Source organism: Chenopodium album, chromosome 11 (genome assembly GCF_948465745.1).
Source record: "Chenopodium album chromosome 11, dcCheAlbu1.1, whole genome shotgun sequence".
Lineage (NCBI taxonomy): Eukaryota > Viridiplantae > Streptophyta > Magnoliopsida > Caryophyllales > Amaranthaceae > Chenopodium > Chenopodium album.
Genome location: NC_137844.1, coordinates 15,521,870 through 15,593,958, shown reverse-complemented (window position 1 = coordinate 15,593,958; position 72,089 = coordinate 15,521,870). Strand labels below are relative to the sequence as shown.

Here is a 72,089-nt window from a genome sequence, read left to right as displayed (position 1 = left end):
GACGCAGTGTTCTCTGAATTTTTGCATGGCCGAATTGCTATATTGGGAGCAACCTTGCTTCCTTTTTAACTCGGCCATTCAAAAAGAATGATAAGCCGTGTTACTATATTGGAAGCAACTCAGTAAATCATTTCATTCGGCCTTTAATCATAAATAAAAACAACAAATAATTCAACAATGCCTGACTTTTCATTAATTTTTGTCAAAAGTACATTGTTGTGGCCGTATGGCTTTAATTACAAGGCTCGGTCAGTAGACCTAGCTGTATAAACAGCTTTTTGGCTAAGTACTTAAAGAAACAAAACTCAAACATGATACTTCTTCAAGTTATCAGTGTTCCATGTCCGTGGGATCTGACGGCCATCAATTGCCTCAAGGCGATATGTGCCGTCTCGGACTTCTTCCCTGATTCTGTACGGCCCCTCCCAGTTTGGAGTCAACTTGCCATCCTCATTGGCACGGCCAACAGCTTCCATTTTTCTCAACACTAGATCCCCCATTTTGAGCGGCCTCTTAGACACTCGGCGGTTATATGCCCTTGTCATCCTTAAGCGATAAATTTCATGCCTAAGCGCCGCATTGCCCCTAGCTTCTGGAAGGAAATCTAGGGCGGTCTTCATGGCCTCCCAATTGGCCGATTCATCATAAAGCATTACCCGCAAAGTAGGCTCATACATTTCAATTGGGAGTACAGCCTCAGCTCCATAGACCAAAAAGAATGGAGTCTCCCCTATAGAACTCTTTGTTGTTGTCCGTATGGACCATAGCACATTGACCAACTCGTCTGCCCATAGGCCGCCTGCTTTTTCAAGCTTGCGCTTGATCCCATTTGAAATCAACTTGTTATAGGCCTCAACTTGACCATTGGCTTGTGGTCGGCCGACTAAGGCAAAGCAATGGGTAATGCCTTGGTCTCCCAACCATTCTTTGAGTTGACGCGTCTCAAACTGGGGTCCATTGTCGAACACCATTGACTGAGGTACCCCATACCGAGTGATTATGCTTTTCCAAATGAAGGCTGACACATCCGTCCATTTAATGCCCCGGACGGCCTCAGCTTCAACCCATTTAGTGAAGTAGTCTACTGCCACTAGTACATATCGTCTCTGGCCGGATGCAGGAGTATACGGCCCCAAAATGTCCATGCCCCATTTGGCAAAGGGAAGCGGACTACTGATGGCTGATAGACTATTTGCTGGACGATGAATAAGGGTTGAAAATCTCTGGCACTTGTCACATTTTTTCACCATTTTCATGGCGTCCGACTTCAGGCTCGGCTAGTAATATCCCAAATGTGTCGCCTTTTCAGCTAAGGCTCGTCCTCCAATATGCGAACCACAATGCCCCTGATGAAGGTCATCCAACACATCATGCCCTCTTTCAGGAGTTATACATTTAAGGTAAGGCTTCACAAAGGCTCTTTTGAATAGCTCCCCATCCTTCATCTCAAACCAGGCCGCCTTCCTCTTTAATAGCCAACTCTCTTTCGGATCGTCCGGAAGTATTCCATCCCTTAAGTAGGAAATAATTCCGTCCATCCAGGTTGAACTTCTATCTATTATCTGAACGGTCTCGGCATCAATGCTCCTTTTTTCCTTTACTTCCCAAAACACTAATCTTGGAGTATCACATGACGCCGAGGAAGCCAATTTGGAGAGGGCGTCCGCTTGATGATTCTCTGAACGGGGAACTTGCTTGAGAGAAAAAAGCTCTAGGCCTTCGGCCTCATTTTTAACTAGCTGCATGTACTTCATCATGGCCGGCTCCCTGGCCTCAAAGCCACCATTGACTTGGTGGACTATTAGCCGGGAGTCCGAGCATACTTTAATTTTGGTTGCCCCGGCCGCTTTACACATCCTTAGGCCGGCCAACAATGCTTCGTACTCAGCTTCATTGTTTGACGCTTGGAACTGAAACCTCAACGCGTACTCATACTTGTCTCCCTCAGGAGATTCACATATAATACCAGCGCCACACCCGGTCGCTGTTGCACTACCATCCATAAACACTTTCCAGACTTGGTCCCCGGCCGGCTGAAGATCAGGCCGTGTCATTTCAGCCAAAAAATCCGCAAAGGCTTGCCCCTTGATTGCCTTCCTTGGTTCAAACACAAGATCAAAACCTCTGAGCTCTAAGGCCCACTTGAGCATGCGGCCACTTGCCTCTAAAGTTGAGAACGACTTCTTCAAGGGTTGGTCTGTATAGACCACAATTGAATGTGCTAAAAAGTATGGCCGCAGCTTCTTTGATGCCATGTACAAGGCCAGGCCAAATTTTTCAATTGGGGGGTACTTCAGCTCAGCATTGTGAAGTACATGACTGATAAAATACACCGGGACCTGATGGCCGTCCCTTTCAGCAAGAAGGACGGCACTTAGAGAGTGTTCGGAGATGGCAAGATAGATATATAGCTTCTCATTCTTGAGCGGACTGACGAGGCGAGGCAATGTATGCAAGTGATTTTTCAACTGTACGAATGCTTCCTCGGCCTCCTCTGTCCACTCGAACATGGCTTTCTTCTTAATGGTTTAAAAAAAGTAACGGCACTTATCCCCTGATCTTGACAAAAATCTTCCAAGGGCTGCTAAACAGCCGGTCAGTCTTTGCACTTCCTTGATTGTTCTTGGAGACTTCATGTCAAGGACGGCTTGAATTTTTTCAGGGTTGGCCACGATTCCACGTTGATCAATCAAAAATCCGAGAAACTTGCCGGACTCAACACCAAATACACACTTCTTTGGATTTAACATCATCTTATGCCGCCTGAGTTCGGCGAACGTTTCTCGTAGATCCTTGAGATGGTCGGCCGGCTCTTTTGACTTGACAATCATGTCATCAATATATGCCTCCATGTTCCGGCCGAGCTGATCTCTAAAGACCGTATTAACAAGCCTCTGAAATGTAGCAGGAGCATTCTTGAGGCCGAATGGCATGACCTTGTAACAGTACAACCCCTGCTCGGTCACAAACGCTGTTTTCTCTTGATCTTCTTCCCACAAAGGAATTTGATGGAATCTGGAGTATGCGTCCATGAAGCTCATAAGGGCGTGTCCGGCCGTAGAGTCAACCAAACGGTCAATCTTAGGCAAGGGGAAGCTATCCTTAGGACACGCCTTGTTCAAGTCCGTGTAATCCACGCACATCCTCCAAGTCCCATTCGGCTTTTTCACAAGAACTACATTGGCCACCCAATCTGGGTAAAAGCATTGCCGAATGAAACCGGCGTCCAGCAGCTTTTTTACCTCTGCTGCGGCCGCCTGATTCCTCTCTTCTCCGTGATTTCTCTTCTTCTGGCGGACAGGCTTTATCAAAGGATTCACGGCCAACTTGTGCACGGCCAGGTCAGGACTTATTCCTGGCATTTCACCAACTTCAAATGCAAACACATCTTTGAATTCTCTTAACAGCTGGACTAACTCATCCCCAAGCAATTCCAAGGCTATAGTGTCGACACTAACCGTCCGTTCTGGGTGGTTGGAGTCAAGCACTATATCCTGGTGGCTGCCGGCCGGCTGGGGCCTCAACTCATCTGGCCGGCTGACAGTCATTAGTTGCTAGGCTTCTTCTGCCCTGGTCGCCTTACGCTTCTGGCCGACCTGGTATGCTGGGAGTGAGGTTCCTTCTTCCTTAATCTCGGACAATTTTGGGCCGCGTGCTGTTGGCTTCACGGCCAGCTGATTACATTCCTTAGCCATTTTCTGACTTCCTTGAATTGTTCCAATTTTTCCGTCCGACCTTTCAAACTTCAGCAACATCAAATGGGGCACTATGACCGCCTTGGCTGCATTGAGAGTAGGGCGGCCAAGGATTACATTGTACCCAATCAACTCTTTTACCACAAGGAAACGGACGACCATGTCTCTTCCTTCACCCTTCTGCCCAAAACGGATGGGAAGGTCAATCCGTCCAACTGGATGAATGACATTCCCCCCAAATCCTACTAAAGGGTGAGTTATATCTTGGAGAGCATCTTCTAGGAAGCTTAAATTTCTCAAGGCAGAGAGACTTATGATATCGGCCGAACTGCCCGTATCAATCAATATCCGTCCCACCTTCAAATTTGCTATTTTCATTACAAAGACCATGGGATCATTGTGCTAAGCTCTGACCTCTCCACGGTCAGCCTCACTTATGATCACTTCAGGAAATGGCTCGGCCTTAACAACGTCCGTCTGCATCACATTTGACAAATTTCGAGCGTCCTGCTTGATTCCTTTCATGGTAGGGCCGCCTGAAGCAAAGCCTCCTGATATGACGGCCACAAAACCTGAATCAGTGCTATTCCCATCATCTTCCTTGTCATTCTTCTTTTCACTTTGTTGCTTTTTCTCGGACGTGTTGTCTGTCCGCTTGAAGGTGAATTTGGACTTGGTCACATAGGGTTTCAGCAGACCCTTGTCGGCCAACTTATCCAACAGTCTCTTCAAGTTGATACACTCATTCGTGTCATGACCCACATCCTTGTGGTAATGACAATACTTGTTCTTGTTTCTGTACTGGGCCGAGCCTCTCAAAGGCTGAAGCTTCTCAAACTCAAACTTGTCTTTTATCTCCATCAAAATGGAGTAACCATCCTTGTTGAACTCATACTGAGGCTCGTACGTCTTGCTTTTCTTTGACTTGGGTTGCTTGTCATCAGCTACCCAGATTTCTTTTCTTTTGTTCCCTTCTTTCTTTCGACCGGCCGAGTCTTGCTGAGAAGATTGTTTCTTCTCAGCCCCCTTGGCCGGCTGTTCTGATTTGGTGAGCGAACAAAAATCCGCGGCCTCAATATAGGCTTCGGCTTCCCGCAATACACCTGCGTATGACCGAATCTTTTTTCTTACCAAATCAAACTTAAAACCATTATGCCTTAATCCCGGAGAAATTCTGAGTAAGCCATTTCGTCCGGAAGATTATGAATTTGGGCTTTTTCTTGGTTAAACCTTTGGACGTACGAGCGTAGTCCTTCATTCTTTCCTTGGACAATTGTAGCCAAGTTGAGACTTGTCTTTCTTGGTGGGATGTTGTATGAGAAGTTTCCCACAAACAACAAACTGAGGGTGGTAAAGCAATTGATGCATCCGGCTGGAAGGCTGTTAAACCAGTCCTGGGCCACCCCTTTGAGAGTGGCCGGGAAGCATCTACACCATGTAGCATCATCTACACTTTGCAAGTACATCAAGTTCCTGTACGAGGTAACATGCTCTTCTGGGTTGCCCGTACCATCATAGGCACCCACTAGTACACTCTTCACTTTTGCTGGTTGAGGGGATGCTAGTATGTCTTGCGAAAACGGAGGCGGCTTATCTCCCAAATTCAACAAACGCATTTGCCAATCAATAGGCTGAGGCTGAGCGGACGTTCCAGCCAGGTAGGGAGTCTGGCCGAACATCTGACCATACAGCCCATATTGCCCAAAAACTTGGGGAGTTGGTTGTATCAACCCATTGAGTACTTGAGGGGGCTGATATTGCAATGGCTGAATTGGACGGGGAGTAATAGTATGGCTCTTGCTGGAAGCAGCCGTGTTGTTGTATTGGGAGAAGGATTGGTTGGAGACTTCATCCGGCATGGTTGGGGTAGAGGCCGTGTCAGAGTATGCGGCCCTCTCCCTTTTCCTATGCCGAATGTAATCCCTTGCGTCTTTGAAACGCTGTGACGGCTCAGTCTCAACTCTTGTCGGCTGTCTGCCCCTCCCCCCAGCCGACTGTGTTTTCGCCAGCAGGCTAGAGAAGTTGGTCCGTGGGACTTGGGGAGACCTTCCATGCGGACGGCGGAATGGGGTGTTACCAGCATCAGTTGCGTTGGTCTTGTTGTTGGCTTTCTTGGAGGTGCCTCCTCTCCCTTTTTGCTGGGTAGCCGCCAACTCCTTGCGGAGCTTAGTCAGCTCGGCCATTAGGGTAGCTGGGGTGACAGGAAGTTGTTCGGCCTCTTCAAATGAGGCAGTCAAAGGATTGCTTGAGTGTATGGTAGTACGTATGTCCTCTACATATCCATCCTTGCCTGGACGAGGTCCAGAATTAGGTGTCTGACCATCTATTGCCATAACGGACGAGTATCCCCACAGACGGCGCCAAATGTTTCGGGGTTTTTTGTGAACTCCTCGGATACTGGTCACGTTCTCCTGGCAATGAGACGTGGACACCTGCAAAACAACGAATATTCCGTTTATCGGAATATTCGCCTCCGACGATCAAGTTAGAGATCAGAAATCGGAAAAGCTAGAGAGAGAAAGTAGAGAGAGGTTGGAGCTCTTTAATGCTCTATATTTATGTTATGTCACAATCCACCCCTCCCATCATAAATGATTGGGGTATTTATAGGGGTGGGAACATGTACCCCTCTAGGGTTTATGCCCTAGAATTTCGTGACATGATTGGCTGCGCAATCAGAGGTCGCCACGTGTCGTGGGGGGCGCCGTTTTACGGCTTTCAAGGTTTTCTCGGGATTTGGGCCTGAGGTCATCAGGGCCCTTTTCTCTTTCTGATTGCAGCATTGGGGCATTTAGAGATGGCTGACAGGTGTCACCATGACGGGTGGACACGTGTCTCACTCTCATAGGGCCACGTGTCGCCTGTTTATTGGGCCACGTGTCACTATGAGATTGGGCCACGTACCTGGGGTATTTTTACCCTAAACAACTAGGTTGGGGGTTACTTAAGGGGTTACTAGATGGGTAGGTCGGGGGTTACTTAAGGGGTTACTAGATAGGTTACTTAAGTGGGGTTACTTGAAGGGGTTACTTGGGGGGTTACTTGGGAGGTTATTTAAGTGAGGTTACTTGAAGGGTTACTGGAGGGGTTACTAAGTTGGAGGGGTTACTAGAGGGGTTACTAAGTCAGAGGGGTTACTTGGTCCGGTCAAGGGCTACTAAGTCAGAGGGGTTACTAGAGGGGTTACTTGAGGGATTACTTGATCCGGTCAGGGGTTACTTGGTCTAGTCAGGAGTTATTAGGTCCGGTCAGGGGTTACTTGGTTGGAGGGTTTACTAGATTGGTGGGATTACTAGGTTGGTGGGGTTACTTTGTCATTTGCTGATTTGACACCCTGCCGCATGGTGCGGCCAGCTGCACCAGAAAATACACTTTTTAAATAATCATTATGTCTATGTCTAATGGCAGAGCCACTACGTATCCTAAATTTTTAAAGTTTGTAAATAGTTATTTAAATAAAATACAAAGAGTATTATAGTATTCAAACTTATTAGCAGCTTAGTGGTTGGATCATTACCTTATTTACCTTTTGGTCACGGGTTCAAATACCTTACTCAAAATTTGTTAATCTTGATCTACCATTATTAAAATCCTGACTCTGCCACTGTTTATGTTAAAATAATAATAATAATAATAATAATAATAATAATAATACACGTTTTGTCTTTCAAATTGAAGTTGTCAGCATATGTGAAAGCATTTGACAATTTTTTATTTATTTATTATTTTTTTTAGGGTCAGGAGTAAGGATAATTAATCTTGCACTACCTCAACCTCATGGTTTTTTTGGTTCTATACTTACAGGTCAGACACTTGAAATTGAGGGAGAACTGTAAAAGATATGCATCTTCATCAAGTAATGCTATTAGAAGGATTCAACTTTATGACCTCTAGGTTATAAGGCAAATCCCTAATCAATTACATGTTTACAACTAGCAAGCTTGATGAGAGCAAATGATAAGTTGCATATGGGTCATCCATTGTACGGTTATTAATTTATTACGGTGTAACTGTGTAAGTGTCTAAACTGTATATATCTCTTTCTATACTATATATTAAAAAGCGTTCCTTTCAAAGGAACGGTGCCACATGGCGCGCCACGTAAGCTTGCCGTTTCATTTAACAAAATAATTAAACTATGCTTTGGGCAAGAATTGAACCTGTAACCTCCAAAATACAAAGGTCATACATTTATCATCTCAACCAACTTTGATTAATGTTTTAAATTTTACATAATTAACATTATATATTCCTTTAACATATTAAGTAAATTAGAGGTTATATTTTTTTATTTATATTTCACAACATTAGAAAACAAATACATATGAGGTAAAAATAATATACACACACACACACAAAATACCCAAACCACACACTAACTATACAAATAGTAGAACATAATTATCAAATTAAAGAACTACAAACTAGAACCCTCGGGGCATCGCACAGGCCACACACTAGTTTTTTTATATTAAAAGACAGTAATTGGATGTACTTATAGTGTTAACTATACTAGCACTACATACGACTAGCTTTCATATTAAAATATTGGAGTACTAATTATAGATTAGTTAAGCTAAAATTATAAAACTTTTTGTAGTGAAATAAGTTAAAATTATCTCAATTTAGCAAAAATAGTATTTTGACCACTTGTAAAATAACAAAGTAACTCACATAACACTTATTGAGTTTCTTCTGTAACACTGACCGAATAATCCATATAATTAAACACTGATCAAGTAGCCACTATAACACTGACGAAGTAACCCTATACCATTGAACGAGTAATCCCTGCCTATAACACTAATGAAGTAACTCCCATGATAGCTTGCCACACCAACTACACATAAGAATTTGTGAGCAACATCATATTAAAAAAAATTAAAAAAAAATTGATCAGTAGTCTCAAAAACTAAATGCATAGATGAATTAGTAAAAAGAAAGTCTTAATTAATTAAAATTAAAGAATTTAAAATTTAGGTAAATAATATAAGTTTATTACATACATAAAAAATTTACACTGTTAATAAAAATGGAAGGTGGTTACAAGTTCTTTGTTTGTATCAATGAATAAAAAAGTGGGTGCATGTTCCTTTATTTGTAATAATTGAACTTCATTTTGAAAATATACACCTACACTAGCTTGAAATTAATTACACTTTTATCTAAATTTTTAAACTTCAAAAAAAAAATAGAGGGAGTACATTGTTGAATTTGTCACAATATTAACTTTTTATAAATTAATTTTTTTAATAATTTTTAACTAATATTAAAGATATTAATAATTAAAATTGAACTTTCTCAAATATACAAACTCCGGTGTAGTATTTTTTTTACTTTTTTTTAAAATAAAAAATTACTACCTTTAGAAAAGACACATGTAATAAACTTATTATAAAAATATTAAAAAGCACATGAAATGTGCAAACAATCTGAAAAAGATTTAAAGAAGGGAATGTAATATGCAAACAATCGGAAAAAGTTAAAAGGGAATTAATAGAAAAAGGAAAGATATAAACTTTACAAAGATGAAAACTTCTTTCCACCTACCTTACAACCCTTTAAGGCAGAAAAACTTGTATGAATCTGAGGTCCATACTAATTTTGAAGTTTTATTACATATAGTGATCCTAATTTTAACATAGTAATCTTAATTTTATTATATTAACTTTTATTAAAACTTGTGCGGTCTAATTTTAATATTATTGTTAACCTAAAATATGATGTTATGTTAAACATAGTGACCTTAAATTTAACATAGTAACCTTTAATATTCATATTGTTTAGTATATTAAAAATTTCATCAAAAAAATGAACTTCTTTAGACCTTCATAGTAACATAATAATTTTTACTTCCTCCGTTTTTATATAGTTGCAATAGTTTGACTTTTACACTATTCATGTGTTTCACTTTGACTAGCTTTGAGGATTTATACATAAGTAAAAATATAGTCATGTGGGATCTTGTTAGATTCGTCTCGATTTGTACAATTTTAATATCTAAAATTTATAATTTTTACATATTGATAATCAAAGATATTAACGATTCAAAACATACATCGGCAAACGTGAAAAGAGAAAGTGTTAGAACTACAAAAAAAAACAGAGAAAGTATTTTTTAATATTAAAAACCTTTATTTTAGCATAGTGATCTCTTTTTTATTAATAAAAACAACCATAGTGTCTATAATACTTTTGGTCCACAATAAATTAATGTGAACCACTTGATTTATTTAAGAGTTTTTATTGACTTTTGATATTGATGCAATCACTAGTCTCCACGAACTAACTCGAAACATATTGTCATCAGTGCGTCTTGTGTGCGGCTTGCCACACCATATGACCGCTTATAAAAGAACAAAGTAACTCCTATAATACTGACCCGGTAACTTCTGTAATACTAACCAAGTAACCCCTATAACGGTGACGAAGTAACTTCAGGAAAACTGAACGAGTAACCCGTATAACACTAACGAAGTAACTCTCATGATGGTTGGCCACACTGTCTGGCCAACCACATATAAGACTTTGCGTATTGCCATATGTAAGTTGGAAATTGGAATGGCATTATTGATCTTAAACATATTTTGATATGGTGTTATTATTTATCAATTATAATAATTGATTTTTGTTTTACCTACCTTATAAAAAGTAGGAGATTACTCTTATGAATACTGCATGGACCATAATACCTTTCAAAATGTTTGTTTACCTTCTTATCCCCATGTGTAATTTTGTAATTTTTCTTAAGACCCATTAATCAATTAGAAATTAAATGAAGGATGGAATAATAAAGTTGGGGGTTATGGTTTAATTACATGACAACATTAATTAGTCACTAGCCTGGACAATGAAAGGTTGTTGCTTTATGTGGGCGTTATTTTAAAGTAGTTTACTAAAGTCTAGAATGTTGCACAATTACACAACATCTCTATCACATTTATCGTCTATATGCATATAGTTTTGATAAGATATTTACAAAAATCAGCATAGGAAATAAAGAACATCGAAAAATATTCTTTTGAAGGGCTAGCTATACCGCACGTATCGCGCGCTTTGAAATCCCTAGTTTATTATAAAAATAAAAATTTCCAATAAAAGGACAAATACTTGGGTGAAAATTTAATGATGAAGAGTTGCACATTTACTTCTATAAAGATAATTTGTTTTAACCTAGAGTAAAAAAAATAAAAATAAAGTTGTTTGAGGGGAAGAAACAAACATGAATTATCAATTTTGATGACATAAAAAAAAAATGTTATCAAGACTTTTTTTAAAAAAAAAATAAAATAAAAAAAAAAACAAGTTTTTTCAAGACTTTTAAGGACCTTCTTCTCATTATTTGTCACCCTTGAAATAAAACTAGCTTTAGCAAAAAGTGTGATACACGTTATTTGTGTCTGTAACACCTCAACCTCCTTCCTAGACTTGACTAAACAGTAAAAACCACACTAGATTGTTAACAATATTTAGTTCTTGAAGCGCATGCACTTTGTTAGCTGTTATATATGTTTAGTTGCTTATAAATCTTATATATAGGGCTTGTTTTGATTTACAGAACTGAACTGAATATTTATAAGAGAAGGAAATTAGGAACTAAACTGAACTAAACTGATTGAAACTGAAATAAACTGAAAATAAGCGGAACAGAACATGCTCTTACTATTCAATTTCTAACTAAACACTTTTGGTTAAGAATGATTAAATAGAACTTATTATTAGTTATTACTTATTACACATACATTCCTTCCATATATGATCGTCACATTGCTACAAGTTCTAATTCACCCTGTTTATAAGTTGTAACGCCCAAATTTCGTCTAAACTTGGTTCATGTCATGGATGGATAATTACAAGATCTATGCGCACTCGTGAGTAAACCTAAGCTACTTTACAACTACCTAACCAAGAATATTTAAATTCAATCTTTATAGAAAAAGTGCTCCTAATATTTAACATTTGTATTAATTTTATATGGCAATATAAAACATGTGGTATCATTTTGTATATATATATACTCCGTACTTTTTTTTTTTTTTTTTTTTTTGAAGAAAATCATTTTGTAAATTATTAGTTACCTTTTTTTTCAACAAATATCATTTTTTGTAGTAATGCTTTTCATTACCCTTTTTTATTTTTACGGGTTCATTACCTATTTTTAGAGATGGGTAAATATTTCAAAAAAAAAATGCGAGCTATTGATATGGTCATGAACGAACTCATGATATCAATATACTTTTTTCGTTTCTTGATAATTGATATAATCAAATTTGACACATATATTAATGCACTAATTTGACCTAATATATATAATTAAATATTGGTATAAATAATTTGATATTATAAAACTTTATATCAATACCAATTCAACAATATATTTCGTAACAAATTTGTTTTTTTATTTTAAAAAATTAAAAAAAACCAGCTCAATCATTTTGAAACAAAAAAATTTTGATTAGAAAATTTGAGTTATTTAATTGGTCTCTGAACTTATTAATTCGATTCATCATAATCAGTTAATCATTCTTATCTTTTGCAACGTTATTGATTTTTAGATATTCAATATGAAAGCGATATTCGTTCCATTGTCAATATATTTCAAGTACATAATAAAGCTTGCTAAATGAAATACGTCTAAAATTAGCAATGTAGCATGAATCACGAGGGTGGTGCTGTTCTTTTCTAGCAATCGACCAAAGTGGGCATCCACTTGATATCCACTTGATCTCTTTGACAAAAGCTACAGTGTAATGTAATAATCAAAGTAAAGTTTGATGTTTTTGCAATAATGTGTATTAATATATTCGCAAACCATGATGCTTATGACTCATGATTATAAAATTAAAATAAAAAAAAAAGTAAATCCAGCAATTATTTACAAATACTATGTCAACTTTAGAGGCCCGCACTATAATCCAAAGTATTACAACCAAGTGTTTCATCAAATGTGCAGGCTGTCACTACTTTAGTGCAAAGTCTTACTAAGTACGTAGTACTACTTGTTCTCTTCGCCTGAAATAAGGTGATTTGGTTTGAATATTCTAAGATTTGGTTTGATGTGGTATGAATTTGTTTGATCTACTTTGATTCTTCTTACAGTATCATTGTTTAACATGTCTATTTGATTTGATCTGAATTTTTCTAGTATAATCTGAATATTTTTGATCTAGTGTGATTAGTTCTTATTTGAACAAAATCTACAATAAGTATCTAAATTAAGTTGAATACAACAAGTACATAGTATATACTTCCAAGAGCACCATTTATTACTGGCTATCAATTGGCTATTAGAGTTTAATCGAAGTAAAAGGCATAAGCTTTATCGAAGTGAAAGGCATAAGCAAGTTTATTAAGAATAATATACTTATATGTGTGTTATTTTTTTGACATCTGATTGTAATGCTTTGTTTAACCTACATAAAATGTTTGAACATTGAATTTATCTACATAGATTAACAAACGAGCCAATCCAAAAGCAAAATACAAAATGGTAGAAGTGAAATCATATTTCTTCCGTCTAAAATTGATTGTCACATGTAATACGACTATCCTTATATACGAACAGCCAACTATGTACTAAGAAAATCCTTGTCTAGCCCACTTTTGTCCAAGACTTTTCCTTCATCTTAACTAGCCAATGTATACGGTGCACAACTATCATGGACACAAGACAGTACATCTTTGTAATCTCTAGATATAGTGAAGGAATCATAAACCTTGCCATCACTGCTCTTCTTGTACTCGAATTTTAGATGCGAGTAGTTATATGCAGTGAGCTTCACAAATCCAAAATCGTAGTCTCTGTAAATGCTCCAGATAGTTTTTATAGGACTAAATTCATTCAAGTGAGCGCCGCCTCCACCAGCAACAACATGAATGGTACCATTTACCACACCTGAGTAATGAGATGTCTCATCTTTGCTCTTCACACATTGGTTCTGCACTCAACAAACGACCGAAATTTTAAAATCAACTTAACATGTGTACACTTCTGTGATACTAAAAAAGAAAGAATTACGTACCTGATATATAGGGCATGTTCTCTCATAATTATGGACATGCCCCCAAAATGCAATATCAACCCTGTACTTCTGCCATAGTCTTTGTAGGTCATCTCTACCCATGGGCTCTTCGAAAGAGCCTTCTTGGCCAAACCATTTATTAGAGGAGTAACCGAGGGGGCGATGACCAGCAAATATCAGCCAAGGCTGTTTGTGCCTATTTGCTGATGCAAGGCATTCCTCAAGGAATTTGTATTGTTCTGTGCCGGCCCTCCAGTCGTGCTCAGTGTCAGCTATGCAGAAGTGGAACATTCCGTAATCTGCTGAGTACCTGTATGAGTGCATAAGAAGTGTCATTGTTGTTGCCAGACTAACTTTATTTCAGTCTTTCAAATGACTTGAATAGGCCATATCTTGTGTGACAAAGCCATTTCTATTATTTTTGCATACCAAAATTTTGCCCTGTTTTTAGCAGGAACATAGAATGTTGTTTCTGCAGGAACACCACATTCACCACCTGAGTCATCATTTGCATAAAATGATCCTGAATCTGGTGAATCGCGTTCATGATTACCACTGAAAAAGTCATGAACTAAGCACATTAGCACTCTTTGTTGTATGCTTCTGTACAATACCTTTTTTCACATGACAAATCATACAAAGATTCAATTGATACAGCACACAAACCTTGCAACCATAAAGGGTACAGCGGATGCAATAGGCTCTACTTGTGCAGTAAATTGATCCCACTGTGAGACATATCCATTGGCATAAGGCAAGTCTCCAATAAGGAAAACAGCATCAATGTTATCAATATCTTTGATGAGTTGATCTGTCGTATTCAATGCTCCTGGTTGGTAGTTAGCATACTCGTTTGATCCATCTCTTTCACCCTAAGACAGAAACTATGCAGTTAATTCATTCGTCGATCAAACTCCAACATAACTTAAGTAGAGCAGGAGGAGGAAGGTGTCCACTATACCTGACTGTTATCCCTATGCTAAATACTTTATATTTACATTGAACTAATGTATTGTACCTTTCCCATGTCACCGAAGATAACAACACGTTGTAATGAGCTCTCTCCGGGAACTGGAGGGGATTTGAACTGATACTTTTTGCTCCAAACATATGAACCATCAGATAAGATGAGATGGCCCATCCTATAGGTGTATCTGAAATAAAACCAATGAACATAATCATTTGTGAAGGTGAGAGTTGATAGTAGTAGTTTATCTAGTCTTTTACGTCTTTTAGTATTATAACTCAGCTGAAGTTAATAGCATTCGTCAACTCTTACAATGTGTTTGGCCACAAATCCTTAAGAAAGCTAGTGTGTATAAATCCAGGATCACGCCATCCAACAGTTCGTGCAGGTGAACCTTCACATTTACAACCAAAAAACTTAGTAACAGCATATAAGAATGCACAAATTTTGAAAATGTTACAAGATAAGAAAACTCAGACAAAGTCTAAACAGAAAAAGTAGAATGACAAAACATGATTAACTTATGTACCAATATTAGCATGATAAAATATAAACCAAGAAGATATTAGATCAAGGTGATGTTAAAGATGAAAATTGCATACCACACATTTGACTGCGAATATATGTGAAAGTTCCAGCAGGTGATTGCATGGTAGCGCCACCAGGACGCCCCCACTCCACAAAAGGGACTGCTTCATCTATGTTATAACCACTTGTCCATGTTACTGTCATCTGTAAAAATCACAAGAGTGATATAAGACTAAAATAGTATCCTGAGATTTAGGAGATCAATTACAGTATAAGAGTGAACCATCTAAGAAAATGATTCACTCAAACAATAGTGATGAAAGTCATTGTAGTATCCTATGTTAATCAAAATCAAGTATACATGTCAAACTTGGCTATTGTGTTTTAACTTCATCATAATTTAGGTCCAACGTCCAAGATGAAGTACATGTCCAGTGTCCATACTCATGTTGAAGTGTTAAGAATTTAACATAGGTGCTTGAGGTGAAATTAATAGCCCGAGTTACCTTTAACCACCAAAAATAACTAGTATTCAACAACAATAAAGAAATTAACAATTCTGATTACCTGTCATATGTGCAAGAATGCAGTAGATTGATTGAAACTTACCACATCCCAAGTCTCTCCCATGGCAAGGCGTGGGTAAAGCGGCACTTTAGGATTTGGAAAAGGTGATATAGGTTTTGTAATCTTCACAAGTTTTGGCTTCAAAAATCAAATATTGATGCATTAGTATGATAGGCAAAATATCTGTCAAACAAAAAAAATGATAGGCAAAGTGGTAAAAATTGGAAAAAGTATACGTTAAACTTACATTAGACAATCCTCCAGAGAACACTGCAAATGCAAAATCAGCTCGTTGATTGATCAATTCAAAATCCACAGTAGCTTTTCCAGTTTTGAGATAATTAGGACTGGAGTAATTTACATATTTATACTGAAGGACAGAAAGATTAATTCTATTGTTATCTTGTCGTCTTGTTCAACAAAAAGTCCAATGTTTATACACATTTGGCATCATCTTGTACAAGGCTAACTTACCAATAACATATTGTGAGAGGTTAGTGACATTTTTTGGTCTTAATCTAATGTCTCTCAATAAGTTATTGGTAAATGTACCTCATGCAAGGCTTGTAGAATTACATATTGCTAACCTTTATGGGCGCGGTGCATATATATGGCTCCTCAGCTCTTTTGCTACCAACTTCTTGACAAGATGCAGATACACTAACCAAACACAGAAACCAATTATATATTGTTAAGCAGGCCGAGTCTTATGGAAATCGAAATGCTGGTTTGGGAAGAAAAAAAATTGTAATCAGTGAAGATATGAACTAAAATGAAATTATTACATTAAAAGTATAGCTTTATCCTTCTTGTTAGTGTCATTTTCATAGTTCTTGTGCTCTCGAGCTAATAAGTTTCAAATTTACATTGCTATATAAGACTTTCTATCCAATTGTAGTTGGATGTTTGTTGCCTTACTTGAAATTTGAAGGGGAGAAAACTGCAACCCAATCATCTGGAGAGGGATGGTCGGTGTTGATATTCACAGTTGCCCTCGCAAGATGGCCATAAGTCTGTCAAATTGTAACGAAAGATTAAATTTGGGAATATATACTGCATATTAAGAGTATACAAAAGAAGTGTTGGACAGTCCGTTGTACAATTTACATTGTAATCTGCAAATTATTGTTATATCAAAATGATTGCTCAACTGCTTAATTCAATAAGATCATCATATAGAAGTAGAACAGAAAAATTGTCTTATTGTAACTGTGAATAATTAATATAACTCCAAGTTTAAATTCAAGTGTAACGACTCTCGAATCTATAGTTAATATAAAATCATTACAAATAGTCAATTGCAATTTGTTACACCAGAACTTTTTGGCCTTAGTAATAAGCTTAATGTAATAATAGAACTCCAGTATAAAAACTATAAACAGATTAGAATTCTTTTTTTTTTTTTTGAAAGATAAACAGATTAGAAATTAGAGGTCTCTTAGTTAATTGCATTAAAAAAACAAACAGTTGAAGGAGAGGTGAAACAATCAAGTCAGTTAAGAAGGAATAATAAGTGGTTTTTTGCAAACTGGTCAATCTTCTTTTCAACTCACAATATTCTGATGCCTGATTTATACACGGTCAGCTTCCAGCATACTCATACTACACAGTAATAAACACAAAAGTACAGAACATTCAGCTGAGGAGGGAGACTACGACCACAATCCAGCTCATTTTAGATGCCTAATGTAGAGGCTTAATCTCTTCAGTCATACTAGGTCTAATCTTGCTTTGCAGTCCAGCTAGCCTGTAAGCCGATGTGTGCAAATGCTAGGAGTTCTTAACAGTTCAAAGTGTACAGATAGTCATCCAGGGCCATGATGAAAACAGGACTTGATCTCAGGTTTTGACTAATAACTACAATCCTCAAGACTATAATCAGCAAAGTTAGTTGGCATTTACGTTAAAAGCCTAAGAGGTCCTCGTGTAACTGTTTTACCACGTGTCTTATGCTCGTAATCTGGTACAGCTACCAAGAGAAAAGTTCACATAGAAATTGACACCCGTGATAGAATTTTAGGCAGCATGTTCTAGTATTAGAAGGTATTATACCATTTGGACCGTCATTTAGTATATAAATTAGAAATCCCAACATTATATCCAACACATGTCATAAACAAAACATATATGCGATCAAGAATATACGAATGAAGTAGTAATTTAGAGGTATCTCAGTTGCTAAACTACCTCTTTGGTGGTTATACTTTGAACTTCATCTCCTTCATACTTTTGGACGTTCAGCTTGCTCTTCTCCTTTTCTTGAACCGGTAACTTGATTTCGGCCTCGGCCAGGGATATACGTCTACTAGCTGTTTTCTCCTCATTTCCCTTACAAAACAAATTTGGGAGTATATTACATGAATATATAAACTACATTCTTTAAATTATAGAAAAAGAATTATTATTTCAGCCTAAAATGTCATGATTGAATACATTGGAGACTTTAAAAAGTGTGTAACAAAAATTGTCAAAGATCAACCAACCCATAATACCATTAACAAAGCAAATATGACTATATATTATACTTCTTCCGTTTAATGATAATTGCAAAAAGGAATATTTTATATTTCACACATAATACCCCTTTATTGCAATTAATATTTAACGGAGAAAGTATTAGAATATTAAGGAATAGCGAATAAAAAGGCTTGGATAGCACAAAAATATTCAATTACTAAATTACCCTACATAAATTATACTCCCTCCGTTTTTAAATACTTGCTTCATTTCTATTTTTTGCACTATTCATTTGTCTTATTTTGACTAATGTTTGTGATTTATACATAAGAAAAAAAATATAATCTTGTGGATACTTGTTGGAATCGTCTCAATGAATAGATTATTAATTTTCAATTGTTATACTTATTGTTAATTAAAGATATTATTGATAAAAGAGTAGCATCGACATACGTAAAATGGAACAAGTATTTAAAAATGGAGAGAGTAAAATCTAATTTCTTTCAAAAAATTATAAAATCTAATTCAAATGATAACTACCATCCAAGGTAGGGGTGAAACCAAGAAGTGACTACCACGGGTTATTCCTCCGTACACACCATTTTTTTTTTAACACAATAAGATATCAGGGTGCCCTTCTTTCTATCACAGGAGGGCTGGGGTGAACATCGAACCCAGGTGACTCCTGGGGGATCGGAGATGGAGGGACAAACCTGTCCATCTACTCCATCATCCTCATATCCAACCTTAAATGCTATGTCTACTCTAGGGAGTGACAAACTTCATAAAATAATAATTAATACTCCCTTCATCCCTTTATTACACGCATATTTTTCATTTTACGTGGAAATTAAGAAAGTTAAAGATTCGTTAAAACTAATAATTGAGAGTATAAACATGCATGTGGGGTTAGAGAGAGACAGAGAGAAAGAAAAAATAGTTGGAAATTAGGAGAGAGAAAGTATTAGAAATTGATGTTAAAAAAAAAAGGACAAATCATCAAAAAGAGGATAATATTGTAAAAAAATATAACCTATAAATAGAAACAGACACTTAATTTTAATGACCTAAAAAAGGAATACAGGCATGTAATAAAGGGACAAAAGGAGTACGTACTTTGTATATACTAAGATTAAGAATAAGAAGAAAATGGTTACCTTTGAGTCTAAAAGAGCATGAGAAACATCAACATGAACTTGTTTGTGAAGATCAAGAGTTGTGCCGAGAATATTAATCTGAGACAATGGTTGTACACCATCACCATGCTTGTGACCATAACTATAGTTTGGAGATTTCAAGAGTAAGATTGTCAGCAGGAAAACTTGGATTAACTTGTAATTATAGTTCTCCATTTTTAGGACTATTATTGCAATTTTCATGCTCTTCAATTTTCCTCGAATATGAGGACTGTTTTTGTATTAGTACACCTAGAAATATCTATAGCTTTATGATTGTTTTGTGATCCAACGTGGTAAAAGGATAGCCATTAACATTCATTCCTACACGTGAGCCAAAAAAAAAAAAAAAAAAAATGATTAGTGTCTTAGTGGTAGGTAGGAAATTAGGAATGTGCAAAGCGTGGACTAGAAATTTGGGGTTAACCCTTAGGGCATAGGTCTTATTGATTTAGTAAACATATAGGATGAAAAATATCACTGCATGCATAATATTTTGTAGGTGACGTATGGTAAGTATTTTGAGAGAAAATATCTAACCTATAGGATAGTAAAAAGTACGACTATACGCGTAATACTACACAAAAGTACTATTTAGACAACTTATACTTTAGTGGTACATCATACATGCATAATGGTAAATTATAATATGTACCACGGTAGAGTTAGCTTTTTCCAGAAGCTTGCCAAATTTACATTTTTGCCCTCCTATATGGTTTGTAAATGCATAAAAACTATGCGCTGAGATGCACTTAAATTTGTCAATATCTTGTACTATGTACGATCCAACAATATAAACGGGCATGTGTTAATCGAGCAAGATTTACTTGACAATCGTAGTTTTTAGGGAGGAAATTTTTTGGTTTAATACGTTATGTATTTTCTAAAATTGAATTTCTTTTACTCCCTCCGTGTTTTAATAAGTGTTACACTTACCAAATCCGGCCGTGTTTTAATAAGTGTTACACTTCATTTTTTTGGCAAAAAGCTACATTAAAATATTATACATCTCTCCTTTCATGGTCCTCACCCAAACCCACTACTACTTTTATTATTATATCTTTCCTCTCACATTCATTACTTTTCAATAAACAATTAACCACACTATCTTTCTTTTACAATTTTTTAATACTCTAACTACCCACTTACCTCTCATTTTATTTAAATCAATTAAATTGCCTAAAATACGTGCCGGTCAAACTGTAACACTTAAAAAAAACACGGAGGGAGTATAAATATTGTATAATTTTCTAAAAAAAAAAAAATTCACTAATATGTATCATGTATGTAATGTAGCTGAGGTTTTGGGGAATTTTCATTAGACATACTTTTAGATAATCACACATTCACACTTTAGGAATTTAATTGACCATTTTGTCACCACTACACATACTCTATATTGATAAGCTTCAACTTTAGGAATTAGGAATTTTGGCATCTCCTAAAATCAGGTGGTTGCCTATTATCTTACCATCGAAGCAGCTGAAGTTAGTTCTCACAACTTTTTCATTAGAATTAAAATTTGATACTACATACTTCGTGTGTTAGAAAAGCATAGAAAAATAAATTTGGCGATTTAGATTCATAAATAGAATGTGGTGAAGGTGTCTAAACTCTAAAGCATACACAGGTCATAATACAGCACATTTTGTTACCATAATTTTTACAGAAATATTATTAGAAAAGGAAGGCCCCGATTGTTGAATAGCACTGATGGGCACAAACTTCCAAGGATCCACTCCACGTTATCCATTAAATTTGTGCTCAAAATGAGAAAACAAATGCGGGTTCATCCAGCTTGATCAAGACTCCTGAGCAGTGTTCTGCTTCGCAATGATGGAAGAAAGTTGCTTCTCAAATTCTACCAGACTGCAGAAATGTTGCAATATACAGGGAGAAAAGGGGTGAGTATAGAAAATGCATTATACATTGAACATCACAATACTTTGTGGAGATGGACAAATGCATGATAACAATCAAGCAAGACAAGCAACAGTACTAACATCTCATATTTGCGCAAAGCTTCCAGTCGTTTCACATGATAAAGGCCACTGTCTTCAGGCACATTTGTCAATGGATTAGCTGTCAAATGATAACAAGAAGAAAAATAATCAGCATAGATAAGAAGTAGCTTAAAGAATCAGTTGTACATGATCCTAGCTTCCCCCAGTTCATAACTATGATGAACTTTATTATTATCACGGGGGTGTTAGAGATGAGCAAATTGTGTCCAACATAGAAACTTAGAGTTCGAATTTTTCCATAATTCCTCTTAGCAGAGTTGCAGTATGAGAAAGCAACAAGCTGTCAGTGGCAGTCCTGGTAGATGTTTAATGCAGACTCCCAAACCAAAGAAAGAGGCAAGATGATTATAAGCCTCCTGGACTCAGACAAGCAAAAATTTAAAAAGAGAAAAAAAATTCTTCAAGCAGCCAGCAGGTGAAGCAAGGATTGCCATTTAACAAAGGGCTATTGAGCAATCACCAGTCTAAGGAACTTAACAAGAAGCTCTTGCTTGCCTAATGCCTACAAGGTCAATAATGAAAGAAATTTGATCAACATCGTTAGAAATCCAGCAGAGACTTGAATAATTCTCAGACTGTTAATTAGTCTTATTCAAGCAAAGAAACTGCAATGGAGTGGGGCGTGTACAAAGTGCAAAGGTCTCAAGTTAATCCTGCTCGTTAGCTGGCAGTAAGATGTGGAAGAAGAGAACTTCTATTTCATATAAATCTTGCTCATGTCTTGTATTGAATGTTGTCACTATATATGGAAAAAAACCTACAACCAAAAATACCTTAATAGTTAATAATATCAGCAGTAAAGTTGTTCGATATTAAAATCTTAAAGCACAAGAGCAACATTTAATTAAGAACTTAATTGTTAATCTAATAAAACAACTCCACATGGTGTGTACAGTAGGGGTGTCCATTATTCGGACTCCAGTCCGAAATCCAATCCAATCCAGTCCAAATAAGCTATTCGAATTGGAATTTTTTTAATTTGGATTGGATTTGGACTCAAAAATGAAATTCGGATTTTCATATTGGATTTGGACTCAAATTTTTTAAGTCCAATTCAGTCCAAATAGTCCGAAATAATAATAATAATAATAATAATAATAAATTAAACCTCAACCCATATAACATTAGTAAGCCCAAACCCAATACTCGCCCATTATGAATTTCTTAGGAAAAAAAAAATTTATTATTAATTTGGATTTGTTTTGTTTATTGGAGTTATGATTCTTATGAATTTCTTAGGAAAAAAAATTTTATTATTAATTCAAATTGGATCGGACTGAATTTGGAATATGAGATTTTAATTTGGATTGGATTGGATTTTGAAAACTTTGGATTTGGATTTGGACTATAAAATGAGCGTCCATATATATTTCGGATTGGATTGGACTAGGCTTCAGTCCAATCCAAAGTCCGAACGGACACCCCTAGTGTACAGTCAGAGATTAATTCAGCTTCTGCAAGGAAGACTTCAGGTGCAATTGTAGTTTTTGAGCTTGGAGGAGTGTAATACTTGGTGCTGGAAGGCTAAGAACAGGTTTCAAAAATCTGCGATGCAGAGCACAGCTCTTATGTACAGCATATCGCAACAGAGAAATGAGGCGATTTGGAATGCTAGAATTCATGGACCTGAAGTTGTAATTAGTAGAATTTGTTTTGATGTATATCATAGGATTAGCCGTTTAGCTTCTTGTAAAGCTAAGGCTAGAGATTTAGCTTGGCTTAAGTGTAAATGTTTAGGGGCTTAGCAGCCTCCGTGTAATGTGTTTTTGGTGTGATTAATAAAAGTTTTGCCTTTTCTCCAAAAAAAAAAAAAAAAAAAAAAAAAAAAAAAAAAAAAATTTATGAAAAAAATAATAATAAAAAAAAATAAAATAAAAATAAAAAACACCCTCCATGAGCTTGCCCATATTGACAGACCAATTAATTTTTCAATACTGATTCACAAGAGTCAATTCTCAGAGTTTTATCCAGGACTTTGCAGCAACAGTCAATATCTTAGATAAATATATAGCTGGAAGGTTGCTGCTGCTACCAGATGTGTCAGAAGAAAACAAAATTTACTTGAGCTAAAAAGAAAAATGTAGCAAACAGTAAAAGTTAACATAATATAATGATGTATCATGGTACCCAAATGGCCACAGAAGTGTTAAAATGGACATAACAAAGATTATAGGAAAGCTCTGTATAAATTTTCAATTATATTTAAATTCGAAACCTTTGATTGGTTGATCCGTAGGGGCTGAGGAAGATGAAAAAGGGAAATTGGCATTCATAATCTACTGCATACAGATCTCTATGCCTTAATGTATGGATAAACATACAGAGTAAAAATAATCCATCTCTTCCTTGCAATCTTAAATCATTAGAAAAATAAATTATGATAACATTTGTTTATTAGAGATGATCAAAGTAAGGGAGGAACAGAGAATCCAAGAGCATATATCAGAAATGGAATAACAAGTTCCCAATCCATCCTCATTCTGTTAATTCTCAAGTAATTGATAAAAAAACACAGACATGAATCATGGATGACATCATGACAGAGTCATTCTCAAACAATATAATTGAAGCAATCTAAAAGAGAACATATGTGTTAACTAGCAGAAACATACAAGTAATCGTGGCTGGCAGTTTTGGCACATTGGGATGCTCAACACTCAAGGGAGCTGATTCACTAGGCTTCTGCTGCCCACCCTATCCAACAAATTTCAAAAACAAGTACACACACATGAGCAAATAGCTTAAGGTTGCACATGCATAAGCTGATTAAAAAAAAAAAAAAAATGGAAGCAAGAAATGATATAATTACATTTCGTTTCTTCAGTATCTTCATATGACATTTTTTGATGTAGTGCATCAAATGATAACGAGAATGTCTTGAGCCCAACTCTTCATTGACCTCAGGATTTGCAGCCAGCCAGTCAGAAATGTCTTTAGACTTAATAACCTCATCCAAATCCAATGCTTCCAACCAAGAATAAACAGGACGCCACTGATCTGTACGTTGAAACCGAGCTGGGTTTTCACCCCGGTTAGTTTGTTTATCCTCCTGTAAAAAATGTTCCAAAAAGTATAAAAGTAATAGTCAGCTAATGTAGACTAAAATATAGAGTAGAAGAACAAGGGTAAATTAATAATAAGGTCTGGGATGAATATAATAGGTAGAACAAAGTTTTATATCTTGTTCTCATCTTCAAGAGGGCTCTAGAAGGAAACGTAGTGTTGCAACTAAATCAACTAACTTCCATATATAAAGGAAAAATAGAAAACCACATGTATTAAAGTTCCTCATGTGATATAAGGTAAGTCATAAATTACTCCAAGGTCAGTAAATTTCAGGGTTCCCAAAGAATCAATTGAATCTTGTGTCTTATCCTCTGCACTTCTGCAGGTGTAATGTAAGTACACAAGAAGTTTGAACCCTTTTCTTCCATTTGCTTGGGTAGCTACATCACGGAAAATCGGTTTAGCTAATCTTGCTCCATCATGTATATTAATTTTCACAATAGATTAACTAGTGTATATTTTAATTAGAAATGAAACAAACAGCAAAAAAAAAAAAAAAAAAAAAAAAAAAAAAAAAAAAAAAAAACTAATTTAGTGTATTCCATAAATAACTCGATGATTTAAAGCTATTCATAAAAAATATTTGAGCTATTATCAATAAGATTAGCGCTGGTCTGATACTCTGATTGTTATAGTTCGACATCCTCCGATTTTCTTGTTAATTGCGTTCGAAAACGAAATGGGAATACAATCACTGCTAATTAACTAACCCCATCATGTATCCCAACTCATAAAATTTCTTTGTAATATGACATGAGTTCTTGCATAAAATACCTAGAATATCAAATTACCCTCTTAATTATACCAATTCATAATAAATATCACAACGATTGCGCCAAAAATTGTGTACATTGTATAAATTAATCAGCAGAATTAAGGTTCCAATTTGAAACCAATGGCAAGAAATTGACGTTGCAATTGGCCTAAATCATCAATTTTCCTAATCAAATTTGCACTAAAAATGCTCCTAAATTAGGTTACATTTTCTTAGTCAAAAATTTATAAGACAAATGCTCACATATTAGGTTGCACTACCATTAATAACATCAAAAGTCATATAATTCCATAAAAAAAAACAGAAATAAGTAAGAATGAATAAAAAGACCAAAATAAAGAGAGATGAATAGAGAAACTAACCACCTTCATTTCAGTCATGCATGCCCTCGCACCACAAATAGATAAGTAATGATACTAAGATTTGGGATTTTTGTAAACCCTAAAATGTGTGAGTACCAAATTAATGAAATGTAAAAATGTTCAAGGTTTTTTTTTTTTCCTTAATTTATTTATTTATAATCTTCACAAAGTTCAAGCAAAAGTCTTAAAGTGACATCATCATTTTGAGTCCTAATATTAATACTTATGTTTAATACTTTTCCCGTTTTTCTTTTTAAATCTTAAGCAAGTCTAAAGTTGAGTCTTGAAATTCTAAGACTCAACTTAAAACTTGAAATTGGGATCCATCTTCTTCTTTTTTTTTTTTTTTTTTTTTGAAGGGATATTTTTATTATCCTTATTTTTTTTTACACTTTTCTACATATAAAGAGATAAAAAAAATTTAAAAAAAATATGTCAAATATTTAAGTCTTAAGGCTAAAGTGATAAATTTAGACAAGTTTTAGTGAGTTTTAACAAGAATTTGATGATATCATTTTCAATGGGGACCACCAAAAATGATGTCACATCCAAATCTTAAGATTTGAGGCTAAACTTGCTCTTATATATACCCTCTAAAATTGTTTTTTTTAATTATTTACACTTACTAGTTTAGAACCCGTGCTATGCACGGTTTTAAAGTACAATAATACTTTCATTATTCGTTTATTTAAAAACGTGTAAAACGAAATCATTGTCTATAAGAAAAACATAAAAATTTTAATAATAAATATTATATTGTGATATACAAGTAATGCGAAAAGGAAGAAATACAGAGTAATAAGATTTTTAGTATTCATAATATTAAAGCTTAATCTTGTTCTCAATTAAGTAGTATTATATAGTATTACATAACATTTTTTATATACTTTACTACTACACTTTCATATTTTTATTTAAATTATTATGGTTGTGTATCATTCCCTTCCCTAAATATAAGGCTAAACTTAACAAACTTCTTTCAAAAAATAATAATAATAATAATAATAATAATAATAATAATAATAATAATAATAAAAGTAACAAACTTTTTAGTGGAAAAATTTTTTATAAGGTAATGCCAAGTGTACTTTAGGGATACTTATGGAGTTATGGGGATTACTTTAGTATATAGTATAGATTAAGCTTTACTCAATTACTCTTATAAATAGTTTGAGGATATTTCTCTAAAAATAATTTTTTATTGTATTTACCATAATTAATATTAACTGTTAATAACTAAACTTATGGTATAAGGTCAAGATGAATAAGCTCCTCAAATATGCTAGGTATGGTGCACACATTAGCCACCCTAGGATATACAAATGTTCAAACTGGACTCTATTAAAAAATATTTTATCGGTTTTACTCTTATAATTAGTGTGAGGATAGGATAGATATTTATATCTCTAAAAATAATTTTTACTGTATTTTCCCTAATTAATATTATCTGCTAACAACTAAACTTATGATATAAGGTCAAGATGAACAAGCTCCTCGAACATACTAAGTATGGTGCACGCATTAGCCACCCTAGGATATATGAATGTTCAAACTGGATTTTATTCTAACATGAAGTTGAAGGTGGTTGGTTTGCAAAGAGGTATGAGTTTGAAATCAAGATTGAGATTAAGGTAGTATGAATTAGGGTTAGTTTGAACTTACACTTAATACCACTTGTTTGGTTGTGTTAAAAATTGGACATGACATGGTATGAGTCAAATATTTTAAACAAACACTACTTTTAGGTTTTATTTATTTATTTTAACTTAACACCTAAATGTTTCCTTCCCATCACTACTTCATATTTTTAGGGTGTCGAGCTATCGATTATTGTGATAAAAATTGAATTTTAATTCATCCAAATTAATTTTGTAATTTGGTTAGTACTTTTTTACAAAAAAAAATAAAAATAAAAAAATAATAAAAAATTTTGATTTTTTTTTTTCATGAAAAATTAGATTTTCAAATTGAGTCTTAATAAAAGGGTTTGGATCCAAATAAGTTAAACAAATCGAAAGTTCTAATCCCTCCGTCCCATAATATAGTTCCTAGTTTTCTATTTTGGAGATCCAAAATGTTATTCCTGATTCTATTTTTGGATAGTGTGTAAAGACTATTATACCTGTAGGCGTTGTTTGAAGTGCGCCTACATTAAGCATTTTGGGAATATGCTTGGCACTCATAGGAAGTGGGAATTGACATATATGATTAGAGACAAGGAAAGTATGGAGCCGCCAACAAGTTTTTAAGGAACTTGTAAACAGTTCACGGATCATAAAAGACAACCACGATAAAGGGACAACGAAAGGCAACAACGATTGACCCGTGAAGGTTACACCCCATTCATAATCCATGAGATTACTAACTCCATATGGTTCGGAACCACGAAAGAAGGATCGGGGATGATGGTACGAAGTGAGTCATGGAGTCACATTCGCCCGTATTGGCCTCTACTCGATTCTTATTGTGAAAAGTGATTCCTGCGATCTCAAAGGCATATAAACAAAATATTCAATTCGCTCCAAACTATTATGTAACACCCTAGAAATTCCTTTCTTTTAAAATACCTGTTTTGCCCTGTTTAAAACTTTAAATAGGAACATCTAAGATATTACCGTCACCGTGAAAACGGCTAAGGAAACTATCAAAGACACACAGCGGAAGACTAATTTCAAAACCATTCAAAACAAGTCAACTTGAAAGGTCAACCAATGAAAGTAAAGTCAAAACCAAAGTCAACGAAGTAAAATAAAATCAACCTACAACTTGGAACCACCGTAGGCCCTTATTAAAACCAAATCGACTTCAAAACTTTGTGTTAGTCTCATGAATAATAATATCATAAATAATTAAAGCATTAAACACATCATAAACTTATGGAAAACTAGCATGATTCGCTCTTCACTCAAGCCCATCATGAATATGCTTCATCACCTGAAAAGCTTCTCTCTACTTGTTTCCACTACTCTCCATTAAAAATGGGTCATCATAGGGCCAAGGTAAAGACAAGGCCAACAAACACACAAAACACACAATCAGCAAAGCTGAGTACATAAGCGTAACTAAACACACTAACATGCCTTTACCTATCAACACACAACTTACCTTTGTTGCCCTTGTTTTTCAATCATACAACATTCAACAAAACTTTTCAACGAGACAACTACATAATTTGTTTAGCGTTGATTATGCATCGAACGGGTTTCCCAACTAACCTCCCCCAATAAATGAGGTTACTGACACGGGAGCTAACCGTGCCAGCATCGATAACCGCTCGTAAGTGGCGGAATTCCTGCGCATAATAATAATAAAAGGAATGTACAACATCCTGTACTCCAGTAGAAGTTATGGTTAAATATAAAACCCCATAACTCCCCCCATATGTTCATACTCAAGGTATATACGTTCCAAGAGTTTTGGTGCATAATCTCTTTCACTTTACGTTATTTACATATTATTAAACTTGGTGATGACTCTCAAACCATAATCATTCAATCAACAATAATTATTCAAACAATCAAACATACCAATTTAATTCTTGAATAACTAGTGACCACATAATATTTAATGTTGAACCCTTTTTAAATCTACCTCGGTGTCAATGACACCTTAAACGCTTAATGCGCCAAAAATCCTATCTCTCGACACCTTAAGTGCACTAAGGCACCAACATACAATTTATTCCTCGTGTACATAGACACTTACATAGCTCTTTTCCCATGCTTAAAACATCAATAAAAATTATATGAACCATAATAAAATTCTCTTTTAATATTCCAAACCAAATTAAACATTTAGTTTAATTAAACATGCTCTCTATCATGTCATAAATAAAAGTGTGGTTCATATACAATATTCCAAGTGATTATTTTCAAATCAATAATCCATCACAAATAAATCATGCTTCATAATCCAATCACTAATAACAACCAAACCACAATTTCCAACCATAATCTAGCATGATACTATTTGGAATTAATTAATCACATCTAGCATGCTACTACATCATCAAAAATATGCTAAGTACGCGAACATACCTTGAATATGATCTTAAAATCGCCACGACTAATAGAAATTACTCACTTCGAAGTCTCCTACAATTTAAAATCATAGAAGAGTATTACAATCCTCTCTACACAAATTTCCAGCAATATATACTATCATTAAACCCCTCATAATTTAATTAAAATAAGCTGAAATTATATTTTAAACATCATACTTTAACCCCAATTAATGGGTAATTAAAATTCCTTAAAGAAACTTGATTTTTAATGCACTACCAAAAATGTCAGCATTATATTTTAATGAAAACTTGCTGTAATTAGGCCTTAAAACACTTAAATCAAAGGTTAAAACCATCCTATAACATAATCCTTCAATAATTAATTATTTATGAATCTAGGGTTTCAAAATTGGGGCTTTTATATTAGAATTAAAATCTAAAAATTAAATTACGTACTACTTATACTCAAACATCATAATATTAATCACAAAACCCATATTTAATAATTAGATCTAGGATTAAATTGATTTTTAAAACAAAAGAAATTTTTTTTTTTGTTCGAAGAAGAAGGGCAGCCGACAGCCACCCACGGTTGCTGCCAGCACCTGTGGCTGCCTACTGCTGGTGGCTGGTGCTGCCTGCGGCCGACGGCCCACCGGTGGTGGTGGTGGTGGCCGGCGATGATGGTGAGGGCCGAAAGGGGAGGGGAAAAAGAAAGAAAAGAAAAAGAAAAATAAGGAAAAAGGGAGAGAAGTTTACCTTGGGTTTTCTCCACTCTGGGCAAAGTTTGATTTGCCTCAAGTGTTGATTATTTATACCCCTTCTCTATAAACCCTTCTTCCTAAACTTTCCCTTTTTAATCTTTCCTAATCCCTTCCCTAATAAAACTTTATTAAAATAAAACTTTCTTAAATAAATTCCCAATTTAAATAAAATAATTAATTAAATAAACTTTCCTTTTATAAAATATTTCTAAATTTATTAAAATGAATAATTTAAATAAAACATCTCAATTTATTTAAATACTTCCTTAAATACTTATTTTAAATAAAATACATATAAAAATACGGGGTATTACATATTATTATGCTAAATTGGTTGAATATTAATGCAACACATAATTTAAAATATCGTGATCACTTTGATTAAACAACAAAATTAAAAAGGAAGCTAAGCCGGTCGTCCAAATTATCTTATTAGGCGTGATTTTCGATTACATATTCCCTTGAAACATGTAATATAGTGATTAACAAATATAGTAAAATTAACATTAATATTGAAAGCAATTTAACAATAAACGTTAGTCAAATCAAATCATAATAATAACCCTAATCATGATACTAGCAATATTAAATAAAATAAATAATTAAATTAATTAATTACTCACATTCTGCACATTCCTTTAAATTGCTACATTATGAATAAACTATTAGTAACTTCAATTATAAATAAAATTGAAATAATTAAATTAAATAAAAAGTAGAGTTGATTTGGTCCAAAACCTTAGTTAATTATACCTTTCACACCTTGGTTTAAGGACGGAACCTCGGGTCAAGTATGGACTCCTTGAAGTGCTTAGGGGAAGTATTATAGAAGAATACGGTGGCTAGGGTTTAGGCTAAAGCAAGAGAGAGAGAATAAAATAATTGTTGGTGTAGAGGAGAGAGAATGAATTTTTGGTACCCCGAACTGCAGAAATGAGGCTTGTATTTGTAGAGGAAATGAATAGGAGGATGCACGGAACCCTAGAGCTGAAGATAAACCCTGATTTGGGCACCGTGACACGGTCACTGGACACCGTGTCACGGTATTTTTTTTACCGTGGCGTGGCAAAAAGATTTGCCCTAAATACGATCAAATTGATAAAGCGCGTGCAGAGAGTACGCGGGAAATTCCCGTGTGACAATATGTATACCGTGACACGGCAAAGGACACCGCGACGCGACAATGTCCACCGTGGCGCGGCACGTGGCGCCGTGTCACGGTGTACAATTTTCCAGAAATGCGTCCAGGTTCATAAGCGCGTGAGAAAAAAAAAGCTTAAAAGACACGAGAAAGCACCGAGCCACATCAGATTTTGCCGCGACGCGGCGTTTTAGCTGCTGCGCGGTAATTTTAGTTTTTTAGGCGTTTTTAAAACTATGATAACTTTGATCTGTAACTCAGAATAAGGCATATAATATATCATTGGAAAGATTATCAAGTCTACTTTCCAACCCAATTAGAATGAGGTCAAAATAATTTGTAAATTTTAAGATATGTCCGTTTTAGTGAAAGGGTGTTGGTTTTGGGCCGAGTTTAGTGGTTGGCTCATATCTTCTTCGTTTTAAATCGGAATTGGGGTTATGATATATCGTTGAAAATCTTTTTGAAAGGCCTATCCAACCAAATAATAATTGGATCAAAATTATATAGCCAAAAAATCAGATTAGCTCCGTTTTGTGATGTGGACACGAAAAGAGGAAAACAAGTTATGGTGTGGGGAAATAGGCTAAGAATTAGGTACGTTTATGAAATATGTTAAATAGAAATATGGATTAAGCACTCCAAATATTAGATACTCAACCGACCCATAATGGCGGTGAAAGGTTGTTCATTATCGGGTTTGGTTTCATGGAGACATTTATAGGTGTCTACAATACCCTTACTTTTTTAACATCATTCCCTATACTTCCTAAATTACCCTTGAATTTTGTACATGTCATGTGCTTTTTCCACTTTCTCTCTCTAACTTTTGTTTATAGTTGTACTTTTTACTTTTATCAATGCACTTCATCTATTTTCTCTTCCTATTTCTTAAATATCGTGAAAAACACAAATATGAACTATATTATGGGTCGGAGGAAGTACCTTTTAAGAAGTTTGAAATAATTTTTATGAATAGTGTTTGGATGATTATACCTCTAAAATGTTTATTTACTTATTTGCCTCATTAGTGTTAATTGCTTTTTTAAAAAATATTATTTTAAGAATAGTGTGCAAATATTTATACCTTAAACATATATGTTTACATATTTTCTCCCATTAATGTTACCAACAACTAAAGTTATAGAATAAGGTCAAACCGAAAGAGTTCAAAGTTATGCAATAAGGTCAAACCGAAAGAGGTCAATATACATGGCTAGCTAGGGCGCACGCATTGCGTTTTAGCCACCCTAGTTTTATAAAAAAGTTTAATATTAATTTTAACTTGAATTAATAACATAGAAAACACAATAAGCCAACATAACTAAACTGTTTTTAGTGTTAATTTTTAGTGCATTATATAAAATGATTAATTGACATAAAAAATGATAGTTTATTTTAATTCAGATTTCGAATTGAATTCAAATTAAAATACCAAAAACTAATTTGTATTGAACTCAATTTTCAACACCAAATGTAATTCGAATCAGATTGAAATAGACCTAAATTCAAATTGAATACCAAATAAACACCCCCTAAACATCTTTGATAGTATTTGACTTTGACATGCATTATTTATAAACTTGAGTTTATTTTTGTAAATTGGTTTTTAATTGATTTTTAATTTCATCCTAGAGTAATTGTTACTTATTTTAAATGCCAATCAATTAATTTAAAAATATTTCAACTTCAAAAAATGCCCATCATTTAATTTGTCCACGTATGGAGATTTCTCATTTTTCCCCTTGTTCAAGTCAAATAATACTCCGTATTATTTTTGCCTACTCCATACGTTTTCTTTAAGTGTTATACTTTAAGCGACACAAAGTATTAGGTAAATTAATTGACTTTAATATCTACTAACTACTGTAGGGAAGGACAGACACACCATAGTTTGATTTTGACACACCAAAAGTTAGTTTTGACATAACTCTATATCGGAAGACGATTGAAAATTGTGCTCTCACAATGAGTGCGCCTAAATCAATTGTTGGTGTGCTTAATTCATTTGTTTTATTTTGTTCACATAAAAAAATACTCTCCAAATTTGTGATTTTTCAATTGAAAATAAAAATACTATGGTATAAAAATTAAGTCAATTTAAACTATTTTTTTTAAATAAGTTTGAATTTATATTATTTCAAATGTCATTAATTATAGGGTTTCCTAATACCCCATACACATATAGTCATATGTGTCCACATCATACTAAAATTTGACGTAAATTACCAACTAACTTAGGGCCTGTTCTCTTACGTTGAAATTCAGTTCAGTTCAGCTCAGCTCAGTTCAGTTCAGTTCAGTTCAGCTCAGTTCAGTTCAGTTCAGCTCCTAATTTCCTTCTCTTATAAAATATTCATTTTAGTTCAGTTCAGTTCAGTTCAGCTCAGTTCAGTTCAGTTCAGTTCAGCTGAGTTCAGTCAATGAGAACAGGCCCTTAGCCTGTTAAATTTCCTGAGGGGTGACACTTAACCCATAGGATCAAATCCCACTTACATTATTTACCCTTGCACTACACACACACACACACATGGCTTTACACCTTATGGACTTATGGTTAGGCCTGACTTATTTCACCTTTTATGAACTGAAATTAAATTTATTGAACTGAAATTTTTTTGTTGAACTGAAATTATTTTTACTGATTATCTATTATAAAATTATTGTTACTCTAAACTTATTTTTTTATGAACTATAATTTATTTATATTACTGAATTGAAATTAATTTTATTGAATATAATTTTTTTTAAGGTGAAGTAAACATGGCTTTACAGAGTAGCTTGAGTAGACAATATTTTTACCCTACACTAAGGAAGATCTAACTGCTAATGTTAGTCATTTAGTTATTGATAGAATAAATATTAGTGGTATGGTGTATGGATAGTAGTCCTTATACTCTATTTGTTTCGTATTGATCGCAACACTAGGGTGTTTACAAAGTTTAAGAAAATTTATAAGATAGGGCCCAAAAGAAAATATTTTATAATACTTCATCTGTTCTATTAATATTGCAATAAGGATGAAATTACGCATCCCAGAACACATTTTATAAACTAAATATTTATAATTGTGTAAGAGTAAAAATTATAAAAAGTTGATATTGTGAAAGTATTTTGCTTAATGTATAAATCATATTATATAGTCAACCAAGAGTGATGAATAGTGAAAAAAGTCCATTTTTGCAATACTAATAGAACGGAGGAAGTATAAAATATTGTTAGTAGGAGAGAGAATTAATAAAAAAAAGTATTTGTAAGCGGGGTTGGTAAAAAAGAGAAATAATAAAATATTTATTGTGAATGTGGGGTTAGTGGGAGAGAGAAATTATAAAATAATGGTGCGTCCTATCAAATATAGAAGTGTTGTAATTTAATATAAAATAGATTTAAAAGGAAAGTGTTGCGATTAATATGAAACGGAGGGAGTAACTTATAACAATTGTTCTTTAATTCCTATCCTTTCTTCGGATGCAATAGAAATTGTCCTTGTGAGAAAGGTGTTTAAATGTTTTTCTTTTCTTACGGTCCTGATATTATATATGAAGTACATCAAATTAGACCTAACAATCGTGTCGTGTCGCGTTCGTTTTCGTGTCGAAAATTATACGGGTTGGGAAAGGTCCACACTTACCCGACCCATTTAATAAACATGTTGTGTCGTGTTGAAATTAACTAATCGTGTTGAAAACTCTTAACACTAACTCGTTTTTTTCTTATTCGGTTTGTGTTGTGTTGAATTGAAAAATATTGGTCTTATTCAATATACTTATCAATAATTCCATAAATTATCGGGTTTTTATATTAGATAGGTTGGGTTGTGTTAATTTCACCTTGAGAATTTCAGCAATAACTCAACCTGTTTAATTAAACGTGTCATGTCGTGTTGACCTGTTTAATTAAACGTGTTGAAAACTCTTGACACTATCCTGTTCTTTTTTGTGTTCGGTTCGTGTCGTGTCGATTTTTGCCGGCTCTATACCAAATAGGTCTCATACCATCAAATACTTAAGGAGTTAAGCTAAAATATGGTCCTTGAATTTTGGTATTTGTAGCATTTTAGTCCCTCAACTTTCAAATGAAGCAAAATGGTCCCTTAACCACCAATGACTCACTTTTTAGGTACAAACTATATGACTAAGCTAGTTTAGGGACCTTGGTGCACATGTGGCAATAAATTTAATGATTTTAAATGCAAAGTTTAGGGACCTTTAGCTGATGAGTTGGCATTTATTAAATTAGAAATGAAAGTTTAAGGACTTATAGGGTGAGGTGGCTAATGTAATTATTATAAGCCAAAGTTTAGGGGCCTTAAAGGGACACATGATGCTCCCATACAAGAGTGATTATAAGTTTTAACCCCTAAGTGTAATTTAGTTCAATTAAACTAATTTCATTTCAACTAAACCAATTTAATTTTAGTAAAAATTATTTATTTTTTAAAAATATATAAGTGAGATAATTTACGCGCGAATGTATGGTCGTCGCCGTTTACTTCAGTTAAACACATTTAGTTAATAATCTAAGAAAATTATTACTTTCTCCTAGAAATTAACACAAGAAAAAAGAAGAAAAAAAAGGAAAACCCTTAAAATTGTCTTACATAAAACCCAAAACAACCGAGAATCATTTAGAACACAAAACAAATAGAAAAAAAAAAACCTTGAAATTGACACACAAAAACCCAGAAAATTGAAAACCTTTTAGAATATAAACTCGTGAGAAAATAAATTGTCAATTAATCAGAAAAGTGGGGTAGTATTATTTTTATTCTAGTTTCATAAATTTATTTAGTTTTATATTATAAAGTTTGCCTTTGTCTTACTCACTCACTTCGAAAACACATTATATTTTTTGGTTTTATTTAAATTTATTTTGGTGTGTGAAATATATAAGGGGTTAATTAGGAGTTAGGATTTGAGGATATGTGGTGAGTTTAGGTGGGATATATTGTATAAAATTTGACTACGAAAAAATGGTAGGAAGTAAAGAAATGATAAAAAAAATATAAAATATATCATGATTATCAAATTTTATTAGCAATTTTTATTCTTGCCAACTCACTTTATAAATATTTAGTTAAAAAAATTCACTTTATGAATTCCTAAGCTTTTGTCTATATTGTTTCAAAAAATAAAAAATAAAAAAAAAAAAACTTTTGTTTGTATTTAATTTAATTAATTGACTATGATCTAATAACTTCCTAAACTTTTCCTTGAAAAAAATTAGTATAGACCCTAAACTTTGCTGACTCATCGCTGGAAATCCTTGAACTTTGGCTTAGATGACATTGACATCTCTAAACTTTGCTGACTAGGAAGTTTCCCACCACAAATGGTGAGGCAAGGGGGGTTGAGGGACTTTTTTTTTGTCTCATTTCAAAGATGAGGGATCAAATGTACTACTAATAACAAAGTTGAGGGACCGTATTTTAGCTTAACTCAATACCCAAGACACATACCCTTAAGAATGGATAGGGTAAACGGGTTTTGGTCGGGTCATAACCGATGCTCATTTGTACTCATACCTTGTAGCTTATCACTTCTACGCTGCTCCCGGCACACTCCCTCTTTCTCCTCCATTGAAGCGTACTCTGAGCATTCCCTCCTCTATTGAAGCGCCTTCTGAGGTACTTGTTTTTTCAAATTTTTTTTACTTGTTTTCATTTCATACTCCTATATTTTTATGCTTGAAGCGTACTCTGGGTTTTTTCTTCTTTATTTGTAATTTTATTGAATTTCTGATCTTTCAGGAGTTGCTTGAGAAATTTGAATAACAAACTTTAGTTATCCCAAAGTTGATCTTGTTTCTTTTCAAATTGGATGATAAATCAATTCAATTTCCAATTTTTTATTGCCCCTTTTATTTTTTATTTTTCCAATACCTATGTCAGAATTCAATTTCTAATAGAAAATTATCCACATTTATCTTTGAGGTCTTCTAATTTTATTTTTTGGCATATTGGGTATCATATAATCGTTCTATACTACCAATGTTTTTGAAAGTTCTTAACATTTGTTAGTATTTGCAAAGTTTTGATGTGGTGGGTGGGGGTTAGAAAAAGGTTGGTAAAGTATGGCCATGTTTGATTAAAACAAAAAAAAAAAAAAAAAAGGTGTGGGGGGGGGGGGGTTTGGAAAATTATGGGAATTTAGGAGTAGGGGGTTTTGTTTGATTGACTATAAAATGTGAAGTATGTAGTGCAAATTCATAGGAATTTCCAATGCCTACAAAATGTAGGAAATAAACTACCAAAACCCCCCTTAGTAATTCTAAATTCCTATGATTTGCAAATTTCTTCTTACAACCATACAAATTTATGCAATTCCTAGGAAATTTAATATGGGATTCAAATTCCAATGAAATGCCATTGCCTATGGGAAATAAATTCCCATATCAACAGTATTTGAGTGTATAATAAGGTGGTTGGGTGTAAATGAAATGTGGATAAAGTAAGAGTGAGTGAAAAGGTATCAATTTTTGGAGCAAGAGGTGTATGGTAGTAAATAGGGTTTGCGCAAAATGGAATAAAGTGAAAGTGCTAAGAAATATTAGAACGAACAAAAACGAAATGGTTGAGAACTTCAAGAAATGAGATTTATTTGTTTCAGTTGTAGAGCCTACACATTATGTAGCGTTTTTTTTTTCTTTTTCTTTATGCATTAATCTGTGTACTTTGCATGGTGACCTTTGCTTTCATTTAGATCTATCTAACTCATCTTGTCCCTCAAGATTTTTGAGTGGGATGCATAATTATGTCTAGACATGTGCTTTCATTTGGCTTGTTGATTTTCTCATGTGTACTCTGGCATTGAAATTTTGAATACCTGAAGAGAGAATTATTTGAGGTATAACATGACTACTCTATTACACATTCGCTTATGCATAATGTTTGTTTGAATGGCTACAAACTTTGTATTAGATGTAGTGAGGTTTAATTGGTTTCTAGTTTTGCTATGTGCGATGTAGATCAAGAGTTCTTATAATAAAAAGAATGTAGATCAAGAGTTGTGCTTCTGATACTTTATCATTTTTCTGCACTCTTCCATCTTTGCCTTATTTAAATGGCATGTGATCTAAGTCATCTAACTTAAGATACATATCTGTATTCTACAATTTTAACGAGCTTTCAGAATCTTGCATGTTTTCTAATTTTGTTAATGGCAGTGAATATTATTAAGTGTGAAGTCATCTATTCTACAGCTTGGTGTTTTATTATTAAGTGGTCAATCTAGACATTGTTATTGCCTTAGCAATTTTTCAGCTTGGACAGCTACAATTAAATATCTTTGCTAGTCACATTAATTCAGAATTCCAAGGTTTATGACGTTTCAATTGCTGTAGCTCATATGAGATGGTAATAACATATCCTAAATCCATTTATATCTATGCCACTTATTTTTACTTTTTTTTTTTTTTTTTTTTTTTTTTTTTTTTTTAAAGCAGTTTCTGCAATACTTCTTCAAACATGGCTGAGGGTGGTAAGAGCTTTGTCAGGAGGGATCGTCTGCTTGATATTGAGTCAAAGGTCCATCTGTGGTGGGACCAAAATAATGTATTTGTAGCTGAGCCTGGTGAGAAGCCTCCTGGTGACGGAGAAAAATTCTTTGGAAACTTTCCATTTCCATATATGAATGGATATTTGCATCTTGGACATGCATTTTCCATTTCCAAGGTAGAATTTGCTGCAGCTTACCACAGACTGAGAGGAGCCAATGTACTCTTTCCTTTTGGTTTCCACTGCACTGGCATGCCCATCAAGGCGGCAGCAGATAAGCTTGCAAGAGAAATTCAACTGTTTGGAGATCCACCTGAGTTTCCTTCTGCAGTGGAGGAAGAAGTTAGCCAGCCATCAGAACAAGAGGATACAAATGCAGGATCACAGCCGTTCAGGGGTAAGAAGTCTAAGGTTGCAGCCAAAACTGGCACAAGTCTGTATCAGTGGGAGATCATGCAAAGTTTTGGCCTTTCCAATGAAGAAATCTCAAAGTTTCAGGATCCATACGAATGGCTGACCTATTTTCCGCCATTGGCAGTTGAAGACCTTAAAGCTTTCGGCTGGGTGTTGACTGGAGGCGCTCTTTTGTCACCACTGATATTAATCCGTACTTTGATTCTTTTGTGAGGTGGCAAATGAGGAAGCTCAAAGCAGCTGGCAAGATTGTGAAAGATAAAAGATATGCAATCTTCTCTCCGCTAGATGGACAACCATGTGCTGACCATGACAGGGCTTCTGGTGAAGGGGTCCAGCCCCAAGAATACACAATAATAAAGATGGAAGTTGTTCCACCGTTTCCTGCAAAATTGAACGCTTTAGAGGGCAGGAAAGTATACTTGGCTGCTGCAACATTGAGGCCAGAGACCATGTATGGTCAAACAAATGCATGGGTATTGCCTGAAGGTAAATATGGGGCCTTTGAAATTAATGAGACAGATGTTTTTGTAGTCACTGAGAGGGCAGCTCTTAATCTTGCATATCAGAACTACTCAAGGGTCCAAGAGAAGCCAACGTGCTTGGTAGAGCTTACTGGTCATGACTTGATTGGTTTGCCTTTGAAGTCTCCGCTTGCTCAAAATGAAGTCATTTACACTCTTCCCATGCTAACTATCTTGACAGATAAAGGAACTGGGATTGTAACCAGTGTCCCTAGTGATGCCCCTGATGACTATATGGCCATGCATGACTTAAAGGCAAAACCGGCTCTACGGGCTAAATTTGGTGTAAAAGATGAATGGATACTTCCCTTTGAGATCATACCCATTATTGATATCCCTGAATTTGGAGACAAACCTGCTGAGAAGGTCTGCACTGATTTGAAGATCAAGAGCCAAAACGAAAAGGACAAGCTTGCAGAAGCGAAGCGATTAACTTACTTGAAGGGTTTTACTGAAGGGACAATGCTTGTTGGTGAATTTGCTGGGGAGAAGGTCCAGGATGCCAAGCCAAAAGTCAGAAGTAAGCTTTTAGAAACAGGTGAAGCCATTATGTATAGTGAGCCTGAGAAAAAGGTCATGTCTAGATCAGGTGACGAATGTGTTGTGGCTTTGACAGATCAGTGGTACATCACATATGGGGAACCTGAATGGAAGGAGCTAGCCAAGGAGTGCTTAGATAACATGAATTGTTACTCTGATGAGACCCGTCATGGTTTTGAACACACCCTGAGTTGGCTTAATCAGTGGGCCTGCTCAAGGTCATTTGGCCTTGGGACTCGCATCCCTTGGGATGAGCAGTACCTTGTGGAATCCCTGTCTGATTCAACTATATACATGGCTTATTATACTGTTGTCCATTTTCTGCAAAATGGAGACATGTATGGATCTAATACTAGTTTGATAAAGCCAGAACAAATGTCCGATGATGTCTGGGATTTCTTGTTTTGTGGTGGTCCGTATCCAGATTCATCAGATATTGATTCAAATGTGCTTAACTCAATGAAGCGGGAATTTGAATATTGGTATCCTTTTGATCTTCGTGTGTCTGGCAAAGACCTTATCCAGAACCATCTGACATTTAGTATTTATAATCACACAGCACTAGTGGACAAGCGCCACTGGCCTCGTGGGTTCAGATGCAATGGACACATTTTACTAAATGCTGAGAAGATGTCCAAGTCCACTGGGAACTTCAGGACTTTGCATCAGGCCATTGAAGAATTCTCTGCAGATGCCACACGTTTTGCTCTTGCTGATGCTGGTGATGGTGTTGATGATGCAAATTTTGTATTTGAAACTGCAAATGCAGCGATTTTGCGTCTCACAAAAGAGATCTCATGGATGGAAGAAATTCTTGCTGCTGATGCAGCTCTTAGATCGGGTGAGCCTTCTTCTTATGCTGATCGGGTGTTCGAAAATGAGATTAATCTCGCAATAAAGCTGACTGAGCAAAACTACCAAAACTATATGTTCCGAGATGCTCTTAAGACTGGGTTTTACGACTTGCAAGCTGCTAGAGATGAATATAGGTTCTCTTGTGGGGCTGGTGGCATGAACAGGGTTTTGGTGCAGCGTTTTATGGATATTCAGACACGACTTATTACCCCTATCTGCCCACATTATGGAGAGTATGTTTGGAGAGAGCTTTTGAAGAAGGAAGGCTTTGTAATAAAAGCTGGCTGGCCTGCTGCAGAGGCACCTGATTTAGCCCTTAAGAGTGCCAACAAATATTTGCAGGACTCGATAGTGCTGATGAGAAAACTCCTCCAGAAGCAAATTTTGGGTTCAAAGAAGGCTGGAAAGAAAGGAGCCCCTGTTCAACAGCTTACAGAAGACAAGCAATTGACTGGTTTGATCTATGTAAACGAAACATATGATGGCTGGAAGGAAGAGTGCTTGAAAATACTTCAGAGCAAATTTGACTCAAGAACTTGTACTTTTGCTCCAGACAGTGAAATTATGGCAGCACTGCAGACGAGTGAGATTGGGAAGGCGTCCAATTTCAAACAAATCCAGAAGCAATGCATGCCATTCTTGAGGTTCAAGAAGGATGAAACTCTTGCTCTAGGACCCCAAGCCTTGGAGTTGAAGCTTCCTTTTGGTGAGATGAAGGTCCTTTCAGAGAATTTATCTTTGATCAAGAGGCAGCTTGCTCTTGAACAGGTGGAGATTTTGTCATATCAAGATGAGGATGCTTGTGCCAAGGCTGGACCTCTTGCATCAGTGCTAAAACAAAATCCTCCATCTCCTGGTAATCCTACTGCCATCTTTTTGACAAACTGATGAAATTGAATTTTCTGTGGTTTTGGTTTATGCATTTTTTTGACAAATTTTAAATTTATCTACTGTATGAACTTCTTGAAAGCACATTGTTTTATCTTGAGTTCTTATGAAGCCTAATTTAGTTCCAGGTCTTCCAGACTCTGTCATTTACAGTACAAGAGTCTTCATTCTAATCAAGCATGTTGTACATTGTTTACCTCAGTCGGCTATCTACTTAGGTCATGATGTTACAATGGTGTAATTTAATAATCTCCAAGTGTCACAGCACATCTGAAGCCGAAGGTGCTGCACGATTGATTAGGCAACATATATTTATAAAATTCCACAAAACTTAGAAAAGCAATCTAATTGTGTGAAACACATGCAGTTTATTAGCAAGATCCTAAAGAGCAATAGTCCAACTTATGGCTCTTTATTTAAATCATCATCCACTGAGGAAGAGCTGCATTTGCTTCAAAATTATCTGAAACAGACATCACGGGTTTGATTTTTCACACCCGAGGTATTAGGTAATTCTAAGAAGCATTGCAGACTTGCCCTGAATTAGATCAGAACCCCAGCTTTCTATAAATGGTTTAAAATGACCTGAATACAATAACCATCCGACAGTTGTGTTTTGTGATTGCCACAATGTTAGTGAAACTGGCATTGTTTTTTCTGTGGAAAAGTTTTTCCCTCAGCTCTCTCATCTTTGCCATTATTTGTTTTAGATAGTGAATACTTTCAGTCTTGATAAACAAAGAAATATGGCCACTTTTTCAAAGTTGAAGTTTTAGATGATCCTGGTGAAATTACAAAAGCCGATCTTCTATTGAAAAACCTCCATCTCACGTGCTTTAAAAAGTTTCCTCTTGATGGTGCTGGTAATCTGGTAATCCTGGTGAAATTACAAAAGCCCTTTTGAATGCATGTTACTCTAATATCTTTCAAACTGAAAGATCATCTTTTGTAAGCGTGTTTGAGCTCCATTAACACTGTTTATCCCTGCATTTCTCAATAGCGGAAATTCTGATGCCCTTTGTTGGCTCGAATCTCTTTCATAAAAGTTACAGTAGCTGTTAGGTCCTATAACTTTCATAAACTTTACAGTAGTACAAACTCTTCTGCGATCTGAAGGGTTTGGCTGGCTTGTGAGGCATTTGCAAATTGAAAACTGAATTCGAGCACACACATGCCTGACTATCCTCTTGAACACTTGTCCAGAACCCCATTTGCCTCGCAGTTGGGTGTTTGTGGAAGAAAATACTTCATATTCAGAACTATCAACTGATTTTAGGGTTTTTTTTTAACAAAAAATTATCTTTTACCTACAATGTTATTGTTTATCCACTGGTTGGCAAAGAAGGCTCGACAACGTAGGATTTTGTTTTGGTCTTTCTGAGTTGTGCTTGTTATTTTCAGTTTTTTAGTCACTCTTGTCAAAAAAAAAAAAAAAAAAAATAAAAAAAAATTCTGCATTGACGACATTGTTGCGAGCTGCAACACTTTTTTTAGCTTCAACTAGGTTAGGCCTTGTGCCATGTACGGTATATTTTAATATTCATTGTAAATTTAGCATTTTACTTTTATTTTCTTTTTGTTTCATGTCTTTATAAAAATTTAAATATAGAATATCATGTGAAAGAGTTGTTTGGTCGAATGAAACCAATGAGTATTTTAAAATAACAAGTTTAGAAGCGCACGCAAATGCGTGCACGATACATTTTGCCTCCTACTCGCTCCCTGTTTTTTTTTTTTTATAATTTTTTTTAATGTCCCACTTTTCAAGAATAATTAGGTTTTTTTAAGTGTGTCATTTTCAATTTTAGAAACTCACTCACATTATAGTTTATTATTATCTTCTTTTTGACCGTATTATCTCAAATTTCAACAAATCTTCACTTTAGGAGTAATTCAGTAATGAAACAATTAAATTATTGATAAAAATAAAGAAACTTATCAAAATTGCGTAGACTACTCTTTTACAATTGATATCATACATATAAGGGTGGTTTTTGTGTTAAAGGGGGTTTATTTATTTTTTATTTTTTATTATTATTTTTTTTTGAAAGAGGGGGTTTAATTTTTTGAATTGTATACGAAGGGCCTGTTCACATTTACTGAACTGATTGGAGCTGAATTGAACTGAACTAATTGGAGCCGAAGTGAACTAAACCGAAGGAAATTAGGAACTGAACTGAACTGAAGTGATTGGAGCTGAACCGAATTGATTGGAGCTGAACTGAATTGAAATTAAGCTGAAGTGAACAGGCCCGAAGTAGAAGTTATAAAGCTTTGTTAAAAAAAAAAAAGAAGGAAGTTAAGATTAAGCTTATGTTAAAGTCACTACCTAGATTTTCTCTAATAAAAAAATAAAAAGTAAATCAGTTTAAGAAGGGGTTTTTTTTTTTTTTTTGACAACAACAAAAGAGAAAGAAAAACTAAGTAACAAAGCTATAAAGGTTGGTCCTACAGTCGTTAGCAACCAAGTGTGCCTTGTGTACCTGGTCCTGCTCACCTTCCAAACAACGCAAGATTGAAAATTCCTAGACGCCCTCTGTATATCACAGATTGTCCATAGGACGTCGATGTCTGGGTCTTGACGATTACCTAGGAAGTTGACTAAAATAGTAGAATCTGTAAACATTACTATCCTTGCCAGTTTTTAGAGGAAGCCCATCTTATCGCCAATAGGCAAGCCAGGGCTTCTGCATGAATAGCTGAGGCTGCCCTACAGTAGTGTCCGCGCCCTTCCTGAAACTCATCGTTATCATCCTGGAGCGCCCATCCCATCCCTGCATTCCCTGTATGTTTCTGCGAGGAGATGGAAGTTCTCTTTTCGTAATTGCCGAGGCTGAGGATTGTAACCCCTTGAGAGCATACCTCATTGGTCCGGAGATGGAAGTTCTCTTTTCGTAATGAAGCATAGTTGAAACCTGGTGGTCTGGTCCCTCCATCATTACCTGTAGGGGAGACCGACCTGGTCCTAAAGGTCTCAAGATCTTCCCTTGCCTTCCCTATATGACGCAAGAGTGTAACTGTATTTCCCTCGTCTCCTCTAAATACCTTCCTGTTCCTGTTGATCCATAAGCACCATAGAAGCACTATAAAGATAGTGATTCTATCGCTATGTATACCATCCTCGCTATAAATATCAGGATATATCTCTGAATCCATTGTCGCATTGAAATAGATTCAGCCAATTCCAAAGTGGGACCCAGCGAGCTATCTTCCCATGCAAACTGGGCTAAAGCACAGTCTCTAAACAGGTGCTCTATGTCTTCTACTTCCCCTCAACAGAGATCACAACCCATATGTACTGGTATGCCCCTATGGTGTAAATTCGAATTTACTGTTATCCCATTCATAACTACTTTCCATAGGAAGAGACTCCACTTTGGAGGGATATTAAGGCGCCATAGAATTTTGCAGAATCCCGGTGCAAGCCCACTATCGAGAACTGTCGTCTTTGCTCCCCGAAGAAAAGCATACCCTGTCTTGGTTGTATAATTTCCTGTCCTATGATGCTTCCAATATAGGACATCTTCCTCCTGTAATACAGACAATTCCAAGTTCAAAATATCTCTTGCACTATCCCATTTAAAATAATCCCTCACCTTCTGAAAGTTCCATCTCTTTGGCCCTTTCAAGATCAGATCACTAACCAAACCCGTTCCAACTCCTCTTAAAGTTTGGTCGGAAGCAACAACCGGAATCCCACCGCCTACCCAATTCATATTTGCAGACTTGATTCGTTCACCAACGCCAACTTTCCAAGCAAAACCATCTAACAAGGTATTAGCTACCCTGTGCAAACCCTTGTTTCCCCATGATGTATTTGTCCTTGCCGAAGAGAAACTCCTTCCAGTGTACAAGGGATTAGACTCCTTTTTATAGAAAATTTTGGAAACCAGAAGTTGAGGGTTGCAATGCATTCTCTGAACTTGTTTGAACAATATTGCATCATTTAAAGTACCTACGGATCTGATTTCCAAACCACCCATTCCCTTAGGAAAATGGATAATATCCCTTTTGACCTAGTGGATGCCCTTATCCCTATTTGAGGCCCAGAAGAATCTTGCAATGATGGAATCAATAGCCTTAGCAATTGAAATCGAAAGTTGGAAACATTTCATCACATGAGAAGAGATACTAAATAGGACAGTGTTCATCAGGATCAGCTTTGCCAACTGTGAAGGCCTCAGAGAGCTTCAGCCCATCACCTTTGTAGCAACTTTATCGACTAAGTATCGGAAGGTGTCAGCTTTTTTCCTTGAGAAATCAATTGGAGCTCCCAGATGTATTCCTAAATTCTCCTTACTATCCATTCTCAAAATATTTTTAAAAATCTCCCTTTCATGGAGAGTTGTAGCAGAGCTAAATTTTATGAAGGACTTTTGAATATTTAATTGTTGACCGGACACCTTTTCAAAACGAGCCAGGAGGTTTGCTATGTTTTCACAGAAATTTGTAGTAGCCTTGAAGAAGATCATAGCATCATCTGCAAAAAAACAAATGTGAGATAGAAGGGGATCTTCTTGTAACTTTAATGCCTTGAAAAAGATTGATATCCTCTGCCACTAGGAGCATTCTAGATAGAACGTCCATGCAAAAGAGATAAGAAGATAAAGGATCTCCTTGACGCAACCCACAATCAGGTTTGAAGGATTCCGTTACCCTACCGTTAACCAGGGATTTATAAGACACAATCGTAATGCATTGCTCCACCCACATGACCCATTGACAGGGAACCCATAAGCCCTTAGGATTTTTAGAACAAAAATCCAACTCACTCGATCATAAGCTTTTGACATATCTATCTTAAGAGCCGCCATAGGGCATCTTATATTCGTTTGGTTGATGACATGTGTTAACTCGTGACTTAAGAGAATATTATCCTCCATATACCTTCCTGGTACAAAAGCATGCTGGTACTCCGTAATCAAGTGTGGCAGCGAAGTTTTCATACGATTAACCATGCATTTGTAAATCGTATTACACAAACTAATCAGTCTGAAATGTGCTGCAATCTCAGGGCACTCAACTTTTGGAAGCATAATCAGAAGGGAGACATTAAATTCCTTCAGGAGAAAGCCAGTCCTGAAGAAATGCTGAACCCCCTCGACCACGGAGGTCCCTACTAAGTTCCAATGAACATGAAAAAACTTCGCAATAATCCCATCCGGCCCTGGCGACTTTAGATGATGTATAGAAAACATGGCCTTCCTGATTTCTTGAGAAGTAAAAGGTCTAATTAGGGCAGCTGCCTCTTCATCTTCTAATTGTGGAAAAACCATTTCTTGAAACAGGAGATCGATATCTTCCTCCCTACTTTTTTGCGAGGCCATGCTTCGATTAAAGACATTTTTTAGAGAATCTTGAATTAAGGAGGCAACATTATATTGTCCTGTAACCCACTGACCCTCGTCATTCCGGAGAGCAATGATTTCCCTCCATTTCTGTTTATCGTTGACCCTGTTGAACAACATCGAAGATGGCAAGTCTCCTTTCCTAACCCATTTATCTTTTAGTCGTTGCTGCCAATACTAGAAGTCTATTGCACAGTTCGGGATTATGTTGTTAATCCCTATCACAAAGTCTTCTCCTTCACTAACCGTGGAAACCGTTGCCCCTTGTATTGATAAGTTACTAGTAAATTTTCTCCAATTCACGCCCCAAAAAGTTTTATTGTCAAGGCACCATTTTTGAGCTTTATCTCGAAAAGATTGAAGACATTTGGCCAAGACGAACATGCTTGAGCCATTAAAATTGCCAGCCCAAAATGCAGAAGCCATCGAATGTATATCTGTAAATTTTAACACCATCTTTCTAGTTAATAGGGACGGTTAGACTTCGGAAATGTTGGATCCGAATCATACATTATTGCCGCGTGATCCAAAACCATAATTGGTTCATGATGAACTCTGCCTTCCGGATATCCATAAACCATTGAGTAGTACATAAAGCCTTATCTAATCGTTCCATAATAAGACCACCACTCAATCTTTTATTTGTCCATGTAAACCGAGGACCCGAGAACGGAACATCCATAATGTCATTTTCTAATTGCCAATCCATAAACTCATTAAGACCCCTAATTGTAGTAGAACCTCCCAATTTGTCTTGTAAGGAGTCAATTTGGTTATAATCCCCAATTAAGAGACAATTTGGGGTTAAAGAAAGCAAGGTAGAAAGTTCTTCCCACACTCTAGGCCTATCCTCCACCTTAGGCTCTCCGTATTAAATAAAACATTTCTATTACTTCCATTAGCTTCTTTAAGATTACAAAGGATATAATTTGGAGTTAGGACAATGCAACTACAATCCCCATGAAACCAACTAAAAACCACAAGTCCCGCCCTAAATCCCTCCGCGTCTACTCCATAAGAAAAATTTGGAGTAAACGGATCAACTAAAAGTTTAACATCAACAAAAGACATTTTAGTTTCCGATAAAAACAAGAAAGTAGGAAATTTAGTAGAAATTAACCACACCAAATAAGGGTGTGTAGGGGCTAGTGTGTCATTGAGACCCCTACAATTCCAAGATAGAATTTTCATATATCCATTGGAGGCTGATCCGGCGCAGCCACCTCACCAAAGCATTCATCCATTGAGCTAATAATTAAGGGTGAGCAAATCGGGTACCCGATCAAAATTTTAGGATCCGGACCCGAAATTGATTGGGACCGAGTCCTAAAATTTTGAATCGGAATTGGAACCAGTACAACCGGGTCCTAATTAGGAATTGGAATTGGTTCCACCGGATACCGATTTCGGTTCCGGATACCCACTTATATACATAATTGTTAAAATATAACACAATCGTAATATTTTTTTGGTTTATTTTCACTTTTAGCGTTTATACTTATATTTTTGTATGCATTAAGATATTATATTTATGTTTTATATTAATATACATTTTTTTTTATTTTACTAACTAGATACATTAAACATATTTTTGTTTTTTAAAAATACATTAGTTCAATATATGTTGGGTAATCGGGTACCCAACCGGTTCTAATTCCTAAAAATTGAGAATTGGAATTGGAATCGGTTGCAACCGGGTCCTTAAATTATTACCCGGAATTGGAACCACCGGGTCCAATTCCAATTCCAATTCCGGACCCATCGATTCCTAACCGGTTCCAGTTCAAATTCCCGGTACTCGGAATTTTTGCTCACCCCTACTTAAAATTGCCTCTTGCACTTCAATTTCCATGTCATCATCCCCATCAGTTTGCCTTGAAGTCACTTCTTCACTTCTCCTATTTTGGGTGGGACTAGAGTATTAAAAATAATTATAATAATTATTAATATTAATAATAATTAATATTTATTAATCATATTAATTAATAATAATAATTATCAATAATAATAATTAATAATTCAAACTATTAAGAATTAATATTTAATAATATTATTAATTAATAATTTCTAATAATTATAACAATTCTTTCAAAAAAATAAATAATAATAATAATAATAATAACAATTTCTTTTTTTATGAAAGAAAAATACTAACAATTTGCAGTATTTGCCGAGAATAATAATAACAAACAGTTAATATTTTTTTTAGGGAATAATAATACTTAATATTTTTTTTTTTTGAAAAGCAATACTTAATATTTATACATAGGTTGTTAACAGAAACTCCGAAGGAATGTCAAATTCAATTAAGACTTGATCGAAACACGTTTGTTCAGCTATTGAACTTGATGATTGAAAGATATCTACTACATGACGGTAAATATGTGAAAGTAGCGGAACAAGTAGGTATATGTCTATATATTTTAGCAAAAGGACTTTCATATCGTGATGCTTCCGACAAATTAAGCATTCTATTTCTACAATATGCAAGTATTATAACGATGTATTGAAAGTGTTGGTTAATTTGTCCTTTGATATCATTAGACCACATCGTGACTTATCCGAGGTAATAATTTGTCTTTTATCTTTCTACTATTAACATATGTTAAATATGGTACACATTTATTTATGTTTTTACTCACCTAAATCAATGGTATATGCACTTAATAATAATAATAATAATAATAATAATAATAATAATAATAATAATAACATTAATAATAATAATATTAATAATAGTATTAATAATAATGTTGAATTCTGCTCGGCTCTGCTCTGCTGAAATTTAATCTGCTCTGCTCTGCCCAGAAGCTCAAAAGAACAGGGCCTTAGGCACAAAAGCAATCGACAAATGAACATTGGCCGCGCTTGGAGTATCTATAGGCTTAGCCGTTGACATGCCGACTAGACAAAATCTTCTCAATGTAACCTTTCTGTGATAAGAAAAGTTTCTTTTGTCCCCGATCCCTATAAATCTCCATGCCCAAAATTTTCCGAGCCGCACCTAAATCCTTCATTTTGAACTCGGCACTGAGGAGGCCTTTTAACTTCTGAATGTCAGACTTGTTCCTTGCAGCTATCAACATATCATCTACATACAGGACTAAGTAGATGAAAGACCCATCCTCCAACTTGTTGTGGTATACATAACAATTATACGGACTCCTACTGTAGCCTAGATCCACCATGTAGCTATCAAATTTCTTGTACCATTGCCTGGGAGATTGAATTGCTTTAGCCCATATAAGGACCTTTTCAACTTGCAAACAAATTCTTCCTTTTTTGGAACTTGAAAATCATCTGGTTGGGTCATGTATATATCCTCTTCCAACTCTCCATGTAGGAAAGCTGTTTTAACATCTAGCTGCTCAAGCTCAAACTCCTAATGTGCAACCATTTCTAGTAGTACCCTGATTGAAGTATGTCGACCCATAGGTGAGAATATCTCATTGTAGTCTACTCCTTCCCTTTGTGTGAACCCTCTTGCAACTAATCGAGCTTTATACTTGATCCCCTCCTCAGATGTTATCTCCTCCTTTTTCTTGAAAACCCATTTACAAGTAACAATCTTTCTCCCTGGAGGCCTATGAACAAGATTCCAAGTCTTATTCTTGTGAAGTGACTCAATTTCCTCTCCTATTGCAGCAAGCCAATGGGTAGACTCTGTACATGTAACCGCTTCATTATAAGTAGATGGCTCGTAGACATCCTCTTCTTCGAAAACATGTAGTGTATAAGCCACCATGTCTTCAAAACCAAAGCTATTTGGAGGTTTCCCAAAATTCTCCCTTTTAGAGCAATCCAGAGATAGACCAAGCTTGTTCAAAATTGGTGTTGAAAAACTTGGTGCTTCAGAAAATATTGTGTTGAACATCTTCTTCCTTTCCCTCATCACTCTCATCATGATTGACTTGCTGCTCTACCTGTTTGTCAACACTACCATTATCTGATCCAATTGTGGATTTTACAATAGGGCTAAACATAGAATTTTCATCAAAGACAACATTTCTACTAAGTATAACCCTATTCTTTGATGGAGACCATATTCTATATCCTTTAACCCCATCTCCATACCCTACGAATACTCCCCTTTTTGCTCGTGGTTCCAACTTACCCTCATTTACATGATAATAAACATTACAACCAAAAGCTTTCAAAATTGAGTAATCTGCAGGCTTACCAGACCACACCTCATAAGGTGTTTTAAGGTTAATTCCAGTATGCGCTCCACGGTTGATCAGATAACATGCCGTACTGACTGCTTCTCCCCAGAATCTTCTAGTCAATCTAGCATTAGAGAGCATGCACCGACCCCTCTCCAAAACTGTCTGATTCATTCGTTCTGCTACACCGTTTTGTTGTGGTGTATCCCTCACTGTATGATGCCTAGCAATCCCTTCGTTCTTGCAAAACTCATCAAAATCAGACCAACAAAATTCCAGACCATTATCTGTTCGTAGCTTCTTGATCTTCTTCCCAACTTGATTTTCCACAAACGCCTTCCACTGTTGGAAATTCTTGAAAGCTTCACTTTTATTTTTCATTAAGATCACCCAAGTCTTTCTTGAAAAATCATTAATGAACGAAAAAAAATATCTGTGACCTCCCAATGATTCCACACGTGAAGGGCCCCAACAATCCAAGTGAATATAATCAAGAGTGCATTTAGTTTTGTGAATGCCTTATTAGGAAATTTGCTACGATGTAATTTCCCAAAAAACACAATGCTCACAAAAGTCAAGGTTCGTGACCTTATGACCACCTAGAAAATCTGTTTTTGAGAGGATTTGCATTCCTCTCTCACTCATATGTCCAAGCCTCATGTTCCATAACTTGGTCATATTCCCTTTCTGCACTTTAGATGAAGTAACCGCAACTGAACCTGATAGAGTGTACCCTTGTAGAAAATACAAAGTACCACGCTTGACACCCTGTAGAACCACATTCGAACCCTTGCAGACATACATTACTCCACCTTCACCCCTGAAACTGAAACCTTTACTGTCTAACATGCTAAGAGAAATCAGATTGTTAGTCATTTGTGGAACATGTCTGACATTGTTCAAAATGCAAAAGTTACCATCATGTGTCCGGATCTTAATAGAGCCTATCCCAATTGCCTTGCAGATTGCACTATTGGCCATCGAAATATTTCCCCCATCTACCTTGTCGTAGGTAGTAAACCACTCCCTACGTGGACATAATGGTATGATGCTCCAGAATCTAGAACCCACACGTCAGTATAATGTGTTTGTTCACCTGCAACTAGAGCTATGTCATCCTCAGAATTTGAATTCTCCTATGTTATAGCAACAGAGCCAGACTTTTCTTGCGATTTAGCTCTCCTAGGACATTCCCTTTTCCAATGCCCCTTTTCTTTACAGTAATTACAAACATCAGTTGGTTTACGACCTTCCTTGAAACTTTCAGGTTTCTTATTTTTCCTTTTCCCGACATTTCCATGCCCCTTACGTCCGCTGGCCATTAATCCAGAGGCTTGATTGTCTGTACCTGTACTGCTAGTTACCTTATGGCGTAATTCCCTAGTATGAAGAGCAGATCTAACTTCTTCTAGGGTCACAGTATGTGTATCATTAATGAAAGATTGCACAAAATTTTCATATGAAAGCGCTGAAGAGACTAACAGTAATAAAGTTGCATCCTCATCATCAACCTTAATATTACTATTACACAATTCTAGCAAAATTGTATTCAATTGATCTAGGTGATCTCTGAGAGGTGTACCTTCATTCATTCGCAGACTGAACAGACGTTGCTTCAAAAGCAACTTGTTGGTTAGAGACTTTGTCATGTACAAACTCTCCAATTTCAACCACAGACCTGATGCGGTTTCCTCCTTCGCGACCTCGGTGATGATATCGTTTGCAAGACACAACATTATTGTCGAGTGTGCCTTCTGCTCCAGAATGGTCATCTCAGCGGTTTTCGGAACCACTGACCTCTTTGTCAATGGTGCCCACATCCGTTGTTGCTTCAGCAACGCCCGCATCTTGATCTGCCATGGGCTAAAACTATTTCTCCCCGTGAACTTGTCGATTTTCACATTCACCCCAGACATCTCCCCCACTAAGATTGAACCTTAGCTCTGATACCACTTGTTATGATGGATGTGAGAGAGAAACAAAATAAGAATGCATTAACAAGAACACACAGATTTACGTGGTTCACCAATTATCAAATTGGATACCTCCACGAACTAACAAGAGAAAAACCTTTTATTAATCTTTAGGAATTTTTCAGATTACAGATTATATATTACAAAGTGATATTGAATATCCCCATTCAATATCCCCATGAATATATCCCACGATTATCCCCATGAGTATCACCATATGAAATACTACTCATGGAATTGATTGATGAATATGACTAATCCTAAGGGGTATATATAGACCTCCTAACCTTGGAGCCCAAGGTAAACTTTACCAAGCTTGGTGCCCAAGTATTACCAAGATTGGTGCCCAAGTAAAACACTTGGTGCCCAAGGTAGAAATATTCATATGGCATATAATCTTATTCAAGGCACAATTTAACAACATGGGTGCTATATATATATATATATATATATATATATATATATATATATATATATATATATATATATATATTGGTGTTCTATCCGGTTCACCCTTAGGGCTAATTGGCTAATCCGGATTCGGGGATCAGTTCTGGGTGGTTAGGTTCCAGTCCCCTCCCGATTATTGTTGTGGGGGATCGAACACGAGTCCTTCCTACCAAGTGTAGTCTCAATCACCACTACACCAACATCCAATGGGTTACATGGATGCTATATAAAACTATCAAGTTATAGATAGTAGAGGAATGATATTAATCCGTTTTTTTTTTATAACATGGTAATTCCAACCAAAAAAAAGTGTCCCTTTATAAAAATTAGCATAGATAGATTATTGTCAAGAGAAATTTCTATTACTAATAACTTATGTGGAGATTTCTTTAAATTTCATTTTTTTTCTTTAAACTTTGTATTCAAACTATCACTATAAACATAAAGTGCCACGCACGTAGAACTGTATGCATAGTCAGCAACAATCTATCAAACATTCTCATACACTTGATTAACTTCTAAAAATCATAAATAATCATATATTCAATACATAATAACCAATGCAACAATCATATCCCTAACATATACAGAGTAATTAAATGCATGGTCGTCAAAAAAATTACAAAGAGAAGAAAAGAAATCATACCAAAAACAATGATAATATTCTTAATTTCTTAGTAGCATTATGAATCCAAATGCTTAATATCAGTGAAAGCTACAAAAGACGATATCATTCGATTCCCTTTATCATTCGCTATAATCTCAACATGATCATGCTACCATACCAACACACAAATACGTCTTGCCAAGAACAATTGTGATGGCCGGATCTCCTCCTTTTTCAAACAACATTGTCAATAATTCTAACAAAATTGAAACAAAAGAAACATTTTCCAATTATTTTATGTTATTTTTATTTTTTTAAGAGTGTAAGTTTTATTTTGTAAGCTGTAAAAAAAATTGAATGAGAATGAAAGAGAGGAGAAGGGGTGATATACGATTAAACGTGAACGATAGAGTAGGTAACTGCTTGTTTTTTTTAAAAAAAAAGATAACTGTATTGATGTATTTATTTAATTATTTGTTTTTAAATAGATGGTTTTCTAAAGGGTATTTTTGTCAATAGCTTTTTCCCAACCAAAAAGGGGTGTTCCCTTTAAAGATTAACATAGATATATATGTCGTTGATCATGTGGGTAATTATAAAATTTCAAAGACAAATTGATGGTGTATTATATTGTTTTTCTTACTTAAATCAAAGGAGTATTTTAAAATTAATTATATAATCGTAAGAGTAGGAATTTAATAGAAGTATAATATTAATAAATTACCCCATTTTCTTTAGAGCGTTTAAGGTTACATATTGTTTACTCACTAACCAAGTAACAAATGTATCTAATCACAACCAAGTGCAATATATACCTCATGTGGTCTAAATACTTTTTCACAACAACTCATATGTTATTCATTAATTAATGTCTCTGGTTTTTTCTTTGAAAATTTTCAATATTTAAAGTTAATTTTTCTTTAAATATTATGCAATTTTGTTTTATAAATTATTGTTTTGGATTTTTTTTTTCTCCTACGTAAATAATGACATTGGATTGTTGGACAACATTTCTTGTAAGAAGAGTAGCCGGGTAGTCATATTAAGATTGAATATCTTTAAATTTTTGCGATTAAAATTTGGAAAAATTGTCAAAAATAATACAAACTTTTACCCATCCGATAAAAACAAGTCGAACATTCGATTTTTTCTAAATTATACAAACTTTAAGAGGCATCCACTTTAAACAAGTTATGACCTGTTGGTAACTTGATTAATAGGTTTATGGGACACGTGTCATTGTATGATTAGTTTGACAATTTGATTTAATTTATTTTTAAAAGATATAAAATTATATTTATTATTATTAATTTTTTTTTTTTAAAAAAAGAAACCCCCAGCCACCCTTTTTTCCCGGTGCTGGGCTCTCCGGCGTCCTCTAGCCGGTGCACCAGCCACCTCACTTGGCTCTCATTACCTCACACTAGCGCACTGGCGACCTCCGGCAACTCATTACCCCACACCGGTGACCCAACCTCCACATCCCTACCTCCTCCTTCTCCCCTCCTCAACTCCCAACCATCACGAAAAACCCACGAAGCCTCCTCTTCAACTACCACTTACACCACCCCCGAAACTCTAAAGGATAGGGTTTTCGAGGATGGAGAAGGGACAAATGGGGATTTCAAGGACGCAGGAGGGCTGATTCGTGGTTTTTTCGTGGGGATCGGAGGAGGGAGGGGATTTCATTGTTGGTGGTTCGGGGAAGGGAGGACGGCGGCGGGGAAGGAATAGGTGGTGAGGGTCGGCGCAGCAAGGTGCGTGGCTGGGTTGGTGCCGTCGGGTTTGGGGGAGAGTAGGGGCTGCTGGTGGTGAGGGAGGAGGAGCTGCTGGTGGTGAGGGGTGGGGTTTTTTTTAATTAATTTTTTTTAATGGTTTATTAAATTATTTTAATTGTTAATTAACTTTGGTTAAAGTTTTAATTACCAGTTAATTAAATTCTTAAATGAATTTTCATCTTTTGTTTTTTGGTGCAAAATTTTCCTTCTTTTGTTGTATAGTAGATATATATAGTAGAAAAAGTTTTCTATATGAAAAAAAAGTAAATAGTAGAAGATACAAATACTATAAGATTTTTTGTGCATGATTTTTGTTAAGTATGTGAGTATAATATTCTTTAAAAAAATTCTCAAAAATTAAGTAATTATATGTTGCCAAAAGTTCCAAAACAGATAGTTGCATGCATATCCATCTATAAAATGTAAAAGATCATTACTTATTTTATATGGTTAATTTAGACAATTATGATAAAGTAATTATTTCCTAAGATAAAAGTTTTATAAAAGGAGTTTTTAATTTACAAAAAAAAAAAAAAAAAAAAAAAACCTAAAATTTGAAATGTGTGATAGCTTGTGTTTCTTTTAATATATAGTTATTGATTGATTGATTGATTGCATTATTGCATGAGTATTGGTTGCTACATAATCATCTTAATTTTCTGGTTTCCAATATCTATATATGGCCGGACTAATGTCAATCCAATCTTGATGTTATCTCCCACTGCAAATTAGCCATCATCCAGAGCTGAATTATGGGATTAATGACCAGTTTAGTACTATAAGGAAATTCAAGATAATGTACAATTTTTGGATGTGATACTCATTTACGTGCTAGATTGATAGACTATACTATGATAAGCTAAGAGTTCATATGTACTATGTAGTACGGAGTATTAAACTAATATAACTAGCTTCAATTTCTTTTAATAATAGCGTCTCTCCACTTTTATCTATGTTGATTGTTGAACATACAACCACAAGCTCAAAATCTACAAATTAGTGCAACAATGGTAGAGTTGAAAGACAAATGAGAAGGTCAGAAGGATACATGAAAGGGATAAATCATTCTGTTTCTTTCCTTTACTTTTCTTGTTGTTTCTGTTTTTTTTTTTCTTCTCCTTTTCTTTTTAGGAAATTTTGTGAACAATTATCATCTAAATGACCAATTTTGAAAACACAGAAATTTAAGTAGCACTACCACATTTAATTTTCCGGTAAGAATCTTCGATTGAGGGACCATACTTTATAAAATTTCAATCAATTGCGATAGAGAAAATAAGGGAATTTAGTAGCCGAACACAATTATAGGTAATTTGACTTTAATTTCTGATTGTAGTTGATTTAATTTCTAAATTGAATCTCAAAATTAATGATCTTGGTCAAAAAATGAATTTGGGGATTTATGAAATTGGGGGGGGGGGGGGGTTGGGGCAATTGAAGTGTATTACCTAATTTAGGGTTAATGTAGATCAATGTTGTCATTTAATATGGGTTTTTTGGAGGGAAATTTTACAAAATAGGTCCTCAAAATGGAGATTCTTGCCGGAAAAATTAAATATAGTAGTGCTACTCAAAATTTTTGTGTTTGTGGTTGTTTTTTTAAAAAAAAAAATTAAAAAGGTGGTTGTTTTCAAAATTGGTCATTGAAATGGTAGTTGTTGGGTGTGATAGTTGTTAGATTTTGAGTAGCCTTAGAACTCTAGCGATAGTTGCCAGATTTTGAGTAGCCTTAGAACTATTACAACGATACTCAGAATTAGAAATACAAGCAGACATACTATTATAAAGTTTCTTCCTCGGTGGGCTAGAGAGATTCACTAGCGTACCACCCTTCCTTTATACTTGCATGAAAACTGGATTTAATGATAGGATACACGTAGTTGGCATGTGAGTTCATGCTTCGTTTTCTAACCCTTTCTTGAATTCTCCTCTTGTAATGACTGGATATGTTGACCACGGTTTCTGTAAAGCATATCCTCCTAGACTTGCTCTTGAACTATGACGAAGGATGAACGCTAACTTTCCTAGGAACATGCAAACTACTAACCTTCACATCAAGACCACATATTTGAAACTCATTCTTGTGTAGGAAGCTTCTTGTGATGAATGAACATGTACGGTTCCCGCATCAACAAAGACAATTTTCTTTCCAATTACAAAAGATGACGTCCTTTGGATTGATGTCATCTTCTATTTCACTCAAAGTGGATATCTAGTTAGACCACTGATTCCCTCAAATATGTTTGTGGGGGTCTCCATCATGATACACACAATCACCATTGATATTGGTTGGTAGAGTCACAACTCTTTTTCTTTCCTCAACTTATCTAAAACTGCACAAGCATGCAATTCTCGAGCATGAAGATGACTTTCTTGGATTGATAAATGCCACCTTAATGTACTTTTAGAGGGCTAAAACTCGAATGACACCTTGATTTCAGGTCTCTTAGATTATCACTTTCCATAGGATCTCTATTTTCCTTACATAACTCCTCACTTTCATTTAGACATTCATTCATGCTTGTGGCTTGGATACAAATGTCTCCATAATATTCTTCCCTTGAACCCTACATATCCTTCATAAGTTCATTGTAGCTAGTACTCTTGTTAATTATGGCAACACACTCTAACTTTATTACACAGATGTGTTCTCCAAATCTGATATCTCCTTGACTATCGCTTTGTTCATTGGTTCCTACTCCTTTGCTTTAATTTGGTCCTCATATAATTCATCCAAATCCCCTAGATTTTATTACACAAAGTTTTCACTATCTTACCATCAATCTTAAATTTACTAACTCTAGTACTCAACTGCATCAACCCCTTATTTCCAAACTCTTGTGCAAGTTTGGCGTGCAAAATTGGAGTAGTGAAATAATGACCAAATTTGAGGAGTTATTCAATAAAATATTAATTGCTTCATAGCATATTGTATGTAAGTTGCTCATATCATATATTTTTCTATACCTTATTTATAAGTGATTGTTTAGAGACAATGTTTCCATTTCTAACATAGTTTCCGTTTTAGAAATTTGAAATCATTTCCAAAAATTCAACAATAATAAAGTTTAAAAATAATATTCTTAGAGTCTGTTATGATTTACTGAACTGAGCTGAAGTGAACTAAACTGAACTGATTGGAGATGAAGTGAACTGAGCTGAGCTGAAATGAATTGTTTATGAGAGAAGAAAATTAGGAACTGTATTAAACTGAACTGATTGGAGCTGAACTGAACTGAACTGAATTGATTGGAACTGAACTGAACTGAACTGAACTGAACTGAAATTAAGTTGAAGAGAACAGACCTTTAGTTGGAAAAAAAAATTGTATTTTTCACAAAAGAATCATGAACTTTTTTTTAACACTCAATCTCTTAAAAATACGGAGTAGCTAGCCTCCTCTCTCTCTTCTCTCTCCTAGACTCTAGGCCCCATTGTCAATTTTGAAGGGGCTTCCATCGGATTTCACCGGTGGAAAAGCCCCAATCTTTATTTTCTTTTAAAATTTTTGTTTCTTAGGTTACAATAATATCTACCTTGAAAGATAGGGTTTATTTCCTTCGAAAGGCTAGGTTTTTTCGATCTTTTTCGAGAGATAAGGTTTTTCAGACTCCTTTGAAAGACAAGGTTTTATTTGTGAATTTGGTCTCCGGTTGTGCGGGGCTACGATTGATTATGGCTCGGATTCTGGTTACGGAATCAACACAAGAGTTTACTTTCTCACAAAATTGCGAAGCGATGACAGATCCAGTCAAAAAGTTGTATGAGATAACGAATCGAGAATGTGCCGAATTGTTATACTACGATTAATTCTTGTTTGATTTTGTTAAATTTATTTTCATTATCGATAATTGTTAATTGTAGATGTCATATGACTTTCATTAATGAAATTTAGTGTCCTTTAGGACTTCTTAAAAAAAAAAAAAATTGAAGGAGCCCAAATTATAATATCTTTTGTTCTAACTTTTTATCTCTTTCTTGCCTTAATACAATTGTAATACTGTCTCTTTGAAGTGAATAATTATACTTATATGGAGTATTTAAATATTTGGATTCTTAGCCCTTTCCCGATTAATTCTTGTTTGATTTTGTTAAATTCATTTTCATTATCGATAATTGTCAATTGTAGATGTCGTATGACACTAATTAATGAAATTTAGTGTCCTTTAGGACTTCTTTAAAAAAAATAAAAAAAAATACGAAGGAGCCCAAATTCACTACTACATAAACGAGCTAATGCAACCCTAAATAACCGTTGCCATAGGGCAAAAAACCGTTGATTTAGACCTATTGCAACGGTTCATAAACCGTTGCTGTTGCGGCCATTGCACTAGATATAATGCGACGGTTATTTAAGCTAATGCAACGGTCTTATAACATCTTCCTTTAACCGTTGCATTAGGGTCTAATGCAATGGTCAATATAATCTAGTGCAACAGTGCTTGCAATACTCCATGACCCGTTGCATTATATCTAAAGCAACACTTGTATGTTCCTAATGCAACATTCCTTGGCCTTTACTTGAACTGTTGCAGTAGGTTTAGCAATCATTGTCATGTACTAATGTAACGGTTTAATTATATAGGATTAATAAATAATAAATTATAGTGAAAATTAATATTAATCTTCCCTATTTATATTTAATTTTAAAGTTCCTATATATGTATAAAATAATAAATAATAGTGAAAATTAATATTAACTAGAGCTGTGAAGGAATTGTGTCTTCGATAAGTGCAATTACTAGATATATCAAGGATCACTATTATGGAGATAATAAGTTCATTCTATTGGGGCTTCATCCTCTGTTGCTAGACTATGAGAGATGATCTTTGGCCTAGTCAAATAGCCCAAAGCCCTTTAGAATGGATCCTATATTGGTCACACACAAGGGTATTGGGTTAAGCAAGTTAGAGGCCCATTAATGGGCCTCATGAGCAATCAATTAGTCATAAGCATGAGTGGGCTAAGTATAGTTTGAGTGGGATTAGGAAGTGGGGTTGGATTTGGACTTGGGCTATTATTTAGAGATATGATCTATAAATAATAGCCTTGCCTAGGGTTGAATATATAAGTCACAATTGTCATACAGTGAATTGTGAATCAAGCAACCATCATCCAAAAGCCCTCACCTTCCCTCTCTCACACGCACGCCTCTCTCTCTCCCCTCTCACCCACGGCCGGCCACCCTAGTGGCCCACGTGGTGTTGCGCGGTGGTTCTTGACTAGTTGATCGTTCATTCGTCTCCGTAGAAGGTCGATAGAAGTGTTCTTTCGCGACTAACTAGCATTAGTGGAGGTCTTAATCTGTGCCCGTGGACCAAGTAGAGGAATCACGTTTGAGGTTCTTTATCTCCCCATTGTTCTTGCTCGATCACCGTGGAATCACGCTTCAAAGGTATAATTCTTACTTCTTTATGTGTTATGCATGAGATCCTTGGTTTGGTGCTATATGAATATGATTCATGTTAATTCCGCATTTAGTACCTATAATCTCCTACAGTGGTATCAGTTAGCCTCTTGCATTTACATATATTGAGTAATAATTCTTTGATAATCCACAATTTTAATTCAATTAGGAGGGAGAATAATTTAATTATGAGTCAATTGTTCTTTTAAATGTGATTTAACAATATAGAATCATTAAAGGTGTTTAATTTGCTCCATATTAGCCATCAATTGATCCGAATTTTGCCCCAAAATAATCAAAAAAATTCGAACCCCTAAACCCTAATTTCGAAAATTTCGAATTTTAAACCCTAATTTGTGAAATTTTGTGTTTAATTTTTTGATTTATTTCGATGGTAATATGTTTAAGGAATTTAATCTATTTGATTACATGTTAAAATTATGAATTTTTCATGATCAAATTATTTAATTTAAATGTTAAATTAAATTGGGGATTAATTTCATCAAGAACCCTAATTTCAAAATTGAATGTGATTTAATTTTGGGATTAATTGGACCACACTAAGTTTAATTAATTTTACAAAAGTTGTTTTAATTAATTAAAATCAAAAAAAAAAAAAAAAAAAATCAAAAAAAAAAAAGGAGAGAGAACAGCAGCAGCACCGCGGCTGGGTGGCGCTGCCACGGTGGTGCCGCTGCTGGTGGTCCAGGAGGGAGGAGGCGGGGCTGGGTCAGGCAGCAAGGAGCAGCGCAGCAGTGCACCACCCCTTGGGTGTGCTGCTGCTGCTGTTCCTGCGTCACTGCAGGGGCAGCGCACACCGTAAGGTGTGCGGCCACCGTGGCCGGCTTCGGCTGGCCACACCACGGTGGCTGACGCGGCGATTTCAAAAAAAAAAAAAAATTTGTTTTTTATTTTATTTTTGGATAAAATCAGATTTTTTTTTTTTTTTAAAAAAAAAAAAAAAAAAAAAAAAGGAAGATAAGTTTAAATTTTGAAAAGATAATTAACAAAATTAAAGTAGTTATTTTTGTTAAGTTTGGATAATTATGGAGCAAAAGATTCTATTTGGATAATAATTGATTAAATAATATGATTATCTCATAATTATTTATGGATAATAATTGATTTAAAATATGTGATTGGCAAGTAATTAGGATAGAATTCCTAAATTATTTAGGATAATCATGGAAAATAAATATGATTTATATTCCACAATTTCAAATAAGATTTGATTCTATCTCATACCTAAATTAAAATATATGATATTTTATAATTGGTTATGATTAATATGTGATATTATCTAATTACAGTAATTAATTAAAATATGAGATATTTATAGCCATGTTTCCTTCATTATGATCATCAGATGTTGTAGTTTAGGAAAGCATGATGAGTGATTTATTATATGGCACTTTATAATATATGATATTGTTTATTGCTATATATAGACTAGTATGGCCCATAGATTCTAAAATACGATCTGCGCATCGTGATGTATTTTTGTAATCTAAATACGGTCTGCGTACCGTTGAGTATTTTTGTAATTTATTTTATTTTATTTAAGTAGTAGATAGAATAGAATAGATTTACAGGTTGCAGTTGATCCAAAAGCCAATGAAGTGAAGGCCCAATGGAGCAAGACGGATGAGATCCATGAAGATCCAAGTGGGAGCATTTTAGTTTATTAGTTTTCTTAGGATTAAGGGGCCATACTATGTCATGTTTTATTGCATTAGTAGATTATGCATGTTTAGGTTTATTTATGTTGCCTGATGATGCGCTAGAGTTCACTATATAATCACAACATAATAAATCTAGATCCCAGTAATATTGAGGCAGCTTTTCCAATTAAAAACCCGATGAAACCTTTGACATTTGTGATGGGTCATGCCAAAGCTGGGCATCATAATTTTCATTGGGGAGTGGGGGTAGGACAAATTCTACACTTTTAATTGGTTATACTCAACAGGGTTACCTAAAGACAAAGTTTAGAACCTTGAAGCTAAGGGTAATAATTAAACATGTGATGATTAATTATTCAACCAAGAATTACAAGAGTTGTAATCAGTAAAGAGTTTACTCACCTTGAAAATGTAATAGTTGATGGCAGGGCCAAAGTCCGGTTAATTATTGCACAAATAAAGGATCTTGGAATCATTTTATTCAATAGGGATCATTTAAATATTGAATGAATGCTTTAAAGTTACCAATAAAATTCTAAATTACTTATGGTACTTTAAATTTATTAAACATAATTATTGAATTTTGCCTCGTATTGTTTTTGTTTGTAGATGAATAACTTATTTGACAACACAGATTTACCAATGAAACTCAATTTAAGGCTTAATCTCAGAAACTACAGGCAATGGGAGGGCGAATTGAGAAATGTTCTCACAAGCCACAAGCTTGAAGCTCGTCTATATGTACCCATTGAGAACAAGTGTGCTCTTGGTCAGGATCCTGAAATGCATGCGAAATTAGTTTTGGATGCACAAAGGGTCAAGTTCCTAATACTGGAATCTATTCCAAACTGTTGGTATAATAGGTTCAGTCGGTATGAGGTGACCAACTTGTATCAATGTCTTCGTGCTATCTGTAGAGGTGGCATGGGGGCATTGGGTAGTGGAGGTGTCAACGATCCAAATGTAAGAGAGATCGTTAACTCGATCCCTCAGATTTACTATTCCTGGGCTGACAGTTTAAGGTATGAGACTTACAAGATTCATGGTAAGATAATGGCAAAGAAACTCTTACCTGGTCAGTCAGTGAGGCTCCATGTCAATGAACTGGTTGATATGATCAATCAAATGGATGTCCTCGGGAAACCGATCGATGATGATTCTGCGCGTGACATTATTTTGTTCTCACTCCATGCTGGTTTTGACATTGTAAGACTTTCTCATAATGATGAGGGATCATCTGCAAATTTGATCAACATCCTACTTAACCATGCTGAGGAGTACCTGATAAGGAGAGATTGCCAGTGCTTCTATTGTGGTGGATGGCAAGCCCATACACCAGGGTGTCCCCATTATGCACCAGTGAAAACAGAAGGTAAGGAGTTACTTGATGTTTTTGTTGTAGAGATTAATCTTACTTCATCTTCCACTTGGGTATTCGATACCGGTTGTGGTGCTCATATCGTCAATGACGTGCAGGGCTTGAAAGGAAGTAGGAAGCTAGATCCAGGAGAAGTAACACTTCGAGTAGGAAATGGAGCAAAAGTTGCTGCACTTGCTATTGGGAGTTATCATTTGAGACTTCCTTCTGGATTAATTTTAGTACTTAATAAATGTTATTTCGTTCCTAGCATTACTAAAAACATTATTTCAGTTCCAGTTTTAGATACTGAAGGTTTTTCATTTGAAATAAGAGACAAACGTTGTTTTATTTCAAAAGAAAATATGTTATATGCTAATGCTAAGTTAATCAATGGCTTGTATGTTTTAGAATATGCAAATCATATCTACAACATAGATCATAAAAAGCAGAAAACAGATGGTTCAAACCCAACTTACCTATGGCATTGTAGGCTTGGACATATTAACCAAAAGCGCGTCCAGAAATTACATATGGATGGACTCCTTTCTTCTTTTGATTATGAATCATTTGAAAACTGTGAGTCATGCTTGCTTGGAAAAATGACTAAGTCACCCTTCACGGGTATAGGTGAAAGAGCTAGTGACCTTTTGGGACTCATACATACAGATGTGTGTGGCCCAATGAGTTCAAAAGCTAGGGGTGGATATAATTACTTCATTACTTTCACTGATGATTTAAGTAGATATGGCTACATTTACTTAATGAAGAACAAGTCGGAAGCTTTTGAAAAGTTCAAAGAATTCCAGAATGAAGTACAAAACCAGCTTGGGAAAACAATTAAGGCATTACGATCTGATCGCGGTGGCGAATATTTAACCCAAGAATTTGATGAACATCTGATTAATTGTGGAATAATTTCACAATTAACCCCTCCAGGGACACCTCAATTAAATGGAGTGTCAGAAAGGAGAAATAGGACTCTACTTGATATGGTTAGGTCCATGATGAGCTTTACTGATCTTCACATATCATTCTGGGGATATGCATTAGGAGCAGCTGCAAATATACTAAACAGAAGCCCGTCCAAAGTAGTTGAGAAGACACCATACGAGTTATGGACCGGAAGAGTTCCAAAATTGTCTTATCTCAAGATTTGGGGATGTGAAGCCTATGTAAAACGTTTACAAGGCGATAAACTACACCCTAAATCAGACAAGTGTTTCTTTGTGGGCTACCCCAAAGAAACAAAAGGGTATTACTTCTACAATCGCGAAGATAACAAAGTGTTTGTTGCTCGCGATGGTGTCTTTCTAGAAAAGGAATTTCTATCTAGAAAGCCAAGTGGGAGTAAAGTGGTTCTCGAAGAAATTCGAGACGAGCAACAAATGGATGTGGATAACACCACGTCAGAGGCGAGGGCGCATGAAACGATTAATCATGCGTCGGAGCAAGCTAATTCCACCAGCGAGACTCCTATCGTCCCACTTGAATCTAATTCATGCGAAAATCTTCAAGGAGTTGGAGAGAAAATTTCTACTGTTGCTCCTACCCCACGTAGGTCTACCAGAATCAGAAACAAACAGTTTGTCGAGGTTCTGTTAACTGAGGATTCTGAAATCTTCTTATTGGAGAATGAGGAACCCACAACCTACAAGCAAGCTTTGGTGAGCCCCAACTCAGATAAATGGCTTGAGGCCATGAAATCCGAAATGGAGTCAATGTCTGAAAATAAAGTGTGGACCCTAGTAGACTTGCCTAATGGGGTAAAACCCATTGGCTGCAAATGGGTCTACAAGATTAAAACAGACAAGGATGGAAATGCCTACATCCATAAAGCAAGACTAGTTGCAAAAGGGTACAGACAGATTCATGGTATTGACTATGATGAAACCTTTTCCCCAGTAGCAATGCTTAAGTCCATTCGGATTCTTCTAGCGATTGCCGCATTTTTCGATTACGAAATTTGGCAGATGGATGTCAAAACCGCCTTCTTGAATGGGTTCTTGAAGGAGGAAGTGTATATGACACAACCTGAGGGTTTTGAAGATCCAGAAAATCCTAGAAAGGTATGCAAGCTTGAGAAATCTATTTATGGATTAAAGCAGGCATCCAGGAGTTGGAATCTTCGTTTTGATGAAGCAATCAAAAGGTTTGATTTTGTCAAAAGTGAAGAGGAACCTTGTGTATACAAGAAGTTTAGTGGGAGCAGCATAGTCTTCTTAGTCTTGTATGTGGATGACATACTTCTCATGGGAAATGACATACCAATGCTTGAGTCAGTCAAGGAATGGTTGAAAAGTTGTTTTTTCATGAAAGACTTAGGAGAAGCCGAATACATATTGGGGATCAAAATCCATCGAGATAGGTCTCGAAGGATGATTGGACTAAGTCAAGAGACTTATATTGATAAGGTTCTTGACAGGTTCGAGATGACAAACTCCAAGAGAGGTTTTCTCCCCATGTCCCATGGCATTACGCTCAGTAAATCTCAATGCCCGGTTATGCCAGATGAGATGAGACGTATGGCTATCATTCCTTATGCTTCTGCAATAGGATCGATAATGTATGCCATGATTTGTACAAGGCCGGATGTTGCATATGCTCTAAGCATGTGCAGCAGGTTTCAGGCAAATCCAGGTGAAGCACACTGGACAGCTGCTAAGAACATCCTTAAGTACTTGAGAAGGACGAAAGGAATGTTTCTAGTATATGGTGGCGAAGATGAGTTGGTTGTCAAAGGTTATACGGATGCGAGTTTCCAAACAGACAGGGATGACTTCAGATCTCAATCTGGATACATTTTCTGTCTGAATGGAGGCGCAGTGAGCTGGAAGAGTTCGAAGCAAAGCACTGTCGCAGACTCTACGACAGAATCAGAGTATTTGGCTGCTGTTGAAGCGGCTAAGGAAGCTGTTTGGATAAAGAAGTTCCTAACTGAGCTGGATATCGTACCAAGTGCTCAAAAGGGTATCGAGATATACTGTGACAATAATGGAGCTATTGCTCAATCAAAGGAAGCTAGGTCACACTTCAAATCCAAACATGTAGAGAGGAAATTTCACCTCATTCGAGAGATCGTTGACAGAGGAGATGTCAAGATGAGCAAAATTCACACGGATGAGAACATCGCTGATCCGCTTACTAAACCCCTTCCAATGCCTAAGCATGAGAAGCATACTAGTGCAACTGGATTGAAGCGAATGGTGTAATTAGAAGTTGTTATTTGTTTTGAGAAAATAAATTACATATGTAATACATTCATTTGCAGAATTATGTTTAATCAGAAATTATCTTTTCTCTTATTTAATTGTGGTTTCAATATTAAATAAAATGTCCAAAATAATTATGGATTGATGGGCTCATCAGGTTATCTATTTTAGAGACCTGGTGTATGAAACCCCACAGGTGAACAAAATCCACATATTATTTAAGTTCCTAGTTCGAAATCATTAAAGTGGACATAAATGATTTCAATAAATGGACTAGCATGTAAGATTGATTGGATAGCTCGGTTTCATGGGCTATAGGAGCATAGTGATAACGCTCGGTCAATCACATGGATATGCATGAATGATGCAGGATCGAACTATAGACCTACTTTGAAGTTCAAGTATAGAACTTCCGGATATATTAGTGGATTCCTTTGACATGAGTGGAACATTGGTTTCATTCAATGGATGATATAACTGTGGTACATTCAAACGTCTTCCCGTAACTGGAGATTATAAAGGGTGTTTCCTGGTTATTTCAGAAGTTGAGTGGGAGCTTTGGTTGCCACAAGATTGGATAGAGTCTTCCTATTAAATTAGGAATGTGTCATGTTTTGGCCTCTTGAAGAGGGAGAATTCAGAAAATGCATGGCCGTGCTCAAATGTGTTATAAAGTAACCATTTGTTTTGTAATTCTAACTCAGATTTCAAGAAATGATTTGAGGATTAATATTGATTACATATGATGCAATCATATTATCAAATCGACACAAAATGACTTAAGGAATTTGAATATTGCGCACTTGTCTCAGACAAGTGGGAGATTGAAGGAATTGTGTCTTCGATAAGTGCAATTACTAGATATATCAAGGATCACTATTATGGAGATAATAAGTTCATTCTATTGGGGCGTCATCCTCTGTTGCTAGACTATGAGAGATGATCTTTGGGCTAGTCAAATAGCCCAAAGCCCTTTAGAATGGATCCTATATTGGTCACACACAAGGGTATTGGGTTAAGCAAGTTAGAGGCCCATTAATGGGCCTCATGAGCAATCAATTAGTCATAAGCATGAGTGGGCTAAGTATAGTTTGAGTGGGATTAGGAAGTGGGGTTGGATTTGGACTTGGGCTATTATTTAGAGATATGATCTATAAATAATAGCCTTGCCTAGGGTTGAATATATAAGTCACAATTGTCATACAGTGAATTGTGAATCAAGCAACCATCATCCAAAAGCCCTCACCTTCCCTCTCTCACACGCACGCCTCTCTCTCTCCCCTCTCACCCACGGCCGGCCACCCTAGTGGCCCACGTGGTGTTGCGCGGTGGTTCTTGACTAGTTGATCGTTCATTCGTCTCCGTAGAAGGTCGATAGAAGTGTTCTTTCGCGACTAACTAACATTAGTGGAGGTCTTAATCTGTGCCCGTGGACCAAGTAGAGGAATCACGTTTGAGGTTCTTTATCTCCCCATTGTTCTTGCTCGATCACCGTGGAATCACGCTTCAAAGGTATAATTCTTACTTCTTTATGTGTTATGCATGAGATCCTTGGTTTGGTGCTATATGAATATGATTCATGTTAATTCCGCATTTAGTACCTATAATCTCCTACAAGCTGTTCATGGGCGGGACGACCCGCTAAGCCCGCTCAACCCAGCCCGTATAAAAGGCGGGCTTGGACAACCTTTTGAAAAAAATTGGATATTTGGGCGGGCTAGGCCCGGCCCGTTAATATAAATGGACGGGTATGGACAAGAAAATATATATTGCGGGCTAGCCCGCCCGGCTCGTTTACTAATTTAATAGTAAAAATATTATTTTAATAATTTTATTTAGTTACTAATTATGAATTTATGATAGACTTTGTGTATTTTAGAAAATAAATACAAAGAGACTATATTGAACTATAAGCTTTTATTAGTTACAATTACTTATTTTTATTTTATATTTAATCATTAACACTTATTAAATAAGTTTTTTCTTCCATTATATGTCATATTTTCAACCTTTTTGTTAATTTCTATTATCAATTGTGAACAATAAATTTTAAGACAACTCTACCAAAATAATTTATCAAAGGTAAATAATAAAAAAGATGAATTAGTTCTATAAAAATAAAAACAAAAAATTTAAGGCCCGTTATCCCGCGGGCAAGCCCGACCCGTTTAATAAGCGGGTATGGACAAAGTATCAAGCCCGCATAAAAGGGTCCGGGTTTGCTATATAAAGCCCGTTGGACAAAAAAATAAGCATAAGCCCGGCCCGCTACCCGCCCAAGCCCGCAAATGATCACCTCTAATATTAACAACCATAAAATCATCAATCTCGATCTCATATATATATAATCGTCGCCCAATTGTTTGGCAAAATACAAGATGATGAAATACTTTGTTGTACTTGTCAACTAGCTAGCCCAAAAGATAAAAGCATGTCACAATTTACATTAGTTAGATCACAAAAACATTTACCAAAACAGATGTTTGATTTGTGATAACAATGATATTTACGGCCACAAAAGTTGTCACTACACATATGACAATTTATACGAGATCTTCCACCACCAAAAAGTTATAATTCATGCATCCTTCTCTAATCCAAATTTTCTTCAACAATCTGCAAATTCAAAATGCATAACTTAAACAGTTATAAGTAAGCAACTAAGATATTTGGTACCTACATACATAATTTAAAGGTTCAGTTCTCAATTGATAGAAAAAAAAAACAATAGAACAACAATTCCCATGAAAAAAAAAATTATATGACAAAAAGCTGACGAATTGAGCACAAAAAATACACAACTGCAAATTGTTGCTTAGCAATTACATTAAACAAAACAAAGTTAGATTATATATAGAAAGTGTTCATCAAAATGCAAGAACTCACTCCTCAATTAACTGTACTGCTATTTTGCCCAACATTTCCATGAATTGAACTACTTGCCCTGTAATAAGTTTTTTTCCCTTTATTTCTTTCTTATCCTAACCAACACATAGCCTTAACATCAATGGCAATAGTTTCTAAGCAATATAAAAATAGTATGATAACAAGAAACAAATTATCTAAAGAATAAGTACTAAGAGTATAGTACTCTGCAATTTTAAATACATCCACATATATGTACATTACCTGATTAAAAGGTTCTGTTCTAGGAGAAGACTGCTCACCAGTGGCCTCATTCACTTGTAATGTGTCGTTAGTTGCATTTCTTGGAATAGGCGACAGAGTAGTTGAGATTTCAGGAACTACAAGATTTATTCAAGGATTAGCCTCTTAGAGTTGTTCGACCAATGTTGCATGAATACTTTGTAGAAACTCTTCAGGAATTTTGTACTCAGATTTAGATCCTTTTTTCTTCTTCAAATCAGTCATGGTCACGCCTTTCCCATAGAGGCGTACACGACCATTATGCACTGGTTTTTTAATCACTTGATAGTATGGATCAATAGTGTTAGGGCCATGTTCATGTTCTTGAAATTCCAAAGCTTCGATTTGTTCCTATATACATGAATAATTTGAGGTTATGTATGTATAGCTTGGGTTTTCACATAAGAAAATTATTAAACAATTGGTATAGTAGTTTAAACTCACTATATTATTCTTCGTTTTCCCAAAGCTGGTTTTGTATGTCTTATTGGGATTTCTTTTCCTTGATTCTTTGTACACCTTTGCTTGGGAGGGTTCCTTTTTGTCAGGGTCCTCTTGTTTCTATACAAAGAGTTTATAAGATAGGTGCTTATGAGCTAAATGAATTTGTAAACGACTAGCTAAAAAAAACATATTTAGGTGAAAATTAAAGATTTGTACAAATATATATTACCAGCTTATGATGTAACCTCACAGATGATT

General features: G+C 35.4%; 3 protein-coding genes and 1 pseudogene across 5 annotated transcripts; 1 reads left to right on the top strand and 3 right to left on the bottom strand.

The window, feature by feature from the left end:
• Positions 1–13,092: 13,092 nt before the first annotated feature.
• LOC145567441 (nucleotide pyrophosphatase/phosphodiesterase-like) lies at positions 13,093–19,622 on the bottom strand. The gene is made up of 13 exons (XM_081626712.1): positions 19,394–19,622; positions 17,967–18,107; positions 16,698–16,792; positions 16,367–16,439; positions 16,027–16,149; positions 15,822–15,917; positions 15,287–15,416; positions 14,997–15,078; positions 14,736–14,871; positions 14,384–14,589; positions 14,147–14,272; positions 13,718–14,027; positions 13,093–13,633 (listed from the first exon to the last, which is right to left on the bottom strand). The coding sequence occupies exons 1-13, from the start codon at positions 19,613–19,615 to the stop codon at positions 13,322–13,324; spliced, it is 2,052 nt and encodes a 683-aa protein (XP_081482838.1). The 5' UTR covers positions 19,616–19,622; the 3' UTR covers positions 13,093–13,321.
• Positions 19,623–20,968: 1,346 nt separating this feature from the next.
• LOC145567442 (uncharacterized) lies at positions 20,969–25,757 on the bottom strand. 2 transcript variants are annotated; one of them, XM_081626713.1, is made up of 5 exons: positions 25,639–25,757; positions 24,245–24,484; positions 24,048–24,129; positions 21,415–21,493; positions 20,969–21,280 (listed from the first exon to the last, which is right to left on the bottom strand). In XM_081626713.1, the coding sequence occupies exons 1-5, from the start codon at positions 25,654–25,656 to the stop codon at positions 21,214–21,216; spliced, it is 486 nt and encodes a 161-aa protein (XP_081482839.1). In that variant the 5' UTR covers positions 25,657–25,757; the 3' UTR covers positions 20,969–21,213. The 2 variants fall into 2 exon arrangements, with proteins under 2 accessions (XP_081482839.1, XP_081482840.1); XM_081626714.1 differs by having other exon boundaries at positions 25,642–25,757.
• An 11,265-nt stretch (positions 25,758–37,022) lies between these two features.
• LOC145567440 (leucine--tRNA ligase, cytoplasmic pseudogene) lies at positions 37,023–42,362 on the top strand (annotated as a pseudogene). Its single transcript, XR_014095630.1, has 2 exons — positions 37,023–37,172; positions 38,990–42,362. The product of XR_014095630.1 is annotated as a leucine--tRNA ligase, cytoplasmic pseudogene (transcript).
• A 9,945-nt stretch (positions 42,363–52,307) lies between these two features.
• LOC145566365 (putative mitochondrial protein AtMg00300) lies at positions 52,308–52,754 on the bottom strand. Its single transcript, XM_081625808.1, has one exon. The coding sequence runs from the start codon at positions 52,752–52,754 to the stop codon at positions 52,308–52,310; it is 447 nt and encodes a 148-aa protein (XP_081481934.1).
• Positions 52,755–72,089: the final 19,335 nt, after the last annotated feature.

Coding starts and splice junctions, on each gene's coding strand:
- LOC145567441 (XM_081626712.1), bottom strand. CDS start 19,615: ATGAAAATTGCAATAATAGTCCTAAAAATGGAGAACTATAATTACAAG. Junction 14,872..14,996: donor GATTTGTGGCCAAACACATT/GTAAGAGTTGAC, acceptor GTTTTATTTCAG/ATACACCTATAGGATGGGCC. Junction 14,273..14,383: donor GTACCCTTTATGGTTGCAAG/GTTTGTGTGCTG, acceptor TGACTTTTTCAG/TGGTAATCATGAACGCGATT.
- LOC145567442 (XM_081626713.1), bottom strand. Junction 21,494..24,047: donor ACTGCCAGCCACGATTACTT/GTATGTTTCTGC, acceptor ATCATTTGACAG/CTAATCCATTGACAAATGTG. Junction 21,281..21,414: donor GCTTTGCGCAAATATGAGAT/GTTAGTACTGTT, acceptor ACATTTCTGCAG/TCTGGTAGAATTTGAGAAGC.
- LOC145566365 (XM_081625808.1), bottom strand. CDS start 52,754: ATGGCCAATAGTGCAATCTGCAAGGCAATTGGGATAGGCTCTATTAAG.